We start from the raw sequence: 72089 nt of genomic DNA, 5'->3' as shown, positions 1-72089 counted from the left end.
ATGAGACACTTCCGATGATCATCTCTTCAAAGCTTAGTACTTTAGAGGAAGAAAAGCTTATTAGAGTGCTGAAGGATTATAAAAAGGCTATTGGGTGGACAATTGCAGATATTAAAGGGATAAGTCCGTCCACGTGCATGCATAGAATACTGCTGGAGGAAGATGCCAAACCTTCAATTCAAGCTCAACGCCGTTTGAATCTACTCATGATGGAACTAGTAAAGAAAGAAATTCTGAAACTTCTTGATGCAGGTATAATCTATCCAATTTCATATAGCAAATGGGTAAGTCCGGTACAATTGGTATCGATGAAAACTGGTATAACAATTGTTGAGAATTCTTATGGTGAGTTAGTACCCACCCGGATTCCGAATGGGTGGAGGGTTTGTATTGATTTTAGAAAGCTTAATTCACTCACTAGGAATGATCATTTTCCTATTCCTTTTATTGATCAGATGCTTGAAAGGTTGGCAGGAAAATCTCACTTTTGTTGTCTTGATGGTTATTCAGGTTTTCATCAGATACCAGTTACGTCTGAGGATCAGAAGAAGACTACCTTCACATGTCCTTTTAGAACTTTTACGTACCGACGTATGCCATTTGGTCTTTGTAACGCTCCCGTCACTTTTCAGAGGTGCATGGTTAGTATATTTTCAGACTATGTAGAAAATACTATAGAGGTATTTATGGACGATTTTACAGTCTATGCTGATTTTTTCGATGATTGTCTCTATAATCTGAAGAAATGGCTTGAAAGATGCATTGAAACAAACCTTGTCTTGAATTATGAAAAATGTCATTTTATGGTAGATCAAGGCATTATTTTGGGCCATGTAGTCTTTGCTAGAGGAATTGAGGTAGATAATCTAAGATATATGTTATTAAATCTTTACTTTATCCCACATGTGTACGGGAAGTTCGTTCTTTCCTTGGTCACGCAGGTTTCTATAGAAGATTTATCAAGGATTTTTCGAAGATAGCCCAGCCTTTATGCAAGCTTCTACAGAAAGATGTGACGTTTGATTTTAATGAAGCATGCAAGGTAGCATTTGATAAGCTTAAGGAGCTATTGACTTCAGCTCCAATTATACAGCCACCCGACAGAAGCCTCCCTTTTGAGATAATGTACGACGCCAGTAATTATGCTGTTGGTGCTGTTCTCAGACAAAGGGTTGGAAGAGCTGCTCACGTGATATATTATGCATCAAGAACACTTGATAGTGCTCAGTGCAATTACTTAACAACGGAAACAGAACTTTTAGCTATTGTTTTTGCTTTAGAAAAATTCCGTTCATATTTATTGGGTACTAAAGTGATTGTTTTTTCTGACCATGCAGCTCTCAAATATTTGCTTGCCAAGAAGGAAGCGAAACCGAGACTCATCTGCTGGATCCTACTATTTCAAGAGTTCAACTGGGAGGTCCGTGACAAGAAAGGAGCAGAAAACTTAGTTGCAGACCACCTTAGTAGATTGACCACGAGTGAAGAAGCAACACCTTTGAAGGATGATTTTCCAGATGAGCATCTCTTTGTAACTCAAGGCATGGTTCCTTGGTACGCTGACATTGTCAATTACTTAGTTACAAGAACACTACCTAGTGATCTGACGATGGCTCAAAAAGATAAAATTAAGAGCGATGCTAAATACTATGTTTGGGATGACCCTTACTTGTGGAAACATTGCTCTGACCAAGTCATCAGAAAGTTCATATCTGAGTTTGAAATTCCTTCTATTCTTCAGTTTTGTCACTCATATGCATGTGGTGGTCATTTTGGTCCCAAAAGGACAGCATCCAAGGTGTTAGAATGTGGTTTATTTTGGCCTACTTTATTTCGTAATTCATACATGTTTTGTAAGTCGTGTGAGAATTGTCAAAAGACTGGTAATTTAAGTCATAGAAATCAAATGCCACTTACCCATATTCTTGAGTGTGAAATATTCGATGTGTGGGGCATTGATTTTATGGGACCTTTTCCCTCATCTTTTGGCAATGCTTACATTCTTTTAGCAGTAGATTACATTTCAAAGTGGCTAGAGGCTAAGGCCACCCGAACTAACAATGCTAAAGTTGTTGTAGATTTTGTCAAGTCTAATATTCTTGCTAGGTTTGGTGTATCGAGAGCAGTGATAAGTGTTAGAGGCACTCATTTCTGTAATCGAATGGTGGAGGCTTTGTTCAAGAGATATCATGTTACCCACCGAGTGTCTACCGCCTATCATCCACAGACAAGTGGACAAACTGAGATATCAAATGGAGAAATCAAGTCTATTCTTGAAAAGACAGTTAGTCCAAATTGAAAGGATTGGAGTTTGCGATTAGATGATGCATTGTGGGCGTATCGCACCGCTTACAAAACTCCCATAGGTATGTCTCCTTATCATTTAGTATTTGGTAAGCCTTGTCATTTACCTGTAGAGCTTGAGCACAAAGCATACTGGGCGGTTAAGCAATGCAATATACGGATGGATGAAGCGGGAAAGCAGAGAAAGTTGCAGCTGCAAGAGTTGGAGGAGATTAGAAACGAATCCTATGAGAGTTCGCGATTTTACAAGGAAAAGACAAAAACATTTCATGACATAATGATTTTGAGAAAGGAGTTCTCTGTTGGTTAAAAAGTTCTTCTTTTTCATTCTAAGCTTAAACGTTTTCCTGGTACATTACATTCTCGTTGGGTAGGACCTTTTATTGTTACTAATGTTTTTCCTCATGGTGCAGTTGAGATTCGGAGTCCGACCTCTGATAAAGTTTTTAAGGTTAATGGTCATCGCTTAAAATCTTTTTATGAACGTTTTTCGGTGAATATTGTAGAGGAAGTGGCTCTCGAGAATCCCATTTATGGAGATTGATGCATGAATGTGTCTAGCCAAAGACATAAAACAAAGACACTTTTTGGGAGGCAACCCAAAGGATTTATTTATTTTGGTTTTTGTTATATCTTCTTTTAATTTTGATTCAGATTTTTCTTAAAGTAATGTTTTTACTTATTTTGGCCAGAAGAAAATTTTTGATAAGGCATGCCCACGTCTTAACTAATAAGTACTTCTGTAATTTTTAACGTAAAATGGTTTTAAGGAGTGCCCACGTGCTTATTAAAAAAGTACTTCTGAAATTTTTAGTGTCTCAAAGTGATTCATAAAAAAAAAATTTAATTTTATTTATTTATTTATTTGAAAAAAAAATGAAAACGAAAAAAAAGAGGTTTTTTTTTTCTTATATATATATATATATTTATTAATTTAAAAAAATGAAAAAAAATCAAAAAAATCAATATTCACAAAATCCCTAATTAAAAAAAACAAAAATCGTTTTCTTTCCCGCAGCAACCAGCAGCTCCAACCTTCACCGAGCATCCCCAGCAGCAGCAGCAACCGTGTGCGCAACCAGACCCAGCCCGCGCGCACAGCACAACCATCCGCGAGCAACCTGAACCAGCAGCCATGTACCCGCAAGCTCCAGCCGAGCAGCAATTGTTCGCAACCAACCCACCCCCTGCATTCCAGCCGCGTGAATTGAAATCCGTGAGTGAAATTATTGTAACAATGCCGAAGAGGAAAGCATCAACTTCCAAGTCATCTAAAAAGACACCCGTAGCAAAGAAATCCAAGATTGCCGCTCCCACTACGGTCCCATGGAACACAGTTTCAAATTCATGTCAAGTCGTGAGACAAAGATCGAAACATGGAAATGGCATGAGTGTTTTGCCACTTGCAGAATCCAATCTCGGAGGGTGCTTCATATTCACGACTCAACAAGAGAAAGAAAGGTATAAAGATATTTCCAAACGACAAATATTTCCAGCTAAGTATATTCATTACTCGACTCTTGAAAAATTGAATGTTAAGGATAATTTTGACTCTTTGATAGATAAGATTGATTTGCGTAAGTTTGTTGATGTTGATTGTTTGGGATATGCTGAGTTGATTAGGGAGTTCTATGCTACTTTTCAATTTAATATACCGAATGATTTTACTTTGCATACTCCGGATGTTATAAAGTTTAGGTTAACTTTAGGATTCATTGATGGGACGAAACTTTTCACAATCTATCACAGATTTTAACCTAGCTTTAGGATTTATTGATGATGATTATTCTTCTAGTGATGCATATTTAGGAACAACTTGTGATTTTAGCAAAAATTTTGAGCCTTATGGTCTTTGGCGTAATTTATCTGTTGATCACAATGCCTATAACTCGAGTAAATCAAAGAGTTCTTTCTTACGTGATTCTGTTTTGAAATGTGTGCATCGATTCTTAGCATATAATTTTTTAGGAAAGAAAGTTCACTTAGGAGTTTTTTCTAAAACTGAATTTTATTTTATCTGGTGCATGTTAAATGATGTGAGGCCTAATTTAGGTTTTTGGTTAGCAGATCAATTTCAAAGTGTGCTTAAACGGTATAGGACTTTATTTCTTGGTCCATACATTACTCTGTTAGCTATAAACCTATGTGTGCCTGATCCTGACAATAATGATTTGCATCCTGCTTGCAAAAAGGAATTTTTAGATATGTCTGTGTTTGAAAGAACATGTGTGGTCGAATTCAAGGAGGGGAGATTTCAGTTTACTGAACCAGGACCCACTCAACCTCCAAAGAAGCTCTATGCTAGGAGTGGTGCTACCTCTAATGACGAGTTTGACGACAACACTGCTGCCCCGCCGACTATTCCTTCTACATCAGCACCACCTTTAAGCATTCAGTTAGAGAAAATGGAGCACAAGCTGAACAAGATGGAGCAGAATTTGGCCGCATACTTCGAGAGTGTGGGATTTATCCCACCATTTTCACCAAGCCCATAGACGTTATGAGGATCAAAGCTCATAATTCAGGGAAGTTTTTGCCTTTAATCTTTTATCCTTACACTTTAATTTATATGTGAGCTTTGATTATCTTACATTAGGGACAATGTAAGTTCTTGGTGTGGGGGAGGGATTTTTGCATTATTGATGTCTGGAAGTATTATTTTCACTCTACTCATTTATTTTCACTCTACTCATCCTTAAATGATTTCATCACTCACATTTTATCTTTCACTTTTTATATTACTACATACATCTTTCTCACTTCTTATCATTTTTACCTTTCCTTTTATATATCACTCCTACCTTCTTCCTATTCTACACCACTATTGATGGTTGATTCATTTGAAGAGTGTACATGATTTGACGGCAAATTTACCAACTTTGTGAGGATTTGAGCCTAGGAGCAACCACTTTGCTGTAATTATTTTTGTTATGTGAATATCAATCTTAGTTTGTTTATTCTAGAACTTGCTTTGTTATGCATGTTGAAGCCGCATTACGGGATTTTATGCATTAAAATAATAAGGGCAAATCACTTTCCATTTTTCTATTCCCCCATTTTTCTTCTTTTTCTCCACCCGAAAACCTTTATTATCTTTGTTTGAGCCTTAAATAAATTCCCTTCTAATTCTCTCTGTCTACTTAACCATTTTTCTTCTTTTTAAGCCTCAATTTAAAGAGATTTTTGGACTCATTGTGTGGATATATTTTGTATATATTTTGTTGCTTTTTCTACCTTGTATTAAAGTTTCTCAATTAGATCAACAAGCATTATGCTTGAATTAAATTGTGCAAGGTTCATTTCTTTTGTTTGATTCATAAAAAAAGAAAAGAAAAGAAAAGAATCGCTAAAAAAAAAGAGAGAAAAAAATGTTTACATTCTTGGCGACTTGAGTAGAAATAAGCGTTTTGATATCATAAGGTTCATTCAATGAGTTCATTCTTCTTATTTTGAACTCTTTTCATTTAACCTATTTAACCCCATTGCCATTTTTAAGACCCTTAGATTTTTGCATTTTATTCATGTTTTGTGGATTGAGATGTGATATATGAGCAAGCTTATGGTAATAGCATTCTTTGATTTGATTTGAGTGCATAAATGATACCCTAAACACTTTGAGTGCATGGAGTGAAGTCAATGAGAGGGCTATTAAATCTTGTTGCACTTGAATTTTGAATGGATCTTCTTGGTGGTTGAATGTTTTTCTTTTATTCTACCTTATGAGATTCTATGCTTTAAAATCCTTATCTCTCGAATGTTGATTGACTTAAATTCTTGAGGTATGCTTGCTTAAGATTGTTTTTGGATGAGTTGAGATGAGAATTGAGTGAAGATTTGAGATTAGCCATGAGTTATATGCTTGAGGACAAGCATAATCTTGGTGTGGGGAAATTTGTTAGAGTGCAAATTATGCACTAGTTTTGCATTATTTACTTCCCTTAATACCGATGTTTTGCACTTAATAATAGTGATTTACTTGTGTTTTACTTTTGTAGGTGCAATTCTATTGATTGGTGATAAAATTGAGCTACAAGATGATGTTTAAGGATGATTGTTCTCTTAGAGAAATTATGAGCATCAGAACAATTTTGTTGATAAGGAGTAGGTGCGTGCTGTCAACTACGGACCTGCAGTTTTTAGTTTAACGTGTTTTGTATTTTTGGTTATTTTTGTAATTACGAATTTAATATTTCAGATAGTAATATTTTATTTTAAAAAGAACTCTAGAGGAGAGGAGAGATAGAGTATTTAAGGGAGGAATCTATTGTGAAAAAGACTGATTTTGGAGAAAAGAAAGAAACCCTAGATCTAAATTTTTCTCTTCTATCTATGAAGAATTAAACCTATTATTCTGGTTGAAGGTTAATGAAGCTTTGATTCATCACTACTGTGAGATCTTTCTTATGCTTTAATTGTTTTATTGCTTTTTTGGTATTCGTTTATTCTCTGAATTATTTTCATGATTATGTTTGTTAACTAGGTAATTGGCCACTATTTAATTATCAACTTAATCTATTATCAATTAAAGGATTCATCGTATGAAGAATTTAATGTTTGTGACAAATAACATAGCAGTGAGAATAAATAATCTAATTTAAATTAACCATCGTATGCGTTTGTTAATTAGGATTTGGGTCTCTTTGGTTTTTCAGGCTGTCAATTGATTAAATCTTATGATTGTATCTAGGGTTGTCTATTGATTAGGAAAATAACCAACGGTCGTACCTTGGTTATCGACTAGTTAAGGAGAGATTGGTTATTAGAGGGTCTCAGTAGCTATAACCGGTCTATTCATAAGTAGTAATGATTTATATTTGAATCAATGATCAGTAGTCGAATCAAGCTGAGTTAATTTCTTCAACCAGAGCTTTCTCCAATTTGAATTAAAATTTTAATTTGCACTCTTGTTATTTTAATTTGATTTTTATCATTATCAACAAATCTCCCATTTTTCATTTTACATTTTAAAAGGATTTAAATAATTACCGATCTCTGTGGACACGACCCTGCTCAATCACTACACACAATTTATTTAGAGCAGGTATTTATTTTTGCTGGCTTCGACAACCATCAGTAAATAATCATTGGATAATATCTTACAATCTCTTGAGATGCATCGAAGCGGATATGTGCAACGTGAGATTCATAATTTGTGAATACTATTCCAAATAGAAATTGCACAGTTTAGTCTTGGGAATCTGACTAAAAAAGACCTTGTTCGTCAGTTTTTAAGAAAATTGGATGGGAAGTTTATCCTCGACCTATAGAGGGCGTTTAAGTTGTTATTAGACGTAAAACCAGAGGAAGATGTGAGCCGCAATCACAACTATCAGTAAATATTCTTTTATTTTGTTGTTCTTTTATCATTTGCATTATTGCACTTAGTGGTGTGATTTTGTATTTAATAATATTTGTTTTCTTTTACTATTTACTTTTTCTAATCATTATTTTCTTTTTCTTTTTATTATTTGCTTTTAAATTATTGAGCCACGAGCTTTACTCGTCATTTGACAAATATGCCAACCCATTTACAATTGTTTCCCATTATTTTTGTCACTAAGATCTTTAAATATGAGCTTGTTTTTCAAACACTCACAACTTGTTTTTGAAAGATTATTCCAATAGCAGTATCTTCGAGTAAACAATTCAAAAATATTTGTGTGTTTCCTGGGTTTCACTATGGAAAGTATAAAGAGTTTGTTCAGGCAGTTGTAGATCTTGGTCGTCTCATAGCAGAGAGGAAACTGCATCTTGTATATAGAGGAGACGAACGAGGGTTATCAAGACTTATCTCAGAAGTTGTTTTTACTAGAGGAAGCCAAGTACTAGGCATTATTCCAAAAGCCATTAAACCTCTAATATGCATGTCTGGTCCACCAATTGGAGAAGAATTAGTGGTATCAAGTATGCAAGAGAGAATATCTAAAATACTAAATCATGCTGATACTTTTATTTTCTTGACAGGAGATCTTGTAACTTTTAAGGCACTGATTACATTTGCATCTTGGGCCCACTTGAACATTCATAAAAAACTCATCGATTTATTAAATGTTAATAATTTTTATGATGGCTTACTAACTTTTATTAACCATGCAATAAAAAATCATTTTGTTCCACACTCTATAAAAAAAACTCTTTATCTCTACTTCTACTGGTAATGAGTTACTTGATCTTTTACAACCTTATACACCAAAACCAGATCCCAAGACTTTTATACTGGATTGGTTGACTGATGATGGTAGCAGTAGCAATAATAAGAAGTGCAAATTAGATTTAACTCTCTGTCGGTAAATATTTTCTATTGCAATGTTCATGTGTTGTCTTCTAAACTCTTCTTCTTTCCTTTTAAAATATTGAAGATAATGTCTCTTTCAGGTTGGGGGGAGGGAATAGTTGATAATTGTTGAATGTCTTAATTCTGGTGATATTTTTACAAAAAAAATTCTGTAAAAACTAACTTTGGACTAAATTTAAGTCAAAGATGGGTGGATATGGAGAGTGCAGTACCTCTAGAAACACATTTTCTTAATCTTAGAGTTTTATTAAAAAAAAATTGACTTTTTCTTGTTCTTTGTTATTTGCTTTTAAGCTTCTGCATCGAGTTCATGTGAGATCTCTTACTCTTCTTCTTTATTGTTATTTTTTTCTCTTTTATCATGCATATCTGTAAAATTATAAAATGTTAAGATAATGTTTAGATTAGGTTGGGGGGTGGGGATAGTTGACGCATGTTTTTAAATATGTGTGTTTGTTTTTCTCTTTTCTTTTCTTTTTTTTTTAAAAACCCAAAAAAACAACATTTTTTTTGTCTAGGATGGCTGTGTAAAGAGTCACGACTTTTGAGACGCATCCTAATAGTCCTGTTATATTATATTTTGATTTTAAAATTCATAGTAAGTTGTTTTTGTTCCCTTTTCTTTGAATTACTCAAATTTATAAACTCTCCAATTTGTTATTAAGTTATTTAATTGTTACTCATTTAACAGGTATTATTGAATAATTCTTCATACACACACACTATGACACATACTAGTGGGTTGTAAGTTAAATTTTTTACAGTATTTAGTTCTTTGATTTATTAGGAATAATATCTAAGGTAGTAGAAAGTGTATATTTTCAGAAAACAAAAAAAAAAAACTAAAAAAACTAAAAAATGAGAGAAAAAAATGAATGTTTTTAATTTTGCTATGTCTAGAACCCAAGTAATTAAGTCCGTAGGGGTGTTTCAACACCTAGTGCCCTAAGGTCAACTGATCTAGAAGTCACTGGCCTAAAACTCACTACATGAGTAATAGATATATTGTTTGCTTATTAGAAACCCGAGTAATTAAGTCCATAGGGGTGTATCAACAACGAGTGCCCTAAGACCAACTGGTCTGGGAGTCACTGGCCTAAAGCTCACTACATGGGTAAAAAATGTAATATTTTTAATTTATATGTGTGAATAATCTACTGCCTAAAGATATAATTTCTAATGAATTTTAGAACAAAAATGTTGTTTTTCTTTTAATGGAGCCCCATAAGTATTGTGTTAATTACTTGAGAACAAAAGAAGGTTTGATAATATTCTGGATAATGAGTGAATATCAAAGAGGTAAAAAAAATTGGGAGAGTTTATTTATTTGGCAGTTTAAAGGATAGATGAACAACTATTAACTTGCATGTGAATTTTGTAAATCTTAATTTAATATAACGCTTTAATTGCTAGGGGCTAGTAATAAGCTAGTTGGGGGATGTGATTAGTATTAAAAATTGTTTAATTATCAAGCGATAATAATATTATTTTGTGCTTATGTTATAATTTATATTTGTGTTTATGCAATAGATTAGGAATTATTAATTATGTATTAAATATATCCAATTTTGTGTATTTTTGTGTGTTTATTAGGTAAAATATTAATTCCACATAATTCGAGACTCCAAACAGATAAACGGATGTCAAATTTAGATTCTGGAGGTCCGAAAATCTTAAAATCAGTCAAGATTGGCTTAAAATTAGGCTTGTGTAAAAAGAGTTGACTTTTTTTTATTGACCGAGCACTGATTGGATGATGAAATGAGCGTACAATAGATATGAGTGCATGGGATAGCTGGCAATTTTGACTAAATCTCAACCGTTCATGATTCAATGGCCATGATTGTGCCATGTAACAATGGTTGGTGACGCAAGTTGTGGGATCCGAATCTTTGTATTCGGGTCAACCTGATCCACCCATTAACCCGCCAAATCTCAATTGTTCTTTTGCTAAATCAGACGAGTCAAATGATGCCACATGTGATGTTGACTTTGGAAGTTTGACCAGCCGTTGGATCTTGATCTAACGGTTTCTAAGAGCGCATGCATGAAGCTTATGAGGGACCGCAAAGCACTGGATTATTAATTTACTTTTCTATAAATATAGCCTCATTTTTATGTTTTTAATCATCTCTCTACATCTCTCTTCTTCTCAATTTCTCTCCATCTCCCTATAATCTTGATTTTCATGTGTGTTTTTAATATTTTGTATAATTATTTTTATAAATAAATTTAGTTTTATTTTCAATTTAGTTGCCTTTATTACTTTTAATTATAAGTAATTTAATTTTAATAATTCTTTTTATTTCAATTATGCTTAACTAAATAATAATAATTAGGGTAAGGTAAAACTCTTAGGAAATAAATATAATTTAATGAAATTCTATTTTTAATTTTATAAATTAAATTATTTTCTGTTTAATTGTATACATATTTTATATTTTGAAATTTTGATTTATTGTAGACAAATAAGGGAGTTTCACAATAAATTCTTAATATCTTAATATAAGGTATGTAAAATGGTATTTTAACTTATTCTGGACAAATTAAATTTTGGCACAATAAATACTTAATCCATCATAAAATTAAAGGAAAAATAATAATAATTTATATAATTAATCTTTATCTAAAAAAATGGCAAAAAGAATTTATTAAGTTTTATTTACTACTAAAGTGGATTCACAACCCTAACTAATTCAATTTCATAGTTTTATTTAAATTAAGTTGTTTATATTTGAGTTTTATTTTTAATTTTTAGATAAAATAAAATAAACAAATTAAATCTTTTCTCTGTGGATCGACCTCGCACTTACCGAGCTATAATACAACAAGACGCTCTTATAGTTGGGAGTTAAAAATTACTTTTAAGTTGTCTCAATATCCAAGAGACTTTCTTTATTAAAGTGCCTTGAGGATTGAGGTATGTCATTTTCAATATATTTGTGCCAGAATTCAGCAGCTGTATGCCCTAATTTGAAGCAAATTTGAGAGATAGGCACTAATTTATCACCATTTGAAGTTTGTGGTTAAATAGTAGACATATTGCCACTACTAATAAGATTAGCGCCAAATGAATTCTTTCCAAACTGAGCAGACTTGTTACTTCCCATTATACGACCTCTTTCAAAATTACCAAAAGTACTAGTACTAGGGGGAAAACCTCTTGGATAAGACTAAAAAACATGCCTTTGCCAATTTTTTTTTTTTTTTTTTTTTTTTTGGGTACAAAAAGGCTTAGCCAAGCTAAGAAATTACAAATCAGGAAATTCTCGTCCCGTACATATCATAAGAAAGCTAGGGACCAAGTTCTGGTGGGGGTTCCTGAAAAACATGAAATCCAAGAGGCAAAGATATTGCATTCCCAACTAAAAAATCAATTGCAAAGTTGGCTTCGTGACAGATATGTCGAAAGGATACGTGTAATCCTTCATGAGAAGATTCTTGATCGAATTTATCAAAGGGGTGTGCACATTCGGGCTCTGACCTCTAGACTCCATCATATGCAGTATGCAAAGGCTATCAACCTTTGCCCCTAAAAATCTAATGCCGTAATTCCACGCAAGATTAAGACCTTGGTATAGCCCCCAAATTTCTGCTATACTAATGGGACAAGATCCAATATTCATCCCAAAGCCCCGAATCCAATTTCCATTTGCGTCACGAATTAAGCCACCTACATTAGCTTTTCCATTAATTTCTCTTGTTCCATCTAGGGGTTGTCCAGCCAATACCAACTGACACAATGTCTCTGTTGTATATTAGCCTTAAAATCTGTTGTATCTCATGCACCCATGCTCTGATATCCGACACTACATGAAGGCTGCATGGGGTTGGCAAAAAGAAACTGATTCCTCTAATGCCAAATTTTCCATACAGTGATCTCAGAAACCAAGGACCAGCTATCTCTCATCTCCACACTCTCCCACATAGAAATGTTGTTAAAGAGCCATTCTTTTAAGTAATAGGAAGCAAGGAACTCCATACCCATTTGGCCAAAATGCAGTCACGGAGTGTGTGCAAAATAGTCTCCGTGTCAGCTCTGCAGATATCACAAACAGAATTACTATAAATGTGCCTCCTAAAAAGTTCCACATTTGTCTTGATTTTTTCATGCATTAAGAGCCAAATAAATACCCTTACTCGTTGTGGGCCTTTCCAACTCCAGATAAGCTGCCAATCATTTTTATCCCCATAAAAGACTTGGTCACTGATAGATTAATAGGCTAATTTTGTAGTAAAATTGCCATTACGTGAAAAACCCCAGAATGATTCGTCTTCACCTTCTAAGCTAGATGGGGGTTTAACCACTGCAAGTTGGAGGATATGTTTATTAGATAAAAGGTAGCCAAAAACATCCCATCGTAATAACCTGTCTAGGTTAACCATGCCAGCTGCACACATGTTTGCCATCCCTAAAGGAATTTATTGTACGTGAGATCCAAGATTACAAACCTCAGGCACCCAATTATCCTTCTAGAAACTAACACTTTTCTTGTTCCCTATGGCCCATTTAATGCCCTTCACAACATGGGGCCAAACATTACAAACTAACTGCCCTCTACAAATGGGAACCATGTTTAAATTTTAAATTAGTTCGAATTCTATAGAAGTGTAAACCATACTTAGTTCGAGGAACTCTGATCCATAAACTTTAGGGTGAAGCAACTTTATCCCAATCAATTTTCATTAACAGGGTAGTGTTCATGTGCAAGAGATTTTTCAAGCCAAGGCCCCCTCGGTCTTTAAAATTGGCAAATTGTTTACCAATTAATCAGGCTTATCTTACGCTCATTGGCAACACCACTCCAAATAAATCTTCGACAAATTTTGTCAACCCTTGTATGAACACCCTCGAGGAGTCGAGTAGTTTGCATATCATAGGTGTGTTAAGGAAGCTCATACTTGCAATGTGGTCAGCAGAGCAAAGGATCACTGTAGCAGCAACAACATAGCAGAGCAGAGGATCACAACAGCAGTAACATTCAGTTACAAATTGATGATGTGGCTTGCCGGCTGGCACCTAGTGATTATGTAATCGATTGTGCATGTATTAACTAGAAGTAGTTAATTAGTTATAGTTAGTTACAAAAATTTGAGCTGAGCTTCATCTTTTTATATAAAGGAACCTCTTGTACATATCAGTGTGTGTGGTTAATAAAAATGATGTTCTGGAGAATTCTCAGATCCAGTTCTTATTTTCTTTCAATTTTCTCACTAGTTTCTCAGTTGCCAAACAATGTGTTCATTTTTTAACTTGGTATTAGAGCTAGTTGCAATGGCCTCAATACATCTAGCTTCTCCTTCTCAAACGCTAGTCAATCACACAGCTGTTAACTCAACAAATGTGACATTTACTTTCAATGCTCCCGTTAAGCTAGATCAGTCCAATTATTTGATCTGGCGATCTCAAATTCTTGCCTCGATACGTGGCAATAGACTTCAAAAATTCATTGATGATTCCATCACTTCACCTCCTTCACACATTGCTTAAAGGATTAGTGATGATCTAAAATCAATAGAGAATCCAGACTTTGTGATTTGGAGATCACAAGATCATGTGCTTCTTAGCTGGCTACTCTCTTCAATAAGTAAAGGTATTATTAGTCTGGTCTTTAATCTAAAGACTTCTCGTGAGGTATGGAAAGCTATTGAAGTTCAGCTTGGATCACAATCTAAATCCAGGCTTTTGCATTCAAGATACATGATGAACTCAATTAGGAAAGATGATCTAAAATTACTGATTACTTTATTAAGATGAAAAACATAGTTGATAATATGGCTGCAGCAGGGAGTGCTTTAAGTTATAATGATTTAATCCTGCATATACTCTATGGCTTAAGTCTAGAATATAATTCTATTATTACCTATATCACTGGACAAGTAGGTGTGAGAAAGATGAATGTGAATGAAGCTTATGTTTTGCTCTTGACTCAAGATGCCAGGATTGAACAACAAACTCATATGTTAGTTGGTACAGATGTGAAACAAATTTTGAAGCTAATCTTGCTCACAACACAGGATATAAAAGAGGAAATATGTCAAAAGGTAAAAGTTTTAGGGGCTTTGGATATAATTCTGGCTATGGAAATAATAGAAACACTAATAATGGTAGCTACAAGGGAGGTTATGGAGGTTTTGGATTTACTGCTAATAGTAGAAATGTTTATGGCATCAATCTGTTAGCCTATATAGCTATAAATATTGATTTTGATGATAACAAACCACATGTAATTATTAAGCAAAGATTTATGAATTGTGCTTTTATAATAAGAAAATGATGTTATGGAATTAAAGTATTTTGAACTAAAATAAAAGTATTTTTAAAATCTTTGATAGTGCTTTTTAAATTTTGGATTTGGACCTATTTGAAACTATTTAAATATTTTTGAGTCATTCTTTAATTTCACAAAGTTTGGGCAAAGTCATAATTTCAAAAAGTTGTGGGATTGACAAAGCATTATTCTAAAATTCTGAAATTGGGCCTTTTTGCAAACTTTCATAACGTTTTGGGCCACACTACAGTTTTATAAAGTTTTGGGATCAAACTGTAAATTTAGAAAATTTTTCACTGTAACAGTTATTGTAGCAAGTGGCAATCCAGATTCTGACAAACGGAAGTCTGAATTTTAGGAAGAATCTATCCGAATTGAAAGCGGAAATCCGGATCCTAACAAACAGAAATCCGGTTGTTGGGCAGTAAACTACTGAGCATAAGCAGAAATTCAGATGTGACAATACGACAATCCAGATGTTCAGAAATTCAAAATTGTGGCTGTAACGGTAACATTAAGTGGAATTCTAGATGTCCATAACCGGTAATCCGGTTACGACCAAAATGTGCATAACGGCTAGTTTTTGAGCTCAAACTATAAGAACTCAAATCCAACTCATTTTCAATCTCTCAAACAAGCAAAAACAAAAAGCACACGTGATATCTTGAGCCTTCAAACTTGCGAAATACAAACATTGAATCTTTTCTTGTTCTTCATTTTTGAATATCTACTCATTGAGTGAGTTTCATTGTAACCTTCATTTATTCATCTCAATTGTAAGAGTTTGAGTGTGTGAGACACTTGAGTGAAGAGATTGGGAGATAATCTCTTTGTCGTAAAGGTTTATTGACACCTCGAAGTCAATTGTAATCGTTGAAGCCTTGGAAAGGCTTGGATAATGGAATCCTCAAGCTTGGATCGCTTGGAGGCGTGGACGTAAGCGGGGATTGCCGAACCACGTAAAAATTTGTGTGTTTGTTTCTCTTCTCCCTTACTCTTTAATTATTGTGCATTTATTAAACTTATTGCTTTCAATTTTTATTAAGGCATTAGATTGCTTGCTGTGTGGATTTGCTAGGATAATTTTTAAATTTCCAATTCACCCCCCTCTTGGGTTGCACACTTATATTTCATTTGGTATCAGAGCGAGGTGCTCTTATTTAGATTTAACCATCTAGAGCTAAAGATCAATGGCAACTCAAAATGATTCCACATTTAGGGAAGGGTAGTCCACCACTAGACCACCTTACTTTGATGAAAACGATTACCCATATTGGAAAATTAGGATGAGAATTTACTTGCAAGCCTTAGATTATGAGATTTGGGAAATCGTTAATGATGGTCCTTTCATGCCTTTGACTAAAAATGAAGTAGGAAAAGATATTCCAAAACCTTCACGGGATTGGAATGAATTTGAAAAGAGAAAAGCTTCTTTAAATTCCAAGGCGATGAATGCCTTGTTTTGTGCACTAGATAAGAAAGAGTTTCATAGAGTGTCTAGTTGCGAAAGTGCTAATGAAATTTGGCACAAACTTGAGGTTGTCTATGAAGGCACGAACCAAGTGAAAGAATCTAAAATAAGTAGGTACACTCGACAATATGAATTGTTCCAAATGGAACAAAATGAAAATGTGTACTCTATGTATACTAGATTCACGGACATAGTGAACACTCTAGGAGCCCTAGGAAAGACTTTTTCAAATAGCGAAAAAGTCAAGAAAATCATTAGGTCTCTACCTAAGGAATGGAGAAAAAAAAGGACTGCCATTGAGGAAGCCAAGGATTTAAATGTATTACCTATTGATGATTTAATTGGCTCTCTCATTTCATATGAAGAAGATTTGGCAGCTGAAAAAGGGCATGAGGAAAAGAAGAAAAATATTGCTCTCAAGGCTTCAAAACGTGAGAGTGATGAGGAAAGCAAAATGGATGATGAAGAGCTGGCTATGTTGGCTAGAAGATTCAGAAAATTTTACAAAAAGAATAATGAGCAGAGAAAGTTCAGAGGCTACAAGAATAAGAAGGAGAAGAAGGAGCCAATCACGTGTTATGAATGCAAGAAGCCCGGACACATATGACTGGAATGTCCTCTTATCAACAAACTCAAGAAGAAAGCTATGGTGGCCACATGGGATGATAGCGATGAGGAAACAAGTGACGATGATGAGCAACAAGAAATGACAAATTTAGCTCTCATGGCCGTTGGGGAAGAATCATGTGATGAACTTGATGAGGTAAGTGTTCTTCCTACATATGATGAATTACATGATGCCTTTAAGGATTTGCATGATGAGCTGATGAAGATTGGCAAAAAGAATATATGCCTTAAAAAGAAGATGATAGAGCTTAAGAATGAAAATGATTCATTTAGTGCAAAGATTATATGTCTAGAATTAGAAAATAAAACATTGCATGATAATATTGCATTATTTGAGAATTCTAGCACCTCACATGAGCACTTAGAGTCACACATGAATGACTTGAAAAATGAGAATGAAATGCTTAGAAAGAAAAGCAATGAACTAAATGAAATTGTGCTAAAATTCACAAATGGACAAAAGATGTTAGACAATTTGCTAAACTCACAAAAATGTGTATTTGACAAAAGTGGCATAGGTTATAAACCGAATTTGAAACAAAATTTTACAAGAGCTATTTTGTGAAGAATACATCTATTAACAATAAAATTGTATGTCATTATTGCAATCAAGATGGCCATATGAAAAATAGATTTACAGTGAAGAGAAATGCATATTATGGTGTGAAATGTGTTTGGATTCCGAAAGGGACCATTGCTAACTCTCAAGGACCCAAAAAGGTTTGGGTACCTAAAACTTGAAATTTTTTTTAGGGCTCAAAGAAGAAGAATAATAAGTGGTACTTGGACAGCGGTTGTTCAAGACACATGACAGGGAATTATTCTTGGTTTTCAAGCTTTACCAAGATCGAAAATGGTGGAGATGTATCGTTTGGGGATAATTCAAAAGGAAAAATCATTGAAATTGGAAATGTCGGTAATGCATCCTCTACTCTCATTGAGAATGTGTGTTTGGTTGAAAACTTGAAACACAATTTGCTTAGTATTAGTCAATTATGTGATAAATGATATAGAGTTATCTTTGATGAATCAAAATGTGTTATTGAGAATGCATGTGATGGAAAAGTCGTGTTTGTAGGAAATAGATGTGTTAATGTCTATACCATTAATATAGATTGTGCATCAAAACATGATAAATGTCTCTCCGCAATGCATGATGATGGCTGGTTGTGGCATAGAAGATTAAGTCATGCAAGCATGGATTTGATTTCAAAAATCGTGAAAAATGATTTAGTAAAAGATATTCCAAAAATTAGTTTTCAAAAAGATAAAACTTGTGAAGCATGCCAATTTGGAAACAAATCAAAACTTCCTTTAAAAGCAAGAATCATGTCTCTACTTTAAAACCACTTCAATTGCTTCATATAGATTTGTTTGGACCTTCTAGACATGCTAGTGGCAAATTTTATGCATTTGTAATTGTGGATGATTACTCTAGATACACATGGGCATTGTTCTTAGCTAATAAGGATGATGCCATTGATGCATTTCGAATTTTCTTTAAAATGGTTCAAAATGAAAAAGGCTATTCTATTACTTGTATTAAAAGTGATCATGGTGGAGAATTTGAAAATCATGCATTTGAAAATTTTTGTAATGACCTTGGCATTGAACATCAATTTTCATCACCTAGGACTCCACAACAAAATGGAGTAGTAAAGAGAAAGAATAGGTCCATTCAAGAAATGGCTGGGACTATGTTGAATAAAAACTCTTTGCCTAAGTATTTTTGGGCCGAAGCCGTCAACATCGCTTGTTATGTTTTAAATCGGGTGTTGATTAGACCTAATCTTAATAAAACTCCATATGAGCTTTGGAAAGATAGAAAACCCAACATTGGCTATTTTAAAGTTTTTGGATGTAAATGTTTTGTTTTGAACACAAAAGATATTCTTGGTAAATTTGATCCAAAATCTGATGTTGGCATTTTTCTTGGTTATTCAAATTCAAGCAAAGCTTATGGAGTTTATAATAAAAGAACTTTAGTTGTGGAAGAATCTATGCATGTTACATTTGATGAGTCTAACTCCTCCTCTACGGAGAAAGTTGTTATTGATGATAATGCAGAAGAACAACAACAAGAAGAAGCATCGAATGACAACCAAGAAGACGCACCACGTGGAATTCAAGAGGAACATCATGAAGAAACAAATGCAGAGCAAAATGAAGGTACTTCACAAATACTCCCCATGGAGTGGAGGTATGTATCCTCTCACCCTAATGATGTAATTTTAAGAGATCCCTCACGAGGTGTTACCACTAGGTCATCTCTTAGGAACACATGTGAGCATGCCGCATTTATTTCTCAAATTGAACCAAAATCCTTTGCGGATGCGGAAAATGATGAATCTTGGATTATGGCAATGCAAGAGGAGTTGAATCAATTTGAGAGAAACAATGTGTGGGAATTAGTTCCTAATCCAGAACATCAATCCATTATAGGTACTAAATGGGTATTTAGAAACAAAATGGATGAATCTGGTGTGGTTGTAAGAAATAAAGCTAGATTAGTGGCTCAAGGTTACAACCAAGAAGAAGGAATTGATTTTGATGAAACCTTTGCACCTGTAGGAAGGTTAGAATCCATTAGGATGTTGTTAGCATATGCATGTCGTAAGGATTTTATTTTATATCAAATAGATGTCAAGAGTGATTTCCTAAATGGATATATTATGGAGGAAGTTTATGTGAAACAACCTCCTGGTTTTGAAAATGAAAAATTTCCAGATCATATGTATAAGTTATCCAAGGCTTTGTATGGTTTAAAATAAGCACCTAGAGCTTGGTATGATAGGCTTAAAAACTTCTTGTTGGATAATGATTTTTCGATGGGAAAAGCGGACACAACTCTATTTGTTAAGCATAAGTGAAATGCAAGTTATGCAACCCAAGAGGGGGGGTGAATTGGGATTTTAAATTTTATGCAATACAATTCGCACAACAATTTAATCTACCGCCTTAATCAAATCAAAAACAATAAATTCAATCAAGTACAATATTAAAAGAGTAAGGGAAGAGAAAACGAACACAAGGATTTTTACGTGGTTCGGCTATCCCCGCCTACGTCCACGCCTCCAAGCTCACCCGGCTTGAGGATTTCACTATCCAAGCCTCCCAAGGCTTCAAATGTTTACAATTGACTTCCAAGGTGTCAATGAACCTTTACAACAAGAGATTATATCCCCAATCTCTTCACCCCAAGTGTTTCCCACACTTGTACACTCACAAATTGATGAGAAATGAAATTCACAACAATAAAACTCTCTTTAAGAGTGAATAACAAATTATAGCTCAATGATGATTCAACAAATGATGATTTACGAAATGGAAGCTCAATATATGTTATATGATCTTATATTTGCTTGTGTTAGTTCTTAAAATGAAGTTTGAGTTGAGTTTTTATAGTGAAAGCCCAAAAACTAGCCGTTATAGGCAAATTCCAGCGCTCAAGCGGTTAGTCGCTTGATTATCCGGCTAGCCGCTCAGGAACAGTAATATTACCGTTATTTTTGAATTTGCTACAGTACTACTGTTCACTAAAATTACACTTTAGCCCAAAACTTTCTATAATTATACTATGGCCCAAAACGTCAGAAAACTTTGCAAATAGGTCCAATTTCAGAACTTCATAAAAATAGATGTCTTTCTCAAACTTTCTGAAATTATGATATGGCCCCAAAGATTTTCTTGTTTCACACAAAGGTCCTTTTCAACATAATACCTATATTTTTCAAAGTTCTCAAAATCTTTCACTTTAGTTCAAAATATTCATAAATTATAGTATGACCCAAAATAATTAAAATGTTTGTAAAAACATCCAACTCCGAAATTTGATACTTATTAAAATCAAAGATTTCAAATCTTAACATTTAAGTCCAATTTTACTCAAATCCACAAAATACTTTACTTTATAAAAATAAAATATTTTAGTTTATGAAAAGTATTTAATTAAATTAATTTCTTGAGCTTCTCAAATGCTAAATCAAACATCAATTAAATCATACCGGCTTTACAAGAATTTATTGCACTAATTTGTTCGTTGAGCTCTAAACTATTCTTGATGTCGCCATTGTCCGTTGAGTGTCTTCAATCTTGATTTCACTTGATTTACTTGTATAAATATTATCCTTCAAAAACTAGTAAAAATGTGAAATACAATATTTATTAAATCACTCAATACATATGTTTGTTATCATCAAAATTACATTATGTATAGCCCTTTAGGCTAACAATAAGAACCAAGATATACTTATTGTTCAAATTTATGTTGATGATATTATTTTTTGTTCTACTAATGAGTTGTTATGTAAAGATTTTTCATCATGTATGAGCCAAGAGTTTGAGATGAGTATGATGGGAGAGTTGAAGTACTTCCTTGGACTTTAAATCAAACAAAACGAGGAAGGAATTTTCATAAACCAAGCCAAGTACGTGAAAGATCTACTCAAAAGATTTGGCTATGATAATGGAACGGCAAAAAGCACTCCTATGAGTACTACTATCAAGCTGGACAAAGATGAGAAAGGTAAGGAAGTTGATATCAAGACATATCAAGGTATGATCGGATCCTTACTCTACTTGACTGCTAGAAGGCCTGATATTATGTTTAGTGTATACTTGTGTGCTAGATTTCAATCGTGTCCTAAAGAGTCTCACATGCTTGCTGTCAAACGCATTTTTCGATATTTAATTGGCACCATTAATCTTGGCCTTTGGTATCCTAGAGGAACTCATATTGATTTAACTTGTTATTCGGATGCCGATTTTGCTGGGTATAAGGTTGATAGAAAAAGTACTAGTGGAACATGTCACTTCCTAGGCCATTCTCTTATCTCTTGGTTTTAGTAAGAAACAAAACTCGGTTGCGCTTTCAACCACCGAGGCAGAATATATTGCCGCAGGTAGTTGTTGTGCACAAACTCTATGGATGAAACAAACCCTTAGAGACTATGGTATTAAGCTTGATCAAATTCCTATTTTATGTGACAATACTAGTGCTATAAATCTTTCTAAGAATCCTATTCAACATTCTAGGACTAAGCATATAGAAATTAGACATCATTTCCTTAGAGATCATGTTCAAAAAGGAGATGTTGTAATTAAATTTGTTTCCATTGAAAATCAACTTGCGGATATCTTTACAAAACCTCTTAGCGAAGAGCTTTTTATAAAGATAAGACATGAGCTTGGAATGACGAATGTTGAATCTTAATTCATGTTTTACTACATGACTTGATATGGTTGTTATCATATGATTTTATGCTTCATGAATTAGATAGCATGATATGCTTGTAAATTTATGATTTTATGATTTTGTGTTTCATGCATTAAATGACTTATTGAAAAATTTTAAATCTCAAAATGATTTAAAATTAATCAATTTTTAAGGCCGGAAATAAAATGGTGTGTGTAGTACAAGTATAAGAGCTAGCAAATATTCCCTTTCCACTCGTCCGGAAAACCATTTTTTTTATTGATTTCTCTCGGGACAAATTCCGGATAACTGGATTTTCAATCCGGAAAACCAGATTAGCGTTGGTTGCTCTCGGGACAACATTCAGATAACCGGATTTTCAATCCGAAAAACCGGATTTGCTAAGCCTCCTCTCTGCCTCAAAACCGGATAACCGGTTCTTAAAATCCGGAAAACCGAATTCAAGAGGCAACTTTCTACCTCAAACCGGACTATCGGTTATCAAAACCGGAAAGCCGGTTTCGCGTGGAACCTTGCTGGAGCAAACCGGATTTCCGGTTCATCTCATCCGGCAAGCCGGTTTTGGAAGCTATTTCAATTGTTCTTCTTCCCTCTTCAAATGGAAATCCGGTTCTTGCTCTCTCTCTAAAAATCGGTTTCTCTCTCTCATTTTTCACTCCAAAATCCACCATTTCTACTCGGTTTTGATACAAATCAATCCATAAATCTTGATCCCCATCCGTTCTTATACCTAAAATCACACTCAAAACTCATCCTCAACCTCCAAATCCCTATATCCGAATTTCAACCTAGGTTTTGGGCCGATTTTTCTCTCTTTAGATTTCTCACTCTCAAGCCATTTTTTGATCCAATTTGTTTCTCCAAATCACTTTCAATCTTCATCATCTTCATTCTCCTTATCCTTTTCAAGCCCAAATCAACCAAATCACAATGTCAAGCTCTCGGCCGGTTCGAAGAAAAGGCAAAGAACCGGTTCAACAAACCGACCGGCCACGGGAAGCAAGGGGCATCACCAACCAATCCAATTTTGAGTCCACACATTTTCAAAACAAGAAACATCTAGCCAAACGTTTTCATCAACAATTCATGACTCGTGAGGTACTCCAAACATTTTTTGTTTTATCGGATTGTTTGAATCATCTTAGTATTAGCAATAGAACTTTATTACAATTGTTGGAAGATGTTGGTTGGCTTAATGCACTTGTTGTTGAGGAAAATGTATATCCTGACTTGGTGAGAGTATTTTACTGGAATATGGATTGTTCCGCGGAGAAAGAGAATCGAGTAATCACCACAGTTGGAGGAGTTTTGATTGAGTTTGATGATTCGGAGTTGAACTCCATCCTAGGATCTTCCGATGATGGCCTAGAAATTTTTTCACTTAGGAAACCTCCTGACATTGATGACTATGTTTATATTGATGTTGTTAAGAATATATGTCGTCGTGTCGACCTTTCCGATGAAGATTGTACTATCCATTTTCACAACCTATGTCTTTGTCTTCAATCTCGGATATTACTTCGTTTTATTCAGAGTATTGCCCTTCCTAGATCAGGCCATTTGGATGAGGTCTCTCATATGGATGTCGCCTTGATTGATTGTATTCTTAGACATCGTCCAGTTGACTTAGGATATACCATTGTCCGAAACATGCTCAGTATACCTAAGTTGATTACCCGCTCCCTTCTATATGGTCATTTCATTACCCGAATCCTGAAATTTTTTGATGTACCTATTAAAGAACCATCGTGTAGGCCGTCTAAGGGTATCAGAGATGATGCTATTCTCGGCTTAGGCTTTGAGTGGAAAAATGGCACTTGGGTCAAATACTCTGAAAACAAGTTTACCTTCCTTGCTCCAAGTGATGATCGGCCACTTAATGTCGTGGTTCCAGCCGATCAGCTACCCATTTTCTCACTATCATTTCGGGGGCAGCGTAGACGCCGTGATCCTCCCGTGATTGCTTCAGATCCTGTTGTCTCTGCATCCGTTTCATCACCTCCACGACCTCCTACCTCTGGAGATGTTACTCTTCAGCAACTTATGGATGAGGTGCGGACACTTTCGGTGTGGTAGACTGAGTTTCAGTAGGAGCAGCAGTAGCAGCGGCAGCTGCAGCAGCAACTCATTCATGGACAGCGCCTCCTCTTTAAGCACTTCGGCATTCCATATCCATTTGCACCTCCATCCTCACCACCTGAGTAGTATCTTATGCTTGTATTTAGACACACCTACATTTCATTTACTATATTGTGTGTTCTTTTATCTTCGACTCTATGGATGGTTATTATGATTTTCGATTTATGGTTTTTGGATGATATGGATTTGTTGTGACTATTTATATTGGATATTATGGATTTGTTTTGACTGATCATTATGGATTATATGGATTTTCTTATGCTTATGGATATTTTTTTTCCTAATGTGCTTATGTTGCGATTTTGATCATTGATAGGGGGAGCTCTCATTCTCTTATTCTTTTATTCTTTTTTATGATGAAGGGGGAGAATGATTTAATATGATAAGTGTTATAAAAAGTGTTATGAAAATATGCATGTATCTAGGGGGAGTATGCATGTATGCAGGGGGAGTTTTTGTTAAACAATTTTCAAATCAATTTTTAACTTGCTTTGATTAAGGGGGAGCTTTTCATAACTAGATTAAATTTTTTCTATGTGTTTTGTCATCATCAAAAAAGGGGAGATTGTTAGCCTATATAGCTATAAATATTGATTTTGATGATAACAAACCACATGTAATTATTAAGCAAAGATTTATGAATTGTGCTTTTATAATAAGAAAATGATGTTATGGAATTAAAGTATTTTGAACTAAAATGAAAGTATTTTTAAAATCTTTGATAGTGTTTTTTAAATTTTGGATTTAGACCTATTTAAAACTATTTAAATGTTTTTGGGCTATTTTTTAATTTCACAAAGTTTGGGCGAAGTCATAATTTCATAAAATTGTGGGATTGACAAAGCATTATTCTAAAATTCTGAAATTGGACCTTTTTGCAAACTTTTATAACATTTTGGGCCACACTATAATTTTATAAAGTTTTGGTGTCAAACTATAAATTTAGGAAAATTTTCACTGTAGCAGTTACTGTAGCAAGCGGCAATTCGGATTTTGACAAACGGAAGTCCAGATTTTATGCAAAATCTATCCGAATTGAAAGCGGAAATCCGGATCCTGACAAACGGAAATCTGGTTGTTAGGCAGTAAGCTACTGAGCATAAGCGGAAATCTGGATGTGACAAAGCGGCAATCCGGATGTTCAGAAATTCAAAATTGTGGCTGTAACGGTAACATTAAGCGGAATTTCAGATGTCCATAACCGGTAATCCGGTTACGACCAAAATGTGCATAACGGCTAGTTTTTGAGTTCAAACTATAAGAACTAAAATCCAACTCATTTTCAATCTCTCCAACAAGCAAAAACAAAAAGCACAAGTGATATCTTGAGCCTTCAAACTTGCGAAATACAAACATTGAATCTTTTCTTGTTCTTCATTTTTGAATATTTACTCATTGAGTGGTTTCATTGTAACCGTCATTTATTTATCTCAATTGTAAGAGTTTGAGTGTGTGAGACACTTGAGTGAAGAGATTGGGAGATAATCTCTTTGTTGTAAAGGTTTATTGACACCTCGAAGTCAATTATAATCGTTGAAGCCTTGGAAAGGCTTGGATAGTGGAATCCTCAAGCTTGGATCGCTTTGAGGCGTGGACGTAAGCGGGGATTGCCGAACCACATAAAAATTTGTGTGTTTGTTTCTCTTCTCCCTTACTCTTTAATTATTGTGCCTTTATTAAACTTATTGCTTTCAATTTTTATTAAGGCATTAGATTGCTTGTTGTGTGGATTTGCTAGGATAATTTTTAAATTTTCAATTCACCCCCCCTCTTGGGTTGCACACTTATATTTCACAATCCTATGTTCAAAGCCTATCAAGTAGATAACCAAAAAGGTGGAGAAGGTAATTGGAATCAAAATGTTGAAAATTGTGGATATAATAATGACATATCAACTAGAAACACTAAGTCTCAGTGGAATGCCTCTAATCCAACATGTCAAATTTGTTTCATAACAAGTCACATTGTCAATATTTGTTGGACACTTGAAAAGTTCACTGCATCTGGAGCTCACAGACCACCACTAAATAGAAATCCAAAGTCTGCATATTTGGCTAATATGGAAGGGCCTTCTGATGCCAATTGGTATCTAGATAGTTGAACAACACACTACCTGACAAATGATATAAATAATGTGCACATCTCTGAAACCTTTGCAGGTACATCTAAACTTGTTGTTGGCAATGGTGTTGGATTGAATATAACACATATAGGAATCACTGCATTGAAATTATATAATTCTAATGATAATACTTCTTATACTTTTAAACTTAATGATATACTTTTAGTACCGCAAGTTACCAAAAACCTTATCAGCATATCTAATCTTACAAAAGATAATGATGTTGTGATAGAATTTACTGATAATTTTTGTTTTCTGAAGGACAAGGTGAAGAATTTGATCATACTGCTGGGCAAGGTTGAAAAAGGTTTATATAGATTGCAATTGGTTCCATCCAATAAGACATTGTCTCCAACCTCTAGTCAACGTTATGTTATTGAGTTTGTTTTACCAGGTGCTCCTCTTTCAATGTTTTCAACTATCAATTCTACTATTTCAAATAACACCTCTTGCTTGCTTACTGCAGCAACCTCTTATAGAAACTCTAAGTGTTTATTGAGCACATCTGTATTACATCAAAGATTGGGACATCCATCTTCTAAGATATTAAATCATGTTCATCTCTTAAGCCTATTAATAAAAATAAAAACTTTGATTTTTGTGATACTTGTAAGTTGGGAAAAATGCACAAACTTCATTTTCTAGCTATTGATATAAAAACAAAGTCTTCTTTGGAAATATTGAACACTAATCTGTGAGACCAGCCCCTATGATTTCATTACAAGGCTACAGATATTGTGTGAGCTTTGTAGATGATTTCACAAGAATTACTTGGATATTTTCTTTAAAAACCAAAGATGAAACACTTTCAGTCTTTAAAATTTTCAAAACTCAAGTTGAAAAAGAACTAGACAAATCCATAAAGTGTCTTCAATCCGACTGGGGTAGAGAATTTAGATCCTTTATTAACTATCTTCACACAGAGGGAATCCACTTTAGACATTCATGTTAATATACTTACAACAAAAATGGTATAATAGATAGAAAACATAGACACATTATTGAACTTGGTCTAACTTTACTTGCGCAAGCAAGTTTACATATCAAATTCTAGTGGGATTCTTTCCATACACAACATATAGTATAAACATACTACCTATCCAAGTTTTGTCAATGAAATCCCCTTATGAATCTATCTTTCATCTTCCTCTAGATTACAAGTTTTTAAAAACATTTGGATGTTCATGTTTTCATTTCCTTAGAAACTACAGTCAATACAAGTTTCACTTTAACACATCAAAATGCATTTTCTTGGGGTACAATCCTTTGTATAAGGGTTACATGTGTCTCCATCCCTCTGGTAAAATCTATGTAACTAGCCATGTTATATTAGATGAAACCTCATTTCCATATTCATCAATTTCAGTTCATCTTCTCCATCTCAATCTTCTGATTTTCAATACAATCTTCTTCAATTGTATACTATTCTTGTTTCCAATAATAATCAAAGCACCTTTAAAGTTGATACAATATCTTCACCACATTCTCACAACACATCATCTCAGTCTTTACCACCTACTACTTTCTCCCAGCCAACTATACTTTCTTTCCAAACACAACTAGTGTTGTAACACTCCACTTTTAAAAAAATGATTTATTTTGGAAATATTTAAAAATCTCGTTACTTGTTTAATATGAATACGAATTCAAAAAAACGTTTTACATAGCAAACAAAACTTCTTTACAAATATAGGAGACATGCAAATATTTCTCAAAAACTTTATTATTATAAAAAGCTAAGATATTTATTTTTGATAGAACAAAGTTGAGCCCATCTTAAAACCTAAGGTTTGTTATACTTATATGCACCTCGCCTTGGTTGGGACTTGGCGTAAGCTTACCTTGCTCATGGTTACCTGCAATGTAATGACTTTATGAGCTAATACCCAGTAAATTAACACTTTGATGAATGTATAAATTATTATACATATAGATAACCATATTAATTTTTCAAAAGAAACTTAGAAAATACAAAACAACTTTATTAGGGACCTAGGTATGTTGCATTACAAGGCTAGCATTCTTATTCTTTAAAATAACATGCCCTTGGGCCTAATTAGTTGATCTTTTGGGTGTTACATATCGTTGTCCCCAAAAGATTTAACTTTTACTATGTTTAGAGGGCTTGCCCTCCTTCAGAACTATGCCACCTGGTAGTACAACCACTCATTTTTCATAAATTCATTTTATAAAACGTCTTCTTTATAAAGTAATCCATGAAATGGATGCATCTAATGCAAATGATGTCATAACATTTGAAGTTTCTAGATGTAGAACAGAATCAACATACAACCCTATTTAAGAACAACAATCTTTAATATAGGCAGCAGTGTCATCTGTACAAAGATTAAACAACATGGGATTATAGTATAGGTGGCAGAGCTGACCATAGCATAATTAAGTATTACAGAATAAGCGGCATAGCCGACCATACAAGGCGTAAATAAGAAAATATCATAGCCAACCATATAAGGATAAATAAGAAATTACTGTAATATAGGTAGCATAGTCGTCCATGTAAAATTTAGATCATAACTAATCACATTATAGTAGCTATCACAAGATAAAGAATTAGTTAAAACTGAAGTTAAGTATAATAAGAATTTTGCCCCTACATTGCAGTTGAAGCGTTACTTACTTTTTAACCTTGACTTCTCTATACCTTTTAAACTTGAGGATTTCTCTACTCTTGATATTATGACTTAGAATAGAAGAGGCTTGAATTTCCAGGGTTGTATTGAAAATGACAGGGCTAGAGGGTATTTATAGGATTTCTTAAGGTTAATGGATTGTTAGAATTTTGCCACCATAACTCTTGATTAATGGTTGTGATTATTCTTCATAAATATCTTACTAAATTCTAGATTTCCTAATTATCTCTACAAATTTCTCTTACATCATCACTTATGTCATTGTTTATGTTATCATTACTTTAGAATTAAATTATTATTATTATTATTATTCAAGGGCTTGATAGCTTAAAGTTAATTATATTATATTCAAGTGAGAAAGTTGTATCCCATAAATGCAGCTCTCTATACCTCCAACTGATGCACCATCTTGCCTATCGCCTACACATTATACATCTTCTTTACAGCCTCTCACCTCTTCCTTTCAAATTCAACCAACACTTTAAAGTCTTCATCTCAGCCCAAACCAATCCTCTCTACACATAAAATTATTATTAGAGCAAAGGCTGGAATATTCAAGGCAAAAGCCTACATAACATATCACAATAGCCTAGAACCATCTACCGTCTTAGAGGCATTGTCTGATCGAAAATGGAAAGCAATAATTCAGATTGAGTATGATGCTCTCATTAAAGATAATACTTGGAATCTTGTGCCTGTATGCCCATCTTATAAACCGATGGTATGCAAATGGGTGTTCAGAACCAAGTACAACACAAATGGCTCAGTCTCTAAGTATAAAGCTAGATTGGTGGCCAAGGGATTTTATCAAACTGCAGGCATTGATTATTTAGAAACCTTTAGTCTTGTAGTAAAGTCCTCGACAATGAGAGTAATTCTAAGTTTGGCTGTCATGAAAGGTTGGAAGGTTAGACAAATTAATGTTAATAATGTTTTTTTAAATGGGGATTTATCAGAGGATGTGTATATGACTCATCCTGAGGGTTTTGTTTCTAAAGAAGGCTATATATGCAAGCTTAATAACGCATTATATGGATTGAAACAAGTTCCAAGAGCATGGTATGATCAACTGAAAAGTTATCTTACCACTTGGCAATTCATTAATTCTAAAGCTGACACTTCTCTATTCTTCAAACATGATATTAGAGGCATGATCATTGTGTTAATTTATGTTGATGACATTTTGCTTACTGATCCTGACTCAGCATTACTTAAAGATTTCAATACTAAACTCAATAAGGTTTTTGCTCTCAAGAATCTGGGATTACTAGCCTATTTTCTAGATGTGGAAGTTTGTTACACAACTCATGGTATGCATCTCTTATAGACAAAGTACATTAAGGATCTATTGAGTAAAGCCTAAATGCAGGATTGCAAGGGTTCTGATACACCTCTCAACACTGGTTTTAAACTGGAGAAAAATGTTAAAGGACCTTTGGGGCAAGAATTTGAAGAGGCAGCATGTTGAGTGTTAGAAAATGTATATTTATAAAGAAGAAAATCATCATTTTACATTTCACGTCTTACTAACAACCCTTACTTTTATATATTTAAGCTTCTTGTTATTTAATTATGTGTGTTTTATTTTAATTAAGTATTTTATGTATTTTAGGGGTATCATGGTCATTTCACAATAAACGAGAGATCAGACGGAAAACGGACATCATTTTTTAACTCAGGACGGTCGAAAACCTTAAGAAGAGCATAAAAGGAAAAATGGCACTGTTCACATGTACGGTACTATTCACGTGTACGGTATTGTCTACGTTACTGTTCACGACACTATTCACATAGACGGATCGATGACGTGGCATTGACCGATGATGTGGCATTGACTGATGAGATGTCACGATCCTATTGGACTAAAATTCTTATGTACTATTGATGGTGACGTGGCAGCATATCAGTGGACCAAAAATCTCGCATACGGAATATGCATCACACAGGATTATTTTCAACCAAACCGCGTCACTGTTCAACCCGGGTCAAACCGTGTTACTATTCACTCACGTGGTCAAACCGCGTACTGTTGACTGATGACGTGGCGCAATCCTGAGCGTCCAAACTGTTTTTAATCTGATGGCCACGATTTACTCAATGTATCTATAAAAATGGGGCCTCCCCCCCCCAATTTGATATCTCTGAATCCATTTTTGGACTCCTTTTGCTATAATTCCTTCTCCATCTTGTATTTTCTACGTATTTTAATAAATTTCTATTTTGCCCCTAGTTCAATTATGAGTAGCTAATTTTCTTTCAAGCTTGGGTTGAAGATGAAGTCTCAACATGTGTCATGGGCTTTATTTGGTAAATTTATTTTCTCTTCCCCTCTAGTTTTTGTAGATGTTTTGACTTCTCGTCGACAAATAATAATAATCTTGTTTAGTACCGCCTTGGTTTCACCGGCTCCCTAATACAAGGTTATTATTATTTGGCACGATAAGCTCTGAGCACCATATTGATTAGAGCGTGGTTCATGAGGTGTGGATTCCCCCCTCATGATTTAATTGGCATTAATAAGGACTATTTAGCTCATGATGCATGTTGATACGGATCCAGATACCCAAGTACGTCATCTCAATAGATTTCTCTTCAATTTTTTCTTGCCATTTCAATTCCAATTTTAGGATAATCCAAATCATTTTCACCACAAATCCAACCACCCATTTACAAAATTAATTCTACACACAATTAAAATTCATCTCCTCGTGGGATCGACACTCGTCACCATTAGTCTATTCTACAATAGATTCGTGCGCTTGCGAGTTCATTAAAATTTGCACAACAAGTTCTTGGCGCCGTTGCCGGGGAGGTAAGTAATTTTAATTCATAGAATTAATTTTTGTGAATAATTCCATTTATTGTTTTCTTGTATTTTTTTTCTTTAAAAAAAAAGAAAAAAGAAAAAAATGTGAATCTACATTTAAAGGTTAGTATTTCTTTTCTTTTTCTCTTCTTTAAAATTCTGTAATTTATTTTTCTTTGTAAATTTTTTTTAGTTTATCTTATTAATTTATTTTTAGTTAATTTATTTCACGTATTTATTTTTGTGTATTTTTATAGAAAGGTTTTAACAGCGTGATAAGGTTAGTAACATAATTTCTCTTCTTTATTTTTATTTGTTTTGTTCCCATTTATCTTTGTGTTTCTTGCATGCATGGTCGTAGGTCATTATTACCTAATCTTGAACCTATAGACCTTGAACTAAAAAAAAACACTTCGCACACACAAGCAAGTTAAAAATAAACTGGATTTGCATCCACATGAGAGGCCATTTAAGGACTACTTCAGTCCTTTAGCTAATTTGAGCACATCATGCATAAGATACCCAAATGTAGCTGCTGGGAGTTTTGAACTAAAACCTAGTGTGCTAAATTGTCTCCCAACATTCTATGGCCTAGAAAATGAGTACTCATATAATCATTTGAATGATTTTTATGCTATTTGTCAAACATTTAAATATGAGAATTTTTCAGATGATGATGTTAAACTTAGACTATTCCCATTTTCTTTAAAGGATAGAGCTCATTCATGGCTCAATACATTGCCTGCTAATAGCATTACATCATGGGAATAAATGGTTACAAAATTTTTGAATAAATATTTCCCAGTGCATAAAACCAATGCTATTCGCAGGGAAATTTCAGAGTTTACCCAGAGAGAAGATGATCAGTTTTTTGAAACATGGGAGCGATTCAATGGGCTACTCTTGAAGTGTCCACATCATGGGTACGAGAAATGGCACCAATGCCAAGACTTTTTGGAGGAATTATTGCCGAATGTGCAAGAATGGCTAATGGCAACAAGTGGAGGAGAGCTAATGTCAAAAAGTGCATCAGAGATTTGGGAATTCTTCTAGCGACAAGCAGATAATTCCCAACAACGGAGTCGATCACTTAAAAACACTAGAAGAATTAAAGGAGTAAATGAGGTTTACATTGGCGAGTCAACTTCAGAAATCAAAGAAGTCAAGGAGATGGTTGAAGGTCTCGCTCGACAAATAGCATCTTTATCGACTGCTAAATCAACAGAGGCACATGACCATGACTCATACTCAGATCAAGCCAATGCCATAGGTGTAATGAGAAAACCATCGAATTACAACCCATACTCCAACACATATAACCCTGGATGGAGAGATCACCCCAATTTTTCATGGTCTCAAGGATTCCAACAGAATGGACCAGTAGCTCCAACTCCACCAATGCAATAAATTCCTCAAGTTCCTCAAGCCTCTTAGCCACCATTTAGACCATATAATCAGAACCAGAACTACTCTTAACCCAGACCATGGGAGGATTCATTCTAGAATCTCAAGAATCTTACTCACTTCACGATTTAGCAATAGAACCGCACTATTGATGGACTACGAAATGAGTTGAGAGCATGCTTCAACTCATAAGCCTAATCAGTTTCAAACCTCGAGAAAATGGTGGGACAACTTGCTTCTTCAATTCAGACCTTGTCAATGACTGTTGAGAAAAGTAAATTTCCAAGTCAACCAGTGCCTAATCCTAAAGGAGTGCATGAAGCAAGTACCAGTTTACCACAGCAGCATGGAGAGGTCAAAACAGTCATGACCTTGCAAAAAGGAAAAGAAGTCGATAACAAAGTGGAGATGCCGGTGACAAAAGAAAATCAAATTGTACATGTGAGTGTTGAGGACTCATCACCGGAGGAGAGAGAAGAAACCAAACCACGAGAATACGTTCCGAAAGCTCCATTTCCTCAGAGGTTAGCGAAAGTAAAGAAGGGAAAATCCACAGGTGAGATTCTCGAAATCTTTAAATAGGTAAGTGTTAACATCTCTTTACTTGATGCTATAAAGCAAGTTCCATCTTATACCAAGTTTCTTAAAGACCTTTGTACTAAAAAGAGAAACATTCATGCTCAAAAGAATGCATTTTTAACAGAAAACGTTAGTTCTATACTCCAACACAAAATTCCTATAAAATGTAAAGACTCAGGCTCCCCCACTATCTCATGTAGCATAGGGAACCACACAATTGAGAATACTTTGTTGGATTTAGGTGCTAGTGTAAATATATTGCCTTACTCAGTATTTTTGAAACTTGGACTTGGAGAATTACACCCAACTCCAGTGGTGTACAGCTTGCAGATCGGTCCACGAAAATACCTCGTGGTATTGTGGAGGACGTGCTTATCCAGGCAGACAAGTTTTATTTTCCTGTTGATTTCATTGTAATTGACACTCAACCAATATAAGATTCAAGGAAGCACATCCCCATTATTCTAGGCAAACCTTTCTTGGCAACTGTGGATGCTCACATTCAATGCAGGACTGGAAATATGCAGTTGTCCTTCGGCAACATGACTATGGAGCTGAATATCTTCAACATTGCCAAACAACCTCACAATGCAGATGATGGAATTGTTGATGTGGATTTAATAGAAACAATAGTTGATAATACTTTTCTTTCAAACCTTAGTGATGATCCCTTACAAACATGTTTAACTCACTTTGATTTGGATTTTGATATTGACAGATCAGTCGATGAGGTCAACGCCCTACTTGACTCAGCACCATCTATGGACACTAATAAATGAAAGTCAAGAGTTGAATAACTAGCACCATCAGAGAAAAAATGCATCCCATCATCAGAATCACCACCGAAACTCGAGCTCAAACCATTGCCCAACACTCTAGAATATGCATTTTTGGGAGAAGAAAGCACTTTACCGGTAATCATCTCATCATCCCTAAATGACGAACAAAAAGATAAGTTGTTGGATGTTTTAAAAGAGCACAAAGGAGCATTAGGATGGACCATAGCAGACATCAAAGGTATAAACCCAGTAGACTGCACGCATTACATTCCTCGATGAAAAAGCGAAATCTACTAAGGAAATGCAACGTCGGTTGTTAAGTGTTAGAAAATGCATATTTATAAAGGAGAAAACCGTCATTTTACATTTCAAGTCTTACTAACAACCCTTACTTTTATGTATTTAACCTTCTTGTGATTTAATTACACGTGTTTTATTTTAATTAAGTATTTTATGTATTTTAGGGGCATCATAGTCATTTCACAATAAACGAGAAATCAGATGGCAAAACGGACATCACTTTTGAACTCAGGACGGTCGAAAGCCTTAGGAGGAGCATAAAAGGAAAAATGGCACTGTTCACTTGTACGGTACTAGTCACGTGTACGGTAATGTATACGTTACTGTTCACATAGACGAACCGATAACGTGGCATTGACTGATGAGGTGTCACGATCCTATTGGACTAAAATTCTTATATACTGTTGATGGTGACGTGGCAGCATATCAGTGGACGAAAAATCTCGCATACGGTGCATGCATCACACAGGATTATTTTCAACCAAACCGCGTTACTGTTCATCCGGGTCAAACCGCGTTACTGTTCAAAGTCCGGTCAAACCGTGTTACTGTTCATCCGCGTGGTCAAACCGTGGACTGTTGACTGATGACGTGGCGCAATCCTGAGCGTCCAAACTGTTTTTTTAATCCGATGGCCATGATTTACACCATGTATCTATAAAAAGGGGGCCTCTCCCCCCTAATTTGATATCTCTGAATCCATTTTTGGGATCCATTTTCTGTAATTCCCTCTCCATCTTGTCTTTTCTTCGTATTTTAATAAATTCTCATTTTGCCCCTAGTTCAATTATGAGTGGCTAATTTTCTTTCAAGCTTGGGTTGAAGGTGAAGTCTCAACATGTGTCATGGGCTTAATTTGGTAAATTTATTTTCTCTTCCCCTCTAGTTTTTGTGGATGTTTTGACTTCTCGTCGACAAATAATACTAATCTTGTCTAGTACTGCCTTGGTTTCACCGGCCCTCTAGTACAAGGTTATTATTATTTGGCACGATAAGCCCTTAGCACCATATTGATTAGAGCGTGGTTCATGAGGTGTGGATTCCCCCCTCATGATTTAATTGGCATTAATAAGGATTATTTAGCCCATGATGCATGTTGATACGGATCCAGATACCCAAGTACGTTATTTCAATAGAATTCTCTTCAATTTATTCTCGCCATTTCAGTTCCAAATTTAGAATTTATTCTCGCCATTTTAATTTAAGTTTTAGCATATTCCAAATCATTTCCACCATAAATCCAACAACCCATTTACAAAATTAATTCTATACACAATTAAAATCCACCTCCTCGTGGGATCGACACTCGTCACCATTAGTCTATACTACAATAGATTCGTGCGTTTGCGAGTACATTAAAATTTGCACAACATCGGTTAAATCCTAATATGAAAGAAGCTGTTAGAACTGAAGTCCTTAAGCTATTAGACGCAGGTATCATTTACCCAATTTTTGATAGTTCATGGGTCAGTCCTGTACAAGTTGTCCCTAAAAAGTCAGGAGTCGCAGTAGTTACCAATGCTAATAATGAATTGATACCAACTAGAGTAACTACAGGATGGCGTGTATGCATTGATTATAGAAAATTGAATTCTGTCACACGTAAAGATAATTTTCCTTTACCATTTATCGATTAAATGCTTGATAGATTAGCAGGCCATGAATTTTATTGCTTTCTAAATGGCTACTCAGGATATAATCAGATTCCCATAACACCAAAAGATCAAGAGAAAACTACTTTCACTTGCCCTTTGGCACTTTTGCATATAGGAGGATGCCATTTGGATTATGTAATGCACCTGCTACATTTCAACGATGCATGTTGAGCATTTTTTCTGATATGGTTGAACGATTCCTTGAAGTCTTTATGGATAATTTTTCTATCTTTGGTGACTCGTTTGATCAATGTTTACATCATCTAAAACCAGTTCTGCAGAGATGTATCGAGAAGAACTTAGTCTTAAATTGGGAGAAGTGCCATTTTATGGTAAAACAAAGTATTGTTCTCGGTCACATCATTTCGAGCAAAGGTATTGAGGTTGACAAATCCAAGGTGGATCTCATTTCTAATCTTCCTCCACCCAAAATAGTCAGAGAAGTAAGATATTTCTTTGGACATGCTGGTTTAGATAGACGTTTCATTAAAGATTTTAGCAAAGTTTCTAGACCCTTATGCAATTTACTTGCTAAGGATGTACCTTTTATTTTTAATGATTCATGTCTTGTGGCTTTTGAAAAATTAAAGCAATTATTGACATCATCACCCATCATCCAGCCCCCAAATTGGAGCTTACCATTCGAGCTCATGTGTGATGCTTTTGATTATGCAGTAGGAGTAGTGTTAGGACAAAGAGTTAATCGAATTCTCCATGTTATTTATTATGCTAGTATGACATTGAATGATGCACAGTTGAACTATTCAACTACTGAAAAAGAAATGCTAGCAGTAGTGTTTGCATTGGAAAAATTTCGATCTTACCTCATTGGTTGTAAAATAATTGTGTTCACAGATCATGCTGCTCTTAAATATCTTCTCACGAAGAAAGATGCAAAAGCTAGACTAATTCATTGGGTGTTACTTTTGTAGGAATTCGACTTGAAATTCAGAGATAAGAAAGGCACAAAAAATGTTGTGGCAAACCATCTCTCTCGTCTCCATTTTGACACAATTACAGAGCCATTAACATTGAATGAGTCATTTCCAGATGAACAGTTGATGAGTGTGGAAGTATTACCATGGTATGCTGATATCGTGAATTATCTTGTTACATGTCAACTTCTAGAGCATTGGACCAAGCAAGACAAGGCTAAATTCTTTGTAGAAATAAAGAATTTCTTTTAGGATGACCCTTATCTGTTCAAGTATTGTGCAGATCAAATTGTTAGGTGATGTGTCCCAGAAAGTGAAATTCAGAATATCCTTTCATTCTGTCATGAACAAGCTTGTAGAGACCATTTCAACGCTAAGAAAACAGCTATTAAAGTTTTACAATGTGGTTTCTATTGGCCAACTATATTTCAAGACGCTTACACTTTCTGTTCTTCATGTGATAGGTGTCAACGAATGGTAAGCATTACACGAAGGAGCATGATGCCACTAAATCCAATTTTAGTGGTTGAGATTTTTGACATATGGGGTATCGACTTCATAGGACCCTTTCCCCCTTCTTTTGGCCATCAATTCATATTGGTTGCTGTTGACTACATATCGAAATGGGTAGAAGCAATTCCATGTAGAACCAATGATCATAAAGTGGTGATAGGATTTTTGAAAAGCAACATTGTTTCACGCTTTAGATTCCCTCGAGCAATAATCAGTGATGGTGGTGCCCACTTTTGTAACAAAGCATTCAAAGCTCTTTTGACAAAGTATTCAATCACTCACAAAGTGGCAACCCCATATCATCCGCAAACCAGTGGCCAAGTTGAGATCTCCAATCGAGAAATAAAGCACATATTAGAAAAGACGGTGAGGCCAGATAGAAAAGATTGGTCATTAAGACTCGATGATGCATTATGGGCATATAGAGCGGCTTTCAAGACCCCGATTGGGATATCACCCTACAGGCTAGTGTATGGAAAAGCTTGCCACCTACCTGTGGAACTCGAGCATCGTGCATATTAGGCCATCAAGAAATTCAACTTTGACATGCAGCAAGCTAGCTCAGAAAGAAGATTACAGCTGGCAGAACTTGAAGAAATTCGCAATGATGCATACGAAAATGTCAAGATTTACAAGCAACGAATGAAAGTCTTCCATGACAAGCCAATTATGAGAAAATCGTTCACTCTAGGTCAGAAAGTGCTTTTATTCAATTCTCGCTTGCACCTATTTCCAGGTAAATTACGCTCTCGATGGTCTGGCCCCTTTATTGTTCATACTGTTTTTCCACATGGGGCAATTGAAATTAAGGACCCAAAGAACGGTGTCACGTTTAAAGTTAATGGTCAAAGATTAAAGGCATATCTAGAGTACCAACCACATGTAGAGGAGACCGAAATAAATTTGAGTGACCCACCAGATTTGAATTGATTTTTTTTTCTTTTCGGTGATTTGATTTATTTTTCTTTCTTTTATTATTCTTTTGCTAATTAAAATTCTTTTTGCATAAGTGTGTTTGTTTAACCATTAAGTTTTTTCATATCATTGTTAATCATGAGTACCATACTTAAACTGTTCCTCTTGAACATTCTTAAACCACTTCAACGTGTAAAATCTCATCTCAAAAGGCAGATTCGATTTTGTAAGACACATCGTATTTGGGCTCTGCAACCACCAGAGTTAGTATCCTATGTTGAGGGTTTAGAAAGTCAACTCAGAGACATTGAGAGAAGTGTTTACGACATCCAGTTGGAGCTTGAGTTAAATTCAATAAGAGAATGATTTTAATTTTCTTTGTGTGTTTTAATTTGTTTTCCTATTTGTGTGCTTTAGTTTGTTACCCCGGTGAAGTGGCGGATAACGGTACTCCGTGACAATCAAGTTGGTTACTTCAGTTTCCCATAATAACTGATATTCTGAGGCGAAGGTATGGATAGAAATGAGATTCAAGCAAAGCTTCACAAGCGATTCCCTTCACTTCCTCAGAATGCCCTCCTTACAATCTATAAAGTCCGGTCCGAACGCATGCGATTGCTCATGAGGAATAACATACCTGCTGACATTCGTTGGTTAATCGAGGCTAAAGTATGATTGGCAGGTGAGTTACCTCCAAAATTTATTGCATACATGCCTGGTTGTGGTAAAGGAAATTATACAAGAAAACGACGAGCTCGAAGAATTTCTGTTGCTTGTCATAAGTGTGCCAGAATGAGTTGCGATAAAAAAACCATGTTCTTTATGAATGATGTCTGATAACAGAGAAGATAAGATTCAATTCATTAGGGATGGCTTGAATAAGGAGTCATTGGATGATATCCTTCTATCTCTTGAAACGCATCTCAGTGGATATGTGCAATGAGCGATTCTCCAGTTATGGCCATTATTCCAGAAAGAGCATACACGATATAGTCTCGAGAATCTGACTATAAACGACCCTGTTTGCCAGTTTATAAGAAAACTGGATGGGAAGCCTATCCTCGACCCATAGAGGACGTTCAAGCCGTTTCTGGATGTAAAACCAGAGGAAGATGTGAGCCACAGTCGCAACTACCTGTAAATATCATTTTACTTCACTGTTATTTTATTTCAATGTTGTTTTACGATTTGCATTATCGTCTTTAATAATTTTATTTTATCATTGTTTCTTTTTCTTTTTACTGTTTCCTTTTTTACTCGCTAGCCATGTGTTTTATGCGTTATTTGACACTGACATGCCACCTCATACACAGTTGTGACCCACTGTCACTAAGATTCTTAAATATGACTTTTTGTTAAGCATTCACAAATTATTTTTGAGAAATATTCCAATGGCAGCTACTCCCAATAGGTAATTCAAGAACATTTGTGTGCTTTCTAGATTTAACTATGGCAAACATAAAGAGTTCGTTGAGGTAGCCGTAGATCTTGGTCGAAGTATAGCAGAGAGAAAATTACACTTAGTGTATGGAGGGGGTAACCGAGGGTTATCAAAATTGGTCTCAGAAGCTGCTCTTGTCAGAGGAAGCCAAGTGTTAGGGATCATCCCAAGAGTCTTAAAACCTTTGGGCAGTTTGTCTGACTCACCGACTGGAGAAGAGTTAGTCGTCTCAGGTATGCAAGAAAGGATAACTGAAATGCTTAATTATGCTGATGCTTTTATTTTCCTTCCAGGAGATCTTGCAACACTAGAGGCACTTATCACACTAGCATCTTGGGCCCATCTGCACATTCACCAGAAACTCATCGTTTTGTTAAATGTCAATAACTTTTATGATGGCTTCATCACATTTCTTAACCATGCAATAAAAAACTACTTCATTCCTTCCAATGCGAAAAAAACTTTTTATTTGTGCTCACACTGCTAATGAGCTACATGATCTGTTGCAAACTTATAGACCGGAGCCAGACCCCTGGACCTTTGTGTTGGAGCGTCTAAATAATGATTGTAACAGTAGCCGCAGTAAGAAGTACAAATTAGATTTAACTCTCCACCTGTAAATATTTTCTTCTGTATTGCATCACCCAAGTGATGTCTTCTAAACTCTACTTCTTTCTTTTAAAACATTGAGGACAATGTTTCGTTCTGGTTGAGGGGAGGGAATAGTCGAAAATTGTGGAATCTTGGTTAAGTTTTTACTAATTTTTTGTTGTAGAAACTAATTGTTGCTAACTTTTTATGTTGAAAATGGCTGAATATGGAGTGTAATGACTCTAGAAACGCATCTTCATCGTTTGAAAAAAAAATTCAAAAAAATTCAAAAAAAATTCAGACATTTTCTTTTTTTTTATTAAGTTTTGATGTTCATTTTTCTTCTTCTTTTTAATTTCTCCTTTATAAATATACATTTTCAAATATTTGAGTCGAAGATGGCTGAATATGGAGTGTAGTAGCTCTAGAAACACATCTTCTTAGTTAAAAATTAAAAAAAATATTTCTTTTTCTATCATTTTAAGTGTAACTTTTCTAATTAATTTTTCTGCATCATTTTCATATTTCTACATGCATATTTTCCTTTCATGTTTAGAATAGGTTGGGGGGTAGAATGTTGTTTAAAAAAAAAATTGTGATTTGTTTTAACATTGGATGACATGATTAATTTCAAATTTTAGTATTTGTATTATCTTTGATCTTAAGTGATGTTACACTATATTTGCTACTCTACATGTTGATGTCGGAGACAAATATGAGTTGCTTGAAGGAATGAACATGTCATAGTAAGTACCAAGTGAGTTTTTCAGCTTATCATTTTTCTTGGAGAGTGATTAGTATTAAAAGTTGTTTAATTATCAAGCGATAATATGTTATTTTATGCTTATGTTATAATTTATATTTGTGTTTATGTAATATATTATGAATTATTAATTATGTTTTAAATATATTTAATTTTGTGTATTTTTATGTGTTTATTAGGAAAAATATTAATTTCACGTATTTCGAGGCTCCAAACAGATAAACAGAGGTCAAATTTGGATTTCGTAGGTCCAAAAACCTTAAGATCAGTCAAGATCGGCTTAAAATTGGGCTTGTGTAAAAAAAGTTGACTTTTTCTGTTGACCGAGCACTGATTGGATGATGAAATGAGCTTACAATAGATATGAGTGCATGGGATAGCTGGCAATCTTGACTAAATCTCAACCGTTCATGATTCAATGGCCATGATTGTGCCACGTGGCAATGGTTGGTGAAGCAAGTTGGAGGATCCGAATCTTTGTATTCGGGTCGACCCGATCCACCCATTAACCTGCCAAATCTCAACCGTTCTTTGGGCAAATCAGACGAGTCAAATGATGCCATGTGTTCATGATTAAATCTCAACCGTTCATGATTCAATGGCCATGATTGTGCCACGTGGCAATGGTTGGTGAAGCAAGTTGGAGGATCCGAATCTTTGTATTCGGGTCGACCCGATCCACTCATTAACCCGCCAAATCTCAACCGTTCTTTGGGCAAATCGGACGAGTCAAATGATGCCATGTGTGATGTTGACTTTTGAAGTTTGACCAGCAATTGGATCTTGATCTAAGGGTTGTGAGGAGCACATGCATGAAGCCTATGATGGACCGCAAAGCACTGGATTATGAATTTATTTTTCTATAAATAGAGCCTCATTTTTATGTTTTAATCATCTCTCTACAACTATCTTCTTCTCAAATTCTCTCCATCTCCTTGTAATCTTGATTTCCAAGTGCGTTTTTAATATTTTGTATAATTATTTTCATTAATAAAATTAGTTTTATTTCCAATTTTAGTTGTTTTTATTTCTTTTAATTATAAGTAATTCAATTTTACTACTTCTTTTTATTTTAATTATGCTTAACTAAATAATATTAGTTAGGGGAAGGTGAAACTCTTAGGAAATAAATATGATTTAATTAAATTCTATTTTTAATTTTATAAATTAAATTATTTTCTATTTAAATTTTATACATGTTTTATATTTTGAAATTTTGATTTATTGTAGAAAAACAAATGAATTTGGCACAATAAATTCTTAAAATCTTAATATAAGGCATGGTGAAATGGTATTTTGACTTATTGTAGACAAATTAAATTTTGGCACAATAAATACTTAATCCATCATAAAATTAAAGGGAAAATAATAATAATTTGTTTAATTAATCTTTTGGGTAATAAATCTAAAACAAATTGGCAAAAAGAATTTATTAAGTTTTATTTATTTCTAAGAGTGGATCCATAACCTTAACTAGTTCAATTCCATAGTTTCATTTAAATTAAGTTGTTTATATTCAAGTTTTAATTTCAATTTATAGATAAAATAAAATAAACTAATTAAATCTTTTCTCTGTGGATCGACCTCGGACTCACCGAGTTATAATACAACAAGACACTCTTATACTTGGGAGTTAAAAAATTACTTTTAAGTTGTGTCAAGTTTTTGGCGTCGTTGCCGGGGAAAAATTTTTTATTTGGTTTGTTTTTCTGTTTTTATTTTTCTCTTATATGTAAAATTTCGTTTACCCCCTTTTCCTTTTCTTAAATTCTCTTTTGTCCCTAACTCTTCTCATAAAATTGCTAATTCTAAACTTCTAAAAATTACAGTTTGACCATAAAATTAAAAATAATTTGTAATAGAATCCCTAGACGAAATTCCTCAAAATAATCAAGACTTGAATATACTTTGGACATACTTTGGACATATTTGGACTTATTTTGGATCAAACTAACTTTAACTACTAACTCTAATTACTAACTCTTAACTTACTAACTGCTAACTGCTAACTTTTATTTAATTTCAGTTATTTAATTTTCTGCATTTATTTAATTTCGTATTTATTTATTTTTGCTTTATTGGTGGGTTTAACCACCAAACTAACTACTAACTCTTAACTTTTATTTTCAGTTATTTAATTTTCAGAATTTATTTAATTTTTTATTTTTTTTAATTGGTGGGTTCAACCACTATTTTTTTCTTTCTTTTTCTTTTTTTCTTTTGCATTTATTTTATACTTAATTTATTGTTAATTGGTGGGTTCAACCACCAAAATTGTTATTTAATTTTCTTTTGTACACTTATATTGTTTGCTTACTTATTTTTTTATATTTTATTTTGTTATCAATTTGTGTAAATATTATCTTTATAACATAACCATTGCATGAGACGTTGGTCTCGATCTTCAAGTGGCAGGTTAATTCGTAGATCTCAATCTCCACCACCAATCATGGATGAGAATCAAGGCGAAAACGTTTTGGGCGAACTTAACCCTCAAATTGATCAGGGAGACAACCAATCTCAACATGGGCATGATCAGAATCAACCAAGGACTCTGAGAGACTACATGAATCCAACCAGAACCGAAGCACCGTCGTGTATAGTATTTCCTCCAGAAGCATCTCGATTTAACTTTAAACCAGGTATTATCCAACTTTTACCAACATTTCATGGTTTAGAATCTGAGAATCCGTACTTGCATCTAAGAGATTTTGAGGAAGTTTGTAATACATACACGGATCAAAATTGTAGCATGAACATAATTAGATTAAAGCTTTTTCCTTTTTCATTAAAAGATAAAGCTAAAACTTGGCTACAAAACCTTAGATCTGGATCAGTAAGAACTTGGAATAACATGCAAGAACAGTTTTTGAAAAAATTCTTTCCACCTCATAGAACAAATTCTTTTAAAAGGCAAATCACTTCTTTCACTCAAAAAAATGGAGAAACATTATACCAATGTTGGGATAGGTTTAAAGAGTTGTTTAACATATGCCCACATCATAGTTTTGAAACTTGGCGATTGGTCACTTACTTCTATAAGGGCTTAATACCCCAAAGTAGACAGATTGTTGAAATGATGTGTAATGGTGAATTTAGGGATAAAAATCCTGAAGATGCACTAGATTACCTTGACCAATTAGCTGAAAATGCACAACATTGGGATACTGTTGGAACTTTTGAATTGACAAATAAGCAACAATCATCTCCATCTAGTGGAGGAATCCATAACCTTAGGGAAGATCATGATTTACAAGCAAAATTTGCATCCCTAGTTAGGAAAGTTGAAGCTTTGGAGCATAAAAAGAGTGATCAAGTAAAAATTGCTCAAGAAATTGCATGTAACATATGTAGTTCGAATGATCATTTCACTCAAGAGTGTCCCACTTTGCCTGCACTTAAAGAATGTCTAAATGATCAAGCTAATGTCATTAATACTTTCAATAAACCAAACCCATATTCACATACTTATAATCCTGGTTGGAGAAATCATCCAAATTTCAGTTGGAGGAATAATAATAATGCACAATCTTCACAAGCACCACCTCCACAAAATTTTCAAAATCCTCAGCCTTATGCACCATATGTTCCACCACCCTGGAAAAATCTGGAAGACACAATGCATTCATTCATCAGAAAGCAAGATGTTATTAACAATCAAAATGCACTAACTTTTTCTGATTTGAAAGATACTCTTGCTAAAATTGCTTCTGCACTCACCATTCAAGAAAAAGGAAAATTTCCAGCCCAACCACAACCAAATCCTAAAATTCAATAAAATCCACGCACAGACCAAGTCAAGTCAGTTATAAGTCTTCGTAGTGGTAAGGTTGTTGATAGACCTATGCCTGAACCTTATGAAAAATGATGAAAATTCAAAGGGTAAGAAAGGACTAAATGAACTTACACCTAATGAAGAAATAACTAGTGTTCCACCTGAACCACCATTTCCGCATGCATTGAATAAACCAAGGAAATCAAACCACTCTTCTGAAATTTATGAAATCTTTAAGCAAGTGAAAGTTAACATTCCTCTATTAGATGCAATCAAGCAGGTTTCTTCATATGCCAAATTTTTAAAGGACTTGTGCACTGTTAAGAGGAAATTGAAGGTAAGAAAGAGTGCTTTCATGTCCGAACAGGTAAGTACAATTCTGTCTACTAATAATAAGTTGAAATATAAAGATCCTGGTTGTCCTACCATTTCTTACATTATTGGTAACCACAAAATTGAGCATGCTTTACTAGATCTTGGTGCTAGTGTTAATTTGCTTCCATATTCAGTTTATCTTCAACTTAATCTTGGTGAGTTAAAATCAACTTCAACTACATTTTTGCTTGCCGATAGATCAGTTAAAGTACCAAAAGGAATAGTGGAAGATGTTTTAGTATAAGTTGATAAATTTATTTATCCTGTGGATTTTATTGTCTTGGAAACTGAACCTGTTGTGAATAATTACAAACCAACTCCTATAATTTTATGTCGACCATTTTTAGCAACTGCTAATGCTTTGATTAATTGTATGAATGGTTTAATGAATTTATCCTTTGGGAATATGACTTTGGAATTGAATGTTTTCAACATGTGCAGGCAACCTAATGAAGAAAATGAGAATGAAGATGATACTGATGAACAAAAGGAATTGTTTGAATCTTGTATCAAGGAAAATATTCAAAAAGGGAATTTTTCTGAACTTTCTAATGTTTGTTTAGTTAATTCAATTGAGTCAAATAAGCAATTTGAACTTGATATTTCTAATATAAATTCGTTGCTTGATTCTGTGCAGACTTCACAAAATTATGATGACGAGCCAAAATTTGAGGAGCTTGGAAATATTGAAAAGACATAACAACAAGAAGCACCTAAAATGGAATTGAAACCTTTGCCTGAAGGATTGAAATATGCTTTTCTTGGAGAAGAACAAACCTATCCTGTTGTGATTTCGTCTACTTTAACAAGCGACCAAGAAGGTAAGTTACTTACTGTTCTTAAAAAGCATAAAAATGCAATAGGATGGACTTTAAATGATATTAAAGGCATTAATCCCTTAATCTGCACACATAGAATTAATCTGGAAGAAAATGCTAAAACATGTCAACAACCTCAAAGAAGATTAAACTCACACATGAAAGAGGTAGTCAAAACAGAAGTCCTTAAATTGCTTGATGCGGGAATTATCCTTAAATTGCTTGATGTGGGAATTATCTACCCTATTTCCGATAGTAAGTGGGTAAGTCCTACACAAGTAGTGCCTAAAAAATCTGGAATCACTATTGTTAAAAATGAAAAAGGTGAATTAATTCCAACACGAATTACATCTAGTTGGCGCATGTGCATTGATTATAGAAAATTAAATTAAGCCACTAGAAAAGATCATTTTCCATTACCATTCCTTGACCAAATCTTAGAAAGAGTAGCAGGACATCCCTACTACTGTTTTTTAGATGGATATTCGGGCTATTATCAAATTCCTATAGCACTTGAGGACCAAGAAAAGACCACATTTACATGTCCATTTGGAACATTTGCATTTAAAAGAATGTCATTCGGGCTTTGTAATGCTCCTGCAACATTTCAAAGATGTATGTTAAGCATATTTTGTGATATGGTTGAACATTGTTTAGAGGTCTTTATGGATGATTTAACTGTGTTTGGGAATTCTTTTGATGATTGCCTTGATAATTTGGAGAAAGTTTTAAAAAGATGTGTTGAAAAAGAACTCGTGTTGAATTGGGAAAAATGTCACTACATGGTTACTTCTGGAATTGTTTTGGGTCATGTTGTTTCTATTAAAGGAATTGAAGTTGACAAAGCAAATATCGAAGTCATATCTAAATTGCCACAAGCAAAAATAGTTAGAGATGTGTGATCTTTTTTAGGACATGTAGTTATAGGAGGTTTATAAAAAATTTTAGTGTCATATCTAAACCACTTTGTAACCTCTTATTAAAAGATGCACTGTTTGAATAGAATAATGATTGCCAAAAATCTTTTGAAAAAGTAATTTGTCTTTTAACATCTACACCTATTATGCAATCTCCTGATTGGTCTTTGCCATTTGAATTAATGTGTGATGCAAGTGATTTTGCTATTGGTGCTGTTTTAGGACAAAGAAGGGATGGTAAACCTTTTGTGATTTATTATGCGAGTAAGACTTTAGATAGTGCTCAAATGAATTATTCTACAACTGAAAAAGAATTACTTGCTGTGGTATTTGGATTAAATAAATTCTTTTCATATTTGCTTGGCTCTAAATATGTTGTGTTTACTGACCGTGCTGCTGTGAGATATTTGATGAGTAAACAGGATGCCAAACCGAGACTAATTCGTTGGATTTTGTTACTACAAGAATTTGACCTTACCATCAAAGATAAAAAGGGTGCTGAAAATGTTGTTGCTGATCATCTATCAAGACTCACATCCGAATTCTGCAATGATATAACACCCATAAGTGATTCTTTCCCTGATGAATTTTTATTTTCTGTTACTTCAATGCCATGGTATGCTAATATTGTTAATTTTCTTGTTACAGGTAAAATACCTTTGCAATGGAATGCTCAAGAGAAGAAGAAATTTTTTGTTGAAGTAAAGAAATTTTATTGGGATGACCCTTATTTGTTCAAATATTGCCCAGATCAAATTTTTCGGCGATGTATTCCTGATAATGAGGTAAGTAGTGTCATTAATTTTTGTCATTCTGAAGCATGTGGTGGTCACTTTTCTTGAAGAAAAACTACTACTAAAATTTTACAGTGTGGATTTTATTGGCCTACTATGTTTAAAGGCACATATGAATTCTGCAAAAGTTATGAAAAATGTCAAAAATTGGGATCAATTACAAAAGGAAACATGATGCCCTTAAATCCCATACTTGAAATTGAAATATTTGACTGCTGGGGAATTGATTTCATGGGTCCATTTCCATCATCTTTTGGATTTGTGTATATATTAGTTGCAGTTGATTATGTCTCAAAATGGATTGAAGCAATTTCTTGCTGAAATAATGATAGTAAAACTGTGATTAAATTTTTAAGAGAAAACATTTTAAGTCGATTTGGAATCCCTCAAGCCATTATCAGTGATGAAGGTAAGCATTTTTGTAATAAGTCCTTTGAGTCTTTAATGAAGAAATATGGAATTACACATAAAATTACTACCTCTTATCATCCTCAAACAAATGGTCAAGTTGAATTAGCAAATAGGGAGATAAAACAAATTTTGGAAAAAATGGTTAACTCAAACCGAAAAGATTGGTCTCTTAGACTTAATTATGCACTTTGGGCTTACCGTACTACATTTAAAACGTCATTAGAAATGTCACCCTATCGATTAGTTTATGGTAAACCTTGTCATTTACCTGTTGAACTTGAACATAAATCACTTTGGGCTATTAAAGCTTTTAATTCAAATTTGGATGATGCTGGTAATGTGCGAAAATTGCAATTGAATGAAATTGAGGAATTAAGGAATGATGCATATGAAAATTCAAGATTTATTAAGGCAAGAACAAAAGCATTTCATGATAAAAGAATTTTTCGAAAAACATTTGAGATTGGTCAAAAAGTGTTGCTTTATAATTCTCGTCTTCATTTATTTCCAGAAAAGTTAAAGTCAAAATGGAGTGGCCCATTTGTTGTAAAAAATGTATATTCATATAGGGCCATAGAAATTGAGAATCCAAATAATGGTGTCACATTTAAAGTTAATGGTCAAAGATTAAAACCATATCTGGAACATCACTCACGTGACGAGGACACCGAAATTAATTTGGGTGACCCACCAGTTCTTGATTAAGTCTTTAATGATTTTTTTTTGTTTTGTTTTACTATTATTTTACCGTTTAATTGTTTGATTTTTTTTTTCTCTAGATTGATGCACTGTACATAGTTTTTTTTTTTAACATTGTTTTTCTTGTGTAAGCGTGTTTGTTTGACAGTTGTACATTCTCTCATCAATTTTCATTTTACATCATGAGCACCTCAATGAGAAAATTCCTATTCGCACATCTTAAAAGATTTCTGCGTATAAAATTTCACTTAAGAGGCCTGATACAAAGCTATAAATCACATCCACTTTGGGATCTACAACCACCAGAATTCGTGTCCTATGTTGAGAATCTAGAGGGACAACTCAGAACAGTAGAGAGTGGCATATATGAATTTCAAATGGAGCTTGAGGTTAACTCAATGAGAGGACGAATGTAAGTTCATTTTCCTTTTATATTGTGTGCTTCTTTTTGCTCGCTTTCACGCTTGATTTGATTTTGCATATTTGATTTTGGTGTGTTTTGATTTATTTTCCCATATAAATGGTGGATAACGGTACTCCGTGACTTCTTAAGTCGGTATCTTCAGTTTCCCACAATAACTGAACCCCAAAATCAAACATGGAAGAAATACAACATAAACTCCATAAGCATTTTCCCTCTCTCCCTCAGAATGCCCTCAGGAAAATTTACAAAGCTCGTTGTGAACAACTGCGTTTGTTAATGATCAATGGCATTCCTTCTGACATTCGTTGGTTAATTGAAGCAAAGGTCCGATTAGGAGGTGAGTTTTCTGGTCCATTTGTTTCTTACATGCCTGGTTTTGGTAAAAGTACGTTTGCTAAGAAAAGGAGAGCTAAACGACTTGGCTCAAAATGTCATAAATGTGTAAGACTTGGTTGCAAACGACCGGATTGTAAATCTTTAAGAATGGTTTCTGATACTCGTGAAGATAAAATTAAATTCGTTAAAGATGGCATGAGTAAAGAATCGTTGGATGATATCTTACGATCTCTTGAGACGCATCGAAGCGGATTTGTGCAATGTGAGATTTACAATTTGTGGATACTATTCCAAAAACAAAGTGCACAATTAAATCTTGGGAATCTGACTCAAAAAGACCCTGGTTGCTAGTTTATAAGAAAACTGGATGGGAAGCCGATCCTCGACCCATAGATGGCGTTCAAGCCGTTACTGGACGTAAAACCAGAGGAAGATGTGAGCCACAATCACAACTACCAGTAAATATCCTTTGACTTCATTGTTATTTTACTTTACTATTATTTTATCATTTGCATTATTGCATTTAGTGATGTGATTTTGTATTTAATAAATATTTGTTTTTTTTTACTGTTTGCTTTTTCTAATCATTATTTTCTTTTTACTGTTTGTTTTTGAATTATTGAGCCACGAGCTTTACTCGTCATTTGACAAATATTGCCAACCCATTTACAGCTGTTTCTCATTATTTATGTCACCAAGATCTTTAAATATGAGCTCTTTTTTCAAACATTCACAACTTGTTTTTGAAAAATTAATCTAATGGCAGCATCTTCGAGTAAACAATTCAAAAACATTTGTGTGCTTTCTGGGTTTCACTATGGAAAGTACAAAGAGTTCGTTCAGGCAGCTGTAGATCTTGGTCGTGTCATAGCAGAGAGGGAACTGCATCTTGTATATGGAGGAGGTGAACGAGGGTTATCAAGACTTATCTCAGAAGCTGTTTTTACCAGAGGAAGCCAAGTACTCGGCATTATCCCAAAACCATGAAACCGCTAGTGTGCATGTCTGGCCCACCAATTGGAGAAGAATTAGTGGTATCAAGTATGCAAGAGAGAATATCTAAAATGATGAATCATGCTGATGCTTTTATTTTCTTGCCATGAGATCTTGCAACTTTTGAGGTACTAATTACATTTGCATCTTGGGCCCACTTGAACATTCATCAAAAATCTATCGGTTTGTTAAATGTTAATAATTTTTATGACGGCTTGCTAACTTTTATTAACCATGCAATAAAGAATCATTTTATTCCATATTCTGTAAAAAAAAAAACACTCTTTATCTGTGCTTCTACTGCTAATGAGTTACTTGATCTTTTACAAGCTTATACACCGGAGCCAGATCCAAAGACTTTTGCACTGAATTGGTCGACTGATGATGGTAGCGGTAATAGTAGCCGTAATAAGAAGTGCGATTTAGATTTAACTCTCCGTCTATAAATATTTTTTGTTGCAGTATTTATGTGCTGTCTTCTAAACTCTTTCTCTTTCCTTTTAAAACATTAAGGACAATGTCTTTTTCAGGTTGGGGGGAGGGAATAGTTGATAATTGTGGAATGTCTTAGTCTTGGTGATGTCTTTACAAAAAATAAAAAACAAAAAACAAAAACAAAAATTTTTTTTTTTCTGTGAAGACTAACTTAGGACAAATTTGAGTCGAAGATGGCAGGATATAGGGAATGTAGTTCCTCTAGAAACGCATCTTCTTAATCTTAAAGGTGTTGTAAAAAAAAAACAAAAAACAAAAAATTTGACTTTTTCTTCATCTTTGTTATTCGCTTTTAAGCTTCTGCATCAAGTTCGGGTGAGATCTCTTTTTCTTCTTCTTCTTTTATTATTCTCTTTTATTTTTATTTTTTTGCATATTTGTAAAATTATAAAATGCTAAGATAATGTTTAGATTAGGTTGTGGGGTGTGGATAATTAACGTATGTTTTTAAATATGTGTGTGGTTTTTCTCTTTTCTCTTTTCTTTTCTTTGTTTAAAAAAAAATTTTGTTTTTGTCTAGGATTGCTGTGTAAAGAGTCACGACTTTTGAGACGCATCCTAATAATCTTATTGTATTATATTTTGATTTTGAGATTCATAGTAAGTTGTTTTTGTTCCCTTTTCTTTGAATTACTCAAATTTGTGAACTCTCCACTTGGTTATTAAGTTATTTAATTGTTTACTCATTTAACAGGTATTATTGAATCATTCTTCACACACACATTATGACACATACTAGTGGGTTGTAAGTTAAAATTTTACAGCATTTAGTTCTTTTGATTTATTAGGAATAGTATCTAAGGTAGTAGAAAGTGTATATTGAAAAAAAAACAACAAAAAAAAGAAGAAAAAAATGTTTTTAATTTTGTTATATCTAGAAACCCGAGTAATTAAGTCCATAGGGGTGTTTCAACACCTAGTGCCCTAAGGTCAACTGGTCTGGGAGTCACTGCCCTAAAGCTCGCTACATGGGTAATAGATATATTGTTTGTTTATTAGAAACCTAAGTAATTAAGTCTGAAGGGGTGCTTCAACACCTAGTGCCCTAAGGCCAACTGGTCTGGGAGTCACTGACCTAAAGCTCGCTACACGGGTTAGAAATGTAATATTTTAAAAACAAATGTGTGAATAATCTATTGTCTAAAGATATAATTTCTAATGAATTTTGGAACGAAAATGTTGTTTTTCTTTTAATGAAGCCCCATTAGTATTGTGTTAATTACTTGAGCACAAAAGAAGGTTTGATGATATTCTGGATAATGAGTGAACATCAATGTGGTAAAGGAATTTGGGAGAGTTCATTTATTTGGTAATTTAGAGGATAGATGAACAACTATTAACTTGCATGTGAATTTTATAAATCTTAATTTAATATAAAGCTTTAATTGCTAAAGGGCTAGCAATAAGCTGGTTGGGGTGTGTGATTAGTATTAAAAATTGTTTAATTATCAAGCGATAATATGTTATTTTATGCTTATGTTATAATTTATATTTGCGTTTATGTAATATATTATGAATTATTAATTATGTTTTAAATATATTTAATTTTGTGTATTTTTATGTGTTTATTAGGAAAAATATTAATTTCACGTATTTCGAGGCTCCAAACAGATAAACAGAGGTCAAATTTGGATTCCGGAGGTCCGAAAACCTTAAGATCAGTCAAGATCGGCTTAAAATTGGGCTTGTGTAAAAAAGTTGACTTTTTCTGTTGACCAAGCACTGATTGAATGATTAAATGAGCTTACAATAGATATGAGTGCATGGGATAGCTGGCAATCTTGACTAACTCTCAGCCGTTCATGATTCAATGGCCATGAATGTGCCACGTGGCAATGGTTGGTGAAGCAAGTTGGAGGATCCGAATCTTTGTATTCGAGTCGACCCGATCCACCCATTAACACGCCAAATCTCAACCGTTCTTTGAGCAAATCGGACGAGTCAAATGATGCCATGTGTGATGTTGACTTTTGAAGTTTGACCAGCCATTGGATCTTGATCTAAGGGTTGTGAAGAGCACATGCATGAAGCCTATGATGGACCGCAAAGCACTGGATTATGAATTTATTTTTCTATAAATAGAGCCTCATTTTTATGTTTTAATCATCTCTCTACAACTATCTTCTTCTCAAATTTGCTCCATCTCCTTGTAATCTTAATTTCCAAGTGTGTTTTTAATATTTTGTATAATTATTTTCATTAATAAAATTAGTTTTATTTCCAATTTTAGTTGTTTTTATTTCTTTTAATTATAAGTAATTCAATTTTACTACTTCTTTTTATTTTAATTATGCTTAACTAAATAATATTAGTTAGGGGAAGGTGAAACTCTTAGGAAATAAATATGATTTAATCAAATTCTATTTTTAATTTTAAAAATTAAATTATTTTGTATTTAAATTTTATACATGTTTTATATTTTGAAATTTTGATTTATTGTAGACAAACAAATGAATTTGGCACAATAAATTCTTAAGATCTTAATATAAGGCATGGTGAAATGGTATTTTGACTTATTGTAGACAAATTAAATTTTGGCACAACAAATACTTAATCCATCATAAAATTAAAGGGAAAATAATAATAATTTGTTTAATTAATCTTTTGGGTAATAAATCTAAAACAAATTGGCAAAAAGAATTTATTAAGTTTTATTTATTTCTAAGAGTGGATCCATAACCCTAACTAGTTCAATTCCATAGTTTCATTTAAATTAAGTTGTTTATATTCAAGTTTTAATTTCAATTTATAGATAAAATAAAATAAACTAATTAAATCTTTTCTCTGTGGATCGACCTCGGACTCACCGAGTTATAATACAACAAGACACTCTTATACTTGGGAGTTAAAAAATTACTTTTAAGTTGTGTTAGAAAGTAACCCTTTTGCCCATTCTTTATACAGCTTAGCAGTTTATTATTTTATACACGATCTCTAGATTTCTTTTGAGTTAACCTTAAAAAAAAAATATTTGTAAAATTAAAAAAAATGTGTGTAGCTACATTTGGAGGCCCATCTAACTAGTAGATATGGAAGATTATTTAGAGCCCTAAAAGACAATGGAAATCCCATCTTTGATCCGTTTGAGCCTTTCTAGTCATCCCTTTTATTAAATATCCATAGTTAACCCTTTTGAGCCTTTAAAAAAATAAAAAAATAAAAAAAATAAAAACTTTTCTTTGTCAAACTTATCATCTTGACCCACTCCGATTTTGAGTATTACCCAATATCTTACAAGTTCCATCACCTATTTATGTTTGAGAAAAATGTAAATAAATATTTTGTATAGTAAAGTTACACCAAAAAAAAAAGCAAAAAAAAATTGTTTAAAAAAAAGAAAAAAAATAACAATAATAGGTGAAATCCACCTTGCAACTTCCAAAACAAAAAAATTTCTCTGCATTTTTTTCAAACATACACTTTGTTTTCCTTATTTCCCTTCTTTGCTAGCCATGTCCCTAACCTACGCTACGTCCTAATAAAAGTCCTTCTTGATTTTAGGGAACTATAATCTGAAGTAGAAGCTAATTATATGGTCTAAAAAGATGTAGTGATGCATAATAAAAAATAAAAAAAAGAGAGAAAAAAAAGATAAATAAAGTGGGTTGACTAGCATTTTTGTTTGACTTGAGATCATATTATTTCTAAGCTGAGGGCATATTTCTTTCATCTTGGTGAGAGCATGTGATATCATTTCTTTTTTTTTCTCTCAATTACCATTCATTGCAGTGACTATTTTTATTGGGTTTAATTTCTTTGTGAGAGTGTCACTACTTCCAGTGAGATTTTGGGGTTTGACATGTCATTCTTGAAGGTAGCTATAACAAATCTACTAGGCTGATTCATGTGGATGGTTGATGTGGGTGTGATGTTTCTTTAGACTTGAGATAATGCTTATACTTTTATTTGATTGTTATCATTAGTCTGATTGAATAAACAAGAGTGTTTAAAAAAAAAATCATTTTGGATGTGAATTTTGTTTTCGCTTTATATGCTAGGGACTATCAATAAGCTGGTTGAGAGGTGTGTTGAGTGTTAGAAAATGTATATTTATAAAGGAGAAAATCGTCATTTTACATTTCACGTCTTACTAACAACTCTTACTTTTATGTATTTAAGCTTCTTGTAATTTAATTGTGTGTTTTATTTTAATTAAGTATTTTATGTATTTTAGGGGCATCATGGTCATTTCATAGTAAACGAGAGATCAGACAGCAAAACAGACATCATTTTTGAACTCAGGACGGTCGAAAACCTTAGGAGGAGCATAAAAGAAAAAATGGCACTGTTCACATGTACGGTACTATTCACGTGTACGGTACTGTTCACGACACTGTTCACATAGACGGATCGATGACGTGGCATTGACCGATGATGTGGCATTGACTGATGAGGTGTCACAATCTTGTTGGACTAAAATTCTTATGTACTGTTGATAGTGACGTGGCAGCATATCAGTGGACCAAAAATCTCGCGTACGGAACATGCATCATACAAGATTATTTTCAACCAAACTGCGTCACTGTTCACCCGGGTCAAACCGTGTTACTATTCACCCGCGTGGTTAAACCGCATACTGTTGACTGATGACGTAGCACAATCCTGAGCGTTCAAACTATTTTTAATCTGATGGCCACGATTTACTCAATGTATCTATAAAAAGGGGGCCTCCTCCCCCCCCCCCCCTAATTTGATATCTCTGAATTCATTTTTGGACTCCATGTTTTGTAATTCCTTCTCCATCTTGTATTTTCTACGTATTTTAATAAATTCTCATTTTGCCCCTAGTTCAATTATGAGTAGCTAATTTTCTTTCAAGCTTGGGTTGAAGGTGAAGTCTCAACATGTGTCATGGGCTTTATTTGATAAATTTATTTTCTCTTCCCCTCTAGTTTTTGTGGATGTTTTGACTTCTCGTAGACAAATAATAATAATCTTGTTTAGTACCGCCTTGGTTTCACCGGCTCCCTAATACAAGGTTATTATTATTTGGCACGATAAGCCCTTATCACCATATTGATTATAGCGTGGTTCATGAGGTGTGGATTCCTCCCTCATGATTTAATTGGCATTAATAAGGGTTATTTAGCCTATGATGCATGTTGATACGGATCTAGATACCCAAGTACGTCATCTCAATAGATTTCTCTTCAATTTATTCTCGTCATTTCAATTCCAATTTTAGAATTTATTCTCGTCATTTCAATTCCAAGTTTAGGATAATCCAAACCATTTTCACCACAAATCCAACCACCCATTTACAAAATTAATTCTACACACAATTAAAATCCACCTACTCGTGGGATCGACACTCGTCACCATTAGTCTATTCTACAATAGATTCGTGCGCTTGCGAGTTCAATAAAATTTGCACAACACAGCACTCTATAGAAGCATTGTTGGGGGTCTAATATTTGATTCTCACTAGACCTGACATTGCTTACTCTGCACATAAATTTAGTTAGTATCTCAGTAATCTTACACTTTATCATTGGTTGCAATACAAAAAAGTTCTCAAGTATCTTCAAGTTACAATCACCCATGGTCTATATCTTCAAAAGGAGGGAACACTTGAATATATTGGTTTAACATGCTACTTTAATGCTGACTGGGCATGTAATGTTGATGATCGAAAATCTATTTGAGCTTACTGTATTTACCTTGATAATAATTTGATTTCTTGGTCGTCTAAAAAGTAAGCTATTGTGGCTAAGTCAAGTAGTGAGAGTGAATATAGGACTATATTTTAAGCAATCTCAGAACTGTCCTGATTACAATTCTTACTGTCAGAGTTTAATATTGTGCAATTACCAATTCCAATTCTTTGATGTGACAATCAGAGTGCTGAAAATTAGCTCGGAATTATATTCTTCACTATAAGTCTAAGCATATTGAATTAGATGTTCACTACATTAGAGACAAAGTGCTTAGAAATGAGTTGGATGTGAGATACATTCCTACTGAAGAACAAGTTGCTGATGTTCTTACAAAGCCTTTGTCATTTCTTAACTTCAACTACTTCTGATCCAAGCTCAATGTCATCAACAGGCCATTGAGCTTGAGGAGGGATGTTAAGGAAGCTCATACTTGCAATTATTATTTATAAATGGTATAATTAAAAGAGAGTCTTGATGTCTCTTATTGAAAACTTGAGGATCTACATAGCCATGCATTTCCCCAAACCTTGTATATGTCCTATTCCCTTGTTTGCGCCTCAAAAAATTGTTTGAATATCTAAAAAAGAATTCGAATAGATTTTTGATGTAATAAATGACAGAATTCGACAGACATTTGTACTTAGTTATATTCCTCTGGCTGAAAGGTTCAACAAAATATATTATATGACCAAATCGATATCATTTGAGCTATTTGACAGTACCAAAAAAATCCTATGTCATAATACCAAATTACATTACAAGGGAAAAATCGTCTATTTACATAAATTCAGTAACAAATACAAGGGCAAGGTGTAAACATGCTAATTTCATAAACTCGGGTATAAAGATGACCTTTGCAATATAAAGATGGACGGTAAGGGTAACTAGAAATATAAAGATGGAATCTGGACCCTTCGTACAAAAATTTTCTATCTCTAATAATTAAACTAAAATAATTCAGAAGTTGTTATTTTTCCTTATGGTTTATATTTGGTATGTAACGGTTAATTAAAAAATTAAAATCTAACTAAAATTGGAAGACCTCTTTCTTGTGATGGCAAGACGACGGTCACATAAAGGCCTTTTTTCTTGTAACTTGAGTGGATAAGAAGTATATTAGAGACCCAAGTTTCATCCCAGAAAATAAAAAAAAATAAAACCATTCACAACAGATCTTCTTTATGAAAACTAAATTACTTGAGATATGGAACTTCTAAATAAGAAAAAAAGACATATATACCCTCAAGATTTAGGAAAATAGTCACAAAAGACCTTCAATTTTCAATAAGGAACACCATAACTCCTTTTAGACCATAATGTCCCTCAACTCTATAAATCCCAAAAAAATAACTCTAAAATTTAATAATAAATGGAAATATGGAATTAAAATAAATGTAATAATATATACATTTCAAAATAATTTTAATATTTAAAAATATTTTAATATTTTTCAACCTATTAGACCTATTTTATTATATAAAAGCAATTTTTAATAAGATAGAAACATAATATTAAAATAAATAAATTAAAACTAAAATTATTTTGAATATTATGTAAAGTTTAATTCTAATATTGCTAATAGGGAGATTTTTTTAATTGTAAAATCTATTTAACCCAAAAATTTATTTAAAATCTTTAAAACATTACAAATATATTATTAAAATAAATATAATAATTTAAAATTTTAATATTATTTTAAATATAAAAAATAATTTAATATTATTAGTCTACTAGACAGATTATATTATTTATATTAAATTTGTGTTAATTAAAAACCTTTAAAGTCAATTTTTTAATTACTATAGTTAAAGAGTTTTATGGATAAAAAATAGTCTTGATGTCCTTTTTTTTTAAATTTACAGATTTTTATGACCATTTTCTCAAACCTTGAAGATACAGGTGTCTTTTTCCCTTTAAATAATCATGCCACAAAGGATTAGAAATCGTTGCATTCTATGGTGCATATAGATTTTAGAAGACCGTCATAATTTTCTTGTCAAATTCATCTGAATTATCCAATTTTCTATAATTTCACACATCAACTGGTTTACTTTAATTTGCTCTTTTCTAAATCGACTGTTTAGTCCCAAAAGCACGGAAAATTCACGCATGATTTCTTGTTATTTCTAATGGTAATCTACTTGGATCATTCATTTGACAATATGACTGGTCCGTTTATTGTGTTTTCTCCGCACAATAGGACTGACTGATAAAGCATCGTCCGATTATGCGGTCTAGTCTTTTTTTTTCTTTTTGATACAATTATGCGGTCTAGACTTTAAGGGCATTTTATCTCGTGTCTTATTACTATTGTTTGCATCTTATGCGAAGACTGATTTGGATTATGAGAACGATTTCAGAGAATTATATTTTGAATATGGCGGAACACCATTTTTCTAGCTCTAAATTTTCTGCGGACTGCAATTCATGTTGCATATTGAACCACGTTGGGCCTTGTAAAATACTGAAAATAAGACAATGTGTTTATCATTTTCTCTGAGTTTGCCGATACCGCTCGAAATTATATTTCATGTTGATACATTGAGACGCGATGCTAATTATGGTTGAGAGATGGCCGACAATTATTCATTTCTTTTTTTTTTATTTGTTTTGTTTTGTTTTATTCACAAAACAACCGCTCAAGTCAAATCAAAAGTGGAAAAAGATTTTCCACGTCTAAAGCAAAAGCGAGATAGATAATTACATACGACAATAATCATCTTGTAATTTATATATATAGGTTTTGGCAAGATGACAATTCGTACGGTGATAAAAATGCTTGATCTTATCAGATCGATAATTGCGATTGTGTTTTCGCCCGTAATATGAGTTAATGATAAGGCAACGTCCGATTTGCTAGAGATTTCACGGGCTGTGTTCATCATGCGCCTCTTGTCACAATTACGAGAATTGATTTGGATGAGAGCGACTTTATAGAATTATTAGTTTTTGGGGGCGACTTTATAGAATTATTAAACAACCAGAATAATACTTTGAAAAAGTAAGATAAAAGTCAAGTAATTAATCGGATCATCTTTTGGGGGCGGAAAAAATAAAGTAATGTTTGATGTGGCTGAAAAGAATAATGATATGTGACCCCTAAATATATTTCAACCACTCAATAATTAATTATCTCTAATCATTTCCAAAAGTACCCTTGTTCATATAAGTTTAATTCTGCAGCTCCAAACTTAATTTCAATTCTAGTGTTGGCCAACAATGGTCTCGGAACTGAGAATATGACTTTTCATAATATAATGTAGACACTAGTGCAAATATTAACTCACTAAAATAAATAAATCAATACAAATTGCAAACAAAAAGCAGGGGAAATAAAACCGCCGAAAATATTAGAAACCTTGGAGAAAGATTGCTGAGTTGTTGGATTGTTGGTGTCGGTATTGTCTTGGCAAGCAAACGCGCCAATTTTCAATCTTTAATTTAGAAAATCATTTGTTGTGGTGGGCGTTTGGCAGGGGAGGAAATGAAGGAAAGTGGCGGAGAATGAGAGAAGGCAGGGAGGAAAAAATGGGCACTTTTTGAAAATAAACACTATTTTACTAAGTATATTTTAATAATTATTTTAGATATTTTAAGTTAAAATGAGAAAAATAGGGGTTAGTGAGATAAGTTGTGGAGGTCAAACATCACTATTCTCTTAAAAAGAGTGAAGTTGTTGGTAGTCCTTTATAGTCATTATAAAATCTCACCTCTAAAAAAATAATAGTGAAGGACAAATAAGAATTAAGCATACATAAATCCCCCCCCCCCCCCCTAAAAAAAAAAGAAAAAAGAAAACATAAGCAATCCTTTTCTTTTTTTTTTAATTTTCTACTTGTTTCTTCCTATTTAACTAAGATAAATTGTACAAATTTAGAATAATTCATTATTCTTTTCATATTTCTTATTTATTTAATATATTTTATGCTTAAAATTGCTTTTCAAATTAAAATTTAGAATATATGTAATTTAAGCCAATGATAAACATTGAAAATTTTGATCACCCAAAAAATTTTTAATTTGTGTGTCCGGTAACAATAAGACTACAAAATAAAAGAAAAATAGCATAATAAGACCTTGAGTTTTAACAAAATAAAAAATTAGAAGTGTATTAAAAAAAGAAGAAATTTTTTGAAATAAAATAAATATAACTGAAAAAAAAAATGGGGGTTTTATGAGGATATTAGGGGGTGCCAATAGTTCAACTTTCTTTAGAAATCAAAATTATGCCCAATGCCTAGGGCCTTGTACAGCCCGAAGGTATGTATTTTACTCAATGGGCAAGCTAGTATTTGGGGGTATTTATCTTCTATATAATAAAAGTTCAAACAAACTTTGAAAAATAAATGGTTTCAATACTACATTACAAACTGTTCAAAGTCATATATATTTATTCCGATTTCAAATAAAATATCAAACGCCTGCTTAATTATAATATATATAATTAAGTAAAATCCTAAATATCTTGTATAATATAATGCTCGGTTTATGGTGTAAGTTAAAAAGCTAAAACTAAATGTTTCTTTAACTTTTTGGAAATTTAAGCCAATTACTTAGGGTGCATTCAGGGCAGCGGCACAACACTCGACCACTTATATTTTCATTTAAATCCAAACGCACCATTAGTTGGCCCTTGTGGTTAAAATCATCTTTATTACATATCTATTTCATTTAAAAGCTACTTACTTACTCTTTACTTTACTTGCTGCTGCATGTTGGATTTGATTTAAATGTTAAGTTACATGTCTTAGATAAAAAATATTTTTTAGCCTTGAGAAGTTGGATCCAACAATTATGTTTTGAGTAATTTTTAAATTTAGAGTTTTATCTGAATTATTAACCAATGCGCTAGTGCCTAAATGAAAATTTACCCGAAAGATAAAAATAAATTACAAATATCAATTTCTTTTTTATAAAGTAAAATTGAAATATACAACTTGCTAAAGGAAAGAAAGCTTTGTGAATTTAGATAGATTTCTTTAGATTATCTTTTAATTATCTTGTACTACATGTGTATTTATATCATTACATAGTTAAGATTCTTATTACCAAGAAAATCACATCAACACTTGATCAAAATTTTATTTATCAAATACTAAGAAGATATTAGATATCTACTTTTATAACAAGTGAAATCTAGTTTCAATTTATGCTTTACAAAAGGTTAAAGGAAAATTACCATTTTCCCTCCTGCAGATGGTAAAGGGAAAAAGACATCTACACCACTAAAGTTTGTAAAAATAGTTGTCAACGCTCCAAGTTTTCAAAAAGGGATACCAAGACCCCATTTTAACCATAATTCCCTTTATCTCTATTATCTTCAAAAACTTAACTCTAATGTTTTATAATAAATGGAATATAACATTAAAATAAATGTAATAATATGTACATTTTAAAAAAATTAATGTCTAAAAATATTTTAATATTTTACAATCTACTAGATATATTTTGTTATATTAATGTAAATTTTATAATAAATAGAATCATAATATTAAAATAAATGTATTAAAATTTAAATTATCTTGAATATTATGTAAAATAATAATTTCAATGTTATTAGTATGTGAGTTTTTTTTACTTGTAAAATGTATTTAATGCGAATTTTTATTTAAAATCTATAACAAATAAAAATATATTATTAAAATAAATATAATAATTTACATTTTTAAATTTATTAAAATATTCTAATATTGCTAGTCTTTTGCATAGATTACACTATTTATATAATATTAGCATTTATAAAAAAAAATTAAAGTCATTTTTTTGGGATAATAGAGGTAAAGTGCATAATGATCAAAAGAAGTTCTCGGTGTCCCTTTTTGGAAACTTGGGGGTGTTAATGAAGGGTGCATATATCATTTCTATGGTAAAAAGAAAAAAATATTACAATACTTTGAAATCTACCATTTTTATAAACTAAATTTGTAAAATACTATTTTTACACTTTGCTGTTAACAAGGAATCCGTTAGTGAATTTATTTGAAAAGATGTTTTTATCCTTGAAATGTAATTTAATATGTTGAAGTAGAATATTTTTAGGAAATGAAGTCAAATTCGAATGTATAACAAATATATATATAAAGCTCTCAATGAGAGGAACAAAAATCTAAGTAAATATTTTACCACGTTCTATTGTTTGTGGGGAAAATGACACCTGTATCTCCAAGACCCTCGAGTTTTCAATAAAGGATGCCAAGATCCCTTGTTGACTCTAATACCCTTTAGTTTTATTTACTCAAAAAAAATGACTCCAATTTTTTAGAGTAAATACAAATATAATATTAAAATAAATGTAACAATTTATACTTTTTAAAATAATTTCTATATTTAAAAAATATTTTAATATTTTACTATCTTGTATTACATTAAAAAATTATAATAAATAGAAACATAATGTTAAAATAAATATTTAAATATTTAAATTTTTTTCAAGATTATATAAAATAATTTTAATATTATTAATTTATGAGATTTATTTCATTAATTGTAAAATCTATTTAACCAAAGGATGTTTGGTTTAAAGAAAGGGGAAGAGAGGAAAAGAGTGGAATGGAAGGGAAGGGAGAAGAAATGAGTGAAGGAGAATAGTAAAATTAAATTTCATTGTTTGGTTTGACATAAAATTTGATAGGAAAAAGAATTACAATTTTTTTCTTTGGACAAATTTATTCTTTCCCTTAAATACTATCTATATTAGCAATGAAATAAAATTTAATTTCAATACCAAACTTTTTTAATGTCAAAAAGTCCTAAAATAATTCATGATTTATTAGAATTATATATATATATATATATATATATATATATATATATACAGCAGAACACAATTTTTGGAGCAAATCCTTTTTATTAGGTATGGGGTACCTAATCCATTTTAAGGCTTTATTTAAGGGCTTATAATTTATCACAAGTCTAGGAACGCCTCTTTCAATTTCAGAATTTTTGTTGACATAAAAAGCGGCACAAGACCAAGGTGATCTTGATTTTACAATAAGTCCTTTATTTTCAAGATCATTAATCTCATCTTTACAATGTTGTTCCAACTCCATGTTCATTTGGATTGGACGTGCTTTGGTGGGTATTTGTTTTTCATCAAAAGAATTTTCATAAGGCAGATCTACCAAATGTTGTTTCCTTTTCCAAAAAGCAGATGGTAAATCAGCACATATTTCTTTTTCAATAAGGCTTTTGAAATCAAGAATTTTTCTTTGTATAGAATCATTTTGAAGTTGATTCTCAATTCTTTGGAAATTTGGAGATTTGGAAGTAGGGATAGCAAGTTCCCAATGGATTTTATTGGCTTTAGAAACAGGTTCTTCGGTAAAGGCTTCTAAGTCAGAAGAGGCAATAGAAACCTGGTCTTGTTCTAATACTCCAATCTTGCTAGATTGAGGAGTATCAGGAGCTATTTGAACCTTACTAGATGAGGAAGAAGCAGCTTCTATCCTATCTAGTTGTTCTCTAATGGCTTTGGCAAAATCCGATTTTGATTCATGGACAAGCTTTTGGCTAGTTTTCGAAACCTGGAAGGGTTTGAAAATAGGTTCCTTAAGCTTTTTATCAGAATCTGATTTTGAAAGGATAGGCTTTTGACTAGGAGAAACAGATATGGTTGACTGTTGAAATTGGTTTTCTATTCTAGTCAACTGTTTTCCTATAGTATTTAAGTTAGTATTACAGAAATTATTCTGTTGAATAATACTACTTAAATTACTATCAGTATCATTTGGTTTGGGGATTTTGTAAGGTGAAGCTCTAATTTCTATAGGAGGTTCGCCGTGGTCAACGGTTACACTCCGGAGGGGTGGATGCTCAGAATCGACAGTTCTATTACTTTCGGAGAGTTTCCATTCAGTGGTCTTTTTCCTAATAGTAATAGGGTTTGACTCTTTGAAGGGGTAAGAGATGTTGTTATCAGAAGAATATATCTCAAACCAATCAAAAAACAATATATGAACTTGGTGAAGATTCACAAATTCATAATAAGTTTGTTGGATTTCTTTTCTTTGATTTAAAAAATGTTTGAAAAACCAAAGTCTTTTCTCTTTGTTTAAATTAGAATAAAAATCATTATGTAAAAGAGTTTTATCCAATTCAAATTCTTTTTCGATGACATTAATGACATTTTCTGTGACAGCAGAAAATGTAGGGGATGTTGGAGGAGAAGGTTCCTTCTCTTCCTGACTTTGAATATGTTGACTACTAGTGTAGATTGGATGTGGAACACTAGTGGTGTAATCAACTGATCGGATGGAGGTACTAGGTACATCTGAAGTAGAGAACCTAGGTTGACTTTGAAAAGGAAGATTTATTACTGAAGGGACTTTTGTAAATTTCTTTTCTAAGGAAGGAATACTTGAGCATGAAGCTTTATCAGAAAATCTGGATGAGGTAGATCTTCTGAACGATAGTTTGACTTTACCATCGGAATACTGAGTCACATTTTGCAACTCTGTATTGGGCTCAAGTTGTTTCGGAATCGCTGGTGGAGCGGCTCCTTCAAGGATCCATTCCTCTGGAAGATTTACATCTTTCCATTGGATTGGTTTGGGAATGACTGTGTTTGCTTTGGACAAATCAGTCTGCAAGAGAAGAGTCTCATCTCTCTTTGACTGGAATTTATGTTGTGTACTGAATGCAGTGATCATTGCCTTATACGAGATTTTAAAAATTAAGGCAACTGGGATGGAACCCTCAATCATATTATAATTGTGGGTTTTGATTTGTAAAATCATGCTTTTCAAAATATTTTTGTCTTTAAGTGAAATTGTTATGTTTGGATAACAATCAAATGAAATTGGACCTTTACACAGACTGGATTCGATGCTACTTAGCAAGGAATCATCAAAAGAGATGAATCGCCCATCTCTTAGGACAGCAAGGATAGAAGTGTCCAAGCCTTCTTTGGTTAAGGGTTTTATTCCGACCTGAATAAGACCGATGTGAACATAATTGAAATTCTTTTCTTTTAATTTCTTTAAAGAATGCTCAGAAAACAATTGAATTGTTTCAAAAGGATTTGAAAGGGTTATGTCACGTTCTTCAGTCTTTATAATATAATCACTCTTTAAAAAATCAAGCTTTTTTGTTTTGTAAATCTTTTCTTTAGAAATTTTTGGAAGTTCCCAACAATCAATTGCTTTATCAAAGTTCTCAATAAAGAATTCTTCTGAACTCACAACATGCTTTGACTCACTAGTCTTCCCGGAAGAAGAGCTAGAAAAGGATGATGTTCTACAGTGTATAGGATCCATGAATAGAAACCTATGGTCTATCTATGGTCTTGTCAGAATGGCTACAGGTATGGTTTTACAGCCCTAAACGGATGTCCTTATCCTATGGCGGGACTTACTACCAGTAAGGATTCACCACACAACAAAACTTCAAAATAAAACACAAGTCTTTAAACACAGAATTATAAACTGCTTTACACTATCCTCCCCTTGGCTCTGATACCAGAAGGAAATAGGATCGAAGGATGGATGTGCTTTCGTTAGATCTCAATATTAAAACTTTAAATAAACCAATTAATGGATCGGCTTTTCCAAATTTTATAAAATAATAAATTACCAGCTTTGATTATGCAATTCTTTGGATCATACAATGTTCAAACGAATTTGAACGCGGTTAGTCAATTTTAATAACTAATTGATACGTGGCGTTGTTAAACCAGATCGATGCTACACAGAGTGAAGCCTTTGGACCCAGATCTGACTTAGAACAGATCAATAGTCCGCACGTTCGGGTTTCCAGCCGATATACCAAATCAGTTTTAGTTTACCAAATAAAGTTAAGTTGCTTTATACGTGGTTGATTCTTTTTATTGGGCTATTATCAGATTTAAATTAAGTTCTTTAAAGGGCTTGGGTACATACACAGTACCAGATCCGGTTCCCGGAAATGGTGCTCTGAAGGAATGGAGGAAGAAGAGAAGATTTACAACTGAGGATCGAGATCCGGTCTCTTTGCCTCAGAGGAATGTAGAATTTATATGGCAGATCTGATACAGATCAGTCTGCAAGCATGCTTGAAAAAGAAAAGTGCTTTTAAAAATAAATTACTGGAATTTAAATGTGCATAAAATTAAATTGCAGAAAAGTAAATGCTTTAAAGTAAATGCTTTAAAGTAAATTGCGAAAATTAAATTACATTGAACTTTAAAAATTTAAAGAACTGAATTTAAACATACATCTTTGCTTTCTGGCTTTACAAATTTTCAAATCTTTCCAGAAGGGAAGATTGAAAGACGGGAAGATTGAAGATAAAGAACTAGTCTGATCACCCAAAGCTCTGTGATAGAACTATTGTGTAAGCAGAAAATTTCTTTGAACTCTTCGGACTTTAGAGAGAGAGAGAGAGTGTGTTTAGAGAGAAGGAAGAGAAGAAGAGAAAATGAAAAACCTGAGGAGTCTAAGTCTTCCTCTCGGTTTATATACAAAATCTTTAAACTGTTCACTGTAGCGGGATTTTAAGTGCACAGTAAACTCTGGAAAGTTGCACTGTTCACTGTAGCGGGATTTTAAGTGCACAGTAACAAATGGATCGTAGCTTTGAATAGTAGACTCTTTGTAGAAAAATACAATACGGGTGAAGAGACATGTGCGCTCTCACTTGTGTCCAGGGGACCACCCGAAAATACATCTCTTTTTTTTTTTTTTTTTTCTTTTTTTTCTTTTTTTTTTTTTTTTTTTTTTTTTTTTTAAGTAAATAATCAAATAATTATTTACAATGCTTTATTGGAGAGAAAATGCCGAAACAGTCATCTTCATTATCGTCTCCGAGAGAAATAAAAGGCTCTTCATCATCATCAACATCTTCATCTTCATCTTCAGAGGAATCTGCAGCTGAGGACTTTGATCGAGAGGCGAGGAGCTGTTCCATGGCTTTGAAATACTCATCTTCCGTTTTGGCGTTTGCCAAAAGAGACTGGGCTTTGGATTTTTGGGTTAGGAAGGTCTGTTGGGCTTTAGAGGCTTCCGGGGTTGGTTGTAGGAGGTTTTTAGAGGAGAGCCAATCTTTGATTATGTTGACAGTCAATTTGGACTGTTCATCAAATTTTGACCACCATTTGACTTTAAAGGTTCTTTGAAGGATGACTTGGGAATCTTGGTTGTGGAAACGTAGGTTCCACGAACAAACCCAAGGAAGAAAGAAATTTGCACAAAAGCAAAGAAAGGGGGGAAATCTTTTTTCTGAGACAGAGGGTAAATAATGGGCTTTGAAGAGGTTTAGGCAATTTGTAGCGTTTGGTGATAAGATTTGTGGAATTGGGCCAAAATGATTCCACCAATGTTGAAACCAATTTGGAAGGCTTTGAACGGTTATCTTTGTGTTGAAGAAAAATAACCAAGAGTGTGATTTTTTAGGGTTTTGGATAAAGAAGGTGTTATACCATGCTTGTTGGTAATCCCAGTAGGAAAAAGTCCGACAATGTGGTAAACGGGTTTCAAAATTTAGAGGGAAGGTTTTACAATTGTGGAGTAGGTCACCCCACTGATTAGGGCTCAATACTTTGAGGATTGTGGCCGTTGAATAAGCCGGTTCTGGATGGGCTTTGTCAAGAAAGAAATGTTTGAATTTAACTGATTCAGTTATTTCCAAAATGCTTTGATAATAAGACTGGGGTTTTGTCAAATCCCATGGTTTGAAAAACCAGCCTTTGGGAAAAAACTTTGAAATGCTTTGAAAAGGATCAGAATGGTAAAATCCATCTTCCAGAGAAAGAATGTTTTGAAAATGGGTTTTATCAAACCAATCGGAGGTTTTCTTTGAAGGTGTTGGCTGAGAAAGCACAATTTGGGAGGATGAGCTTTCAGTAGAGACAACAACATTTTGGGAAGAGGGTTTTGATATTTCAATTTCTTTTTGGGGAGAAATTTGGCTTTGAGAAAGGTTTTGGAGGGCGAGCATGAGCTCAGGAGATTTTGTAATGGAACTCATCCATTGCTTTACTTGGTCATCAGAAGAAATAGATTTGTATTGGGCTCCATGTTCTTCAACCATTTCAATCCAAGATTTAATGGGCATGGCAGAAGAAAGTAATTTTTCTTTAGAAGGGGTTGACTGGGGTTCTTTGGAAGGTTCATGGGAACCAGTGTCTTTGAGAACTGCTTTACCTTTATTCTTCTTTGGCGGCATTATCTGTTTTGAAGAAATTCCCGAGTTAGAAAATCAGGAACAGAATTTTTGTCACCTTTAATAAACTCAATATCAAAATCAAAAACACTTAAAATAGCTTGCCATCGTGCAAAAATCTGTTTTGATGCAATGTTTTGAACATCCTTTTCTAAAACATGTTTGGCAGCTTTGCAATCAATTCTAAGTAAAAATTTTTGATTTAATAAATCACTTTGGAATTTTGTAATGCATAAAACAATGGAAAGGATTTCTTTTTTGATAGTAGAATAGTTTTTCTGGCAGTCATTCCAATGAGCAGAAACATATTGAACTATCTGTTCTTTATCATTATCCCTTTGTTTCAAAATTCCTCCATAACCTATGTCAGATGCATCGGATTCAACAATTTTAGGTAATGCAGGATTTGCAAGAAATAAACAAGGAATGTTTTTTACAGATTGCTTTATTAATCTAACCACTTTGGTATGCTCTTCTGTCCATGCAACAGGATTCTTTTTTAACCTATCATGCAAAGGTTTAGACATCCTATTGATATTAGGGCAGAAATCAAGAACATAATTTAAACTACCAAGAAATCTTTGTAATTGGGTTTTGTCAAGAATTTTGTCTGGGAATTTATCCGCAAATAAAAGTGATCTCTCAATAGGGGTAATAGTGCCTTTGGAAATATGGTGACCAAGGAACCTGACTTTTGTTTGAAATAATGAAATCTTTGTACTTGAAAGAGCCAGGCCAGCCTTTTTTGTAACAAGATGAAAAGTCTTTAAATGTTTGAAGTGTTGATCAATACTTTGAGAAAAAATCAACACATCATCAATATAAACTATACAAAACTCGGAGTAGGGGTTATAAATGTCATTCATGATTCTTTGAAATTCCGAGGGTGCATTCTTTAAACCAAAGGGCATAACAGTCCATTCGTACTGTCCAAATGGAACAGTAAAAGCTATTTTGTAACGGTCTTTAGGATGGATTTGTATTTGCCAAAAACCAGACTTCATGTCAAATTTTGAAAAAATAAGAGCAGAACACAATTTTTGGAGCAAATCCTTTTTATTAGGTATGGGGTACCTAATCCATTTTAAGGCTTTATTTAAGGGCTTATAATTTATCACAAGTCTAGGAACGCCTCTTTCAATTTCAGAATTTTTGTTGACATAAAAAGCGGCACAAGACCAAGGTGATCTTGATTTTACAATAAGTCCTTTATTTTCAAGATCATTAATCTCATCTTTACAATGTTGTTCCAACTCCATGTTCATTTGGATTGGACGTGCTTTGGTGGGTATTTGTTTTTCATCAAAAGAATTTTCATAAGGCAGATCTACCAAATGTTGTTTCCTTTTCCAAAAAGCAGATGGTAAATCAGCACATATTTCTTTTTCAATAAGGCTTTTGAAATCAAGAATTTTTCTTTGTATAGAATCATTTTGAAGTTGATTCTCAATTCTTTGGAAATTTAAATCTTTTTGTAAGCAAAATAAATCATCCTGTTTGGACTTAAGAATGGCATTAATCTTGTTTTGGTAAACAGAACAAGCTTTGACAATATTCAAATTCCTTGTTTTGGGTTTTTCAATAAACGAGAAAACAAGGTCTTTGGATTTTGCTTTGAAATATATACCATCATAATTGACAGCATACGGGGTTATAAGATTTATAAAAGGGGTTCCTAAAATGATAGCATGGTGTATATCATTTGTAAGAACAAAAGAAGTTTTAAATTCAATTTTATTATTATAAACCGAGGCTTCAACTTTGGAACTAACATTCAATTTTGAATTATTAGCGGCAGAAAGTCTTTCTTTTGTTTTTTCATGAAATCTTTTGGGGACGATATCTTCCCTGATGCAATTTAAATCAGCGCCAGTGTCAAAAAGGGCAATGGCGTCCATAGCAAAATCATCAGAAAAGATGAGAGTGACTTTAATCAAATACTTTCTTGTGGTGATTTGCTTTAAAACAAATAGAAAATCATTGGGTACAGACTCTATGTTTTCTACTTTAATATCCTCACCATCATCAGGATTGGATTCATTGTCTGAATTTTCTTGCAATTGTTTTTGTAAAAGAAGTTGGATAGTCTCAGAATCACTTTTTTGTTTTTCTTTTAAATCTCTGATTTCACATTTGATTTCTTTTATCTCTTTCTGAAGATCTTGGATATTAGGAACTGCCTTTTTTGTTTTCTTTTTATCCAAAATTTGAGTAAGATCATAAGAATTCTTCTTAATAATTGGAACCTTAGAAATCTCAGTTGAGGTTCCGGCTTTGTCAGAATCCATGGTTTTCAAAAGTTTATCAAGATATTCTTTTTGAAGATTTGGATCTGAAATATGCTTTACAAGTTCAAGAAAAATTTCTTGGTCTTTAGTCAAAACATTGATTTTCTTTAAATAGGAATCCGAATCAGAATCGCTACTGCTAGATGCAGAGGTATCTGAGTCAAATAACTCATCGACCTGAAGAGGAGCACTGTC

General features: G+C 33.4%; 2 non-coding genes and 1 pseudogene across 2 annotated transcripts; 1 reads left to right on the top strand and 2 right to left on the bottom strand.

Moving 5' to 3' along the window:
• Window positions 1-32724: 32724 nt before the first annotated feature.
• Window positions 32725-32828, bottom strand: LOC127901567 (small nucleolar RNA R71). Its single transcript, XR_008053809.1, has one exon. It is a non-coding gene; the product is annotated as a small nucleolar RNA R71 (small nucleolar RNA).
• Window positions 32829-34712: 1884 nt separating this feature from the next.
• LOC127900574 (uncharacterized) lies at window positions 34713-48483 on the top strand (annotated as a pseudogene).
• On the bottom strand, window positions 44678-44786 carry LOC112499411 (small nucleolar RNA R71). Its single transcript, XR_003067021.2, has one exon. It is a non-coding gene; the product is annotated as a small nucleolar RNA R71 (small nucleolar RNA).
• Window positions 48484-72089: the final 23606 nt, after the last annotated feature.

Source organism: Citrus sinensis, chromosome 3 (assembly GCF_022201045.2).
Source record: "Citrus sinensis cultivar Valencia sweet orange chromosome 3, DVS_A1.0, whole genome shotgun sequence".
NCBI lineage: Eukaryota > Viridiplantae > Streptophyta > Magnoliopsida > Sapindales > Rutaceae > Citrus > Citrus sinensis.
The sequence above is the reverse complement of the archived record's forward strand: the minus strand, read 5'-3'. Positions and strand labels throughout refer to the sequence as shown.